The sequence below is a fragment of the Cystoisospora suis genome (assembly GCF_002600585.1).
Source record: "Cystoisospora suis strain Wien I chromosome Unknown contig_1260, whole genome shotgun sequence".
Taxonomy (NCBI): Eukaryota; Apicomplexa; class Conoidasida; order Eucoccidiorida; family Sarcocystidae; genus Cystoisospora; species Cystoisospora suis.
Genome location: NW_027154060.1, coordinates 1 through 54,505, shown reverse-complemented (window position 1 = coordinate 54,505; position 54,505 = coordinate 1). Strand labels below are relative to the sequence as shown.

Here is a 54,505-nt window from a genome sequence, read left to right as displayed (position 1 = left end):
AATCCACTGATTGGATCATTGGTATAAGAGTAGAAAGGAGTTAATGCTACCTAATCCTTCATTGAGAGGAAGAAACATTCAGGACGCCACAAAGGATGAGTCGATATGAAAATGGGGGATACCCGAGAGAAAGAGACGTGGCAATTTTAAGAGAGTATCTCTGGGAAAGCAGATGTCTCAGAACAACTACCCCACGGAGTGGCATAGCTTCCGCGGTGTGTAGACACATAAAGAAGGAAATATAAACCTATGCATCTCGCTGTCCAGTCATCCGCCCTTCCCAACTTATCTTCGTCTATCGGATCAAAAACAAGCATCTGCCGCCGCACACCTACACACCTCACAGAGTCTGTTTGAGATCTTGTGTCGTCTAACCGCAGAATGAAAAGCAAAGAACACTCTATCTGAAAGAAACTGTTGACTGTGAACGAGCGAAGAAGACCCAATGAGATGAAAAGAAACCAGGAGGAAGATGTCGAAAAGGAAAAGCAGTAGCTGGGGTGTTTCTCTCTTAAAAAACTGAGGTGACACATAGAAATCCACTTCCTACCAAGCTTCATTCGAGTGTTTTGAATGTGCATGCGACGATGCTCCGCGTGAAGGGAAAGCGCCCGACTTGTCTGAAGTTTCCTGTAAGCATCCTGCTTAGCCGTCTGGACTCTTCTTAGTCTCTGAGAGGACAAAGAAAACGAAAGGGAATCTNNTGCCTGGCCGGCTACGAGGGAGGATATACAAAGAAAACGAAAGGGAATCTTCCATAGTCCTCCATGGTACGAAGACATCTTGAACTCTTACGAGAACGAAAATAAGCAACTCTCATTCAAACATATGGACACCCGAGTTGAATGGATCACGACCACAAACTTTACTCGAAAAACAGAAGACATAGGAGAAACACGAGAAGGCGGTGGAAAGGTGTACATACAACTTGGAACAGAAACAGCTACATGTCAATCAGATCTACACATACATATATATAGATGTATAGATATACACCGATACATAGATGTAAGCAAACATGCAGAGAGAGATATGTACGTTCAGATACACACGAAGAGATGTATGTAAAACACAATATAAACAGATACAGAAGACAGATATGAACGGGCGCATGACATTCGCAGGTACTCTTCGTAACAAGGAGAATCCGTGTCGCGACTGTCCTTCTTCAGTCTTTACAAAAGAAGGAAGATGATGGAGAACTGTCTTTCGTAGAGGGACAGAAAGAAGAGAACGACCGAACCCCATCCACTGCCCATCTTCTTCTCACTACCATGGTCAAGAGAGACACATGTAAGTGACCTTGTCTCCTACCTCCTCCTTTCTTTCTAACATGTCCTGGGCGCTTTCATATGAACTCCCTCCTCGCACTGGAGGCCTTTTGTTAGCACCGCAGTCGTCTCTGCCTCCTCTATTCTTACGCACACAATTTCCCATTGCGAAAACGCACGAAAGAAAAGAATGGAGAGACGAGCCCCTCAAGAACCAGAAAAGACTGATCGGTCGATGAAATAGCTCGTTTTTGACAGAACAGCTGCGGGAGACCGCTGAGAGGGAAGGACAAAGTAACCAGATACCTGCTTTGTTGACGCCGGGAAAGAATGGCAAAGAAAAGGGCTCTAAATAAGATGCTTGGTGCCGGGAAACTGGACGAGAGTTCCTCTCTGATCAAGATAGCCAAAAGGAATGATGCGAATTTACGTCAAGGAAACGAGCCAACGCAAGAAGGCAGAAAAAGTCCTCCTTCAAGTCCTTTACTATGGACAGAACCTTTGCATCAAGTAAACTGCTATACTATTGTGGTGCAAAAGATGAGAGAAAGAAAACAATCGACTGCACGACAGTGGAGAGAAAGAAAAGAAACAGGCCTCAGGCAGCCGGTCGGTTGAGAGAGAAAGGAAGGTGAGGAAGAAGGGTCATGGAACGGGACGGCGCCCGGGCACCGAGAAGCGAGTGAGGACATGAACATATCAAGATAAAAAAGATATTCAAAAGGAGACGAGAGAGAATTTCAATGTCACCGCGGACGGATGTGGTGGCCGGATACTCAATTCTGCTGGCACTACAGTATGGACCACCGGCAACTCTTCCTTCCGGTCATCACGATAAGAAGCCAAAGAACACCTGCAAGATTTCTTAACAGCGGCAGAACGCCGCGGAGAAAACCAATCAGCAAAGCTGCACAGCACGAAGGGACCAGAAAGGTTAAAGGAGAATAGGTGAGAAAAGACGTCGGCAACCCAACCCTCAAACGGAAGATGAGGAAAGGAATCGACGGAGACGAGGGCGCGCAACCTCTCGACGCATGCAGAACCACCGGGAGACGCCGCCGGGCGCCTACCGCTGTGCCCTCCCCAGTTCTTGCTTCGTCGGTGGCTAGTAGCGAAGTGGTGATTTCGTGGGGGGGTTCGGCCCACCCTCCGTGTTCCTGCGCTTCGCTGAACGTCGATCCTCGTCGTCAGTTTTTCTATTGCCGGCCTGCGGCACCATCTCCTTCCTAGACTTAGAATTGTATCCGACTTGTTCGTATTTCACGTGAGAGCACGGCAAGGGATGCCATGAACGTCTGCTCTCTCAGGCTTCGCCCCTGTCCAAAATCTCTCCTGCAACCCGTATCACCATACTCGGTGGTGATGGACACGGGGATATCTCGGAGCCAGTGGGCGGCTTCAACCGTAGTGAAATGCGGTAGCGTATCCCATTCCCTGTCTCATTACAGAAGGGTCGTGTTTCCGGACACTTTGTAAGGAGACTTTCTTTTCTAGGAGCCAACAGCACCTTGTTTTGCTGTTTTGAGCGTTGTCCCTACTATTGTAGGGAGCCAAGTGATCCCCTTGATTGGTGCTGCAGCGCGCATATGCATGCTCAATACCCTGATCTAGCCTCCTTCCGGAGGGATGAGATGACAACTTGTTTTGAGGCGTCTTCTAAACTACAGCGGGTGTTGTTTTTTCCGTGCGGAAAAGATCCTGGTTTGGCTACGTCGGCTACACAGATTGGTGGAGGGTTTTTCGTAGTCTCAGAACCGCCTGCGGGCTACAGGAGTTGGTTCTGAGCAGAGTTGACACTCCATGGCGCCCCCTGCTTACTTCACTGCAGACCAAGACCCAATGCGGTGCACCTGAAAGCCGAGCATGCGAGGTTTATGGCTTGTGTATGCTTACACCTACTTCGATGATTCTGAGCATCTCCCTCCACCTGTTCCCCACGCATGCGGAGAGTGTTTCCCGGGGGTGACCCGAGAAGGCTCTTTCACCTTCAGCCTCTCCTCAGCTCCCGTCTCTTTCACAGCGTCTCGGAGAAGGTGAGAGCTGGATAACTTTTTCCATGGTCGCCAACTCTTGCACGACTGATCTTTATAGCAGTCTTAGCTAAGCACGGAATGTCATGCTGCTGCTGTGTTCACAACATCGTGCAAATGGACGGCAATAAGGAAACAAGTGACGCAAGTGTACAGTCACCACATGTCCATGAGGAACGACTCCCCCTTTGTTACCCGGGCGCATTTTGCGAAGTTTCCCGACCTGCGCTGTATCTATCATGTGTCGGGGATGAAAGAGGCAGAAACAGCTGAGGACACTCAAACTACCGCCACTACTGTAACAGTGTCTACCCAGGCTTCCGGCATCGCTCCCCCTCCTCGCAGTACCGGCTATCACCTGGTTTTCGTAAAGGGTAAGGGGGCAGAGTGGTGATGGGGGAGCAATCACTTGTCCTCTGCAGGGGTACTACGCACCCACAGCCGTCTCCCCCCTATCCCCCGCTCCGCCATTGACTGAAACCCGTTGCCGCTGACGACGAGAGTCCTACAACGCCAATTTCCTGTCTGACGTCATTCACAAGATGGTGCGGCCACCTTGTTCGTCCTACTATCCAAGGAAAACACCGTTTGCCTGCATGTGGGTTCCAATGGGAGCCGAGTTGTTTGCTCTAGTCCGACACCCTAAGGTGCTGAAAAGAACCAAAAGCGTAGACGATGGTTGACGACAGGGGCCTTCGTCTAGTAAGGTTCTCTTTCCAAAGTATTGGTGAAGTTCGGTTTAATCACCACGGACTGCCGACTTTTTGCCGCCGACATGGCTCGGCTCATCCGAAGCTTCTCCATCGCCTCCCGCTCTGCAGTTTGGATCTTCTGCAGTCTCTGCGTACGGAACACAAACGTTCGCCTCACGCAAGCTAATGCCCCCACAGAACCCTGACATGTCCCAGTCTTTTCAGCTCCTAGCATCACTTCGAGACTACATACTGACCAAGCAAAGCCAGCAGGCCCCTCCACTACCATCGCTGCTTCTGCTTCAAGAAATCGTACGCATCACCCGACAGCTACGAGGAAGGATTTCTAAACTTTGGCCCGCGGTTCAGTATTCCAAGATGAGCGTTTTCCAAAAAGCCTCTAAGGAGCCCGCACCACGAAAAGCTGCAGGTGAAGCAGTAGTTGCAGTAAGGCGGACTACTGATGCCGGGGAAGCTCGATAGCAACAGTGTAGGACAGGGGCCGAGACGGACAGGTCGTTGTCCAAATCCCTCTCATGCCCCGTACACTTACTGCATCTCCTTTCAAAGATGATAGAATCAATACTTTCACGAGATGAAGAACAAACAGGTGAGTCTTCCCTGGCTAGAGAAATCCGTGTTCAGTCTCATTTCGGTTGACGAGAAGCTAGGGCGCGTAGTGTGTAGAGATGACTGAATCTGGTCAAACGCGGAGGGGCTCAGTAGCCGCGACACGAGACGGATGGCGGCACATCCCACCACACTGTGTGCCGCCACGTCGAAAAAAAAAAAAAAAGCAAATGGCTGAGGCAAGTATGTTACGTACCTCTTGTTTCCGTCTCTCCATTTCGACTGAGTCGTCGTCGGAGTCACGGTGGAATCGGCTTGCAGGCCGCGAGAGTGATGCAGCAGGGGCGGGGGGACTCACGGTGTCACTTCTTTCATCTTTCTGATTCGCACTTTTCCCTAGGCAATTCCCCATTCGGACACACTTTCACAGGACAATAGTAGAAACTTAAAGGATTCAAGGCTGTGATAGACGCGACCGGTGCCGGGAATGTAGACGCAACTTGGTACGAGGAACCGGAGACTCACCCCTTCTACAGTCGGCACACGGAAAACATTGTCCACGCGCGTTTTGACTCTAGTCGAATTTACGGGTAACTGTCGAGTGTGAGTTTCAACAGAAGTCCGACACTTGAAGCATCGCTTCGCCTTGACAAGGCTTTCTCTTGTTAAGGCAATGCGAACTTCATGTGTTTAAAGCATCGGAAGCTTTCCTGAGTGGGCGTTCGCAGAAGCAAAGAGCGGGAGCCCACAGATACCGAGAATACGCCGACGCTAGTAGGAACAAAAAGCTGAACTTTAGACTCGTGGACATCACGGGTGGGAGAACGAGACTGAAAAAAAAAAAGAAAAAACGCTTGGAACGTGTCTTTACCGTTCCAGCCCCGGACCTGTGAGAAAACAGGGGCGCGGGTTCCACGAGGCCACTCCAGCAAACACTGTACGCTTTAGTGTCGTAGCCCTGACAGGTAGCCGAACTGAAAAATAGACAGAGAAAATGGGATTACGTTAGCCAAAGAGAGAGGAGACACAAATAGTTCTACGAACGCCGCAGTCCCCCCACGTGGCAAAGCATGCGAGAAGCCAGTCGGCCGTGTGGAGTTGTCGACCGATCGGCGAGCTCTTCCTCTGCTTCAGCCTGGACGAGGCGGGGCTTGCCCAGGCTCCAGCTGGACGAATTGTGATGCCGAGAAAGCGAAGTCCGGTGGAAGCTTAGACAAGGACAAGAAATAAAAATGCCACAATGGCTAGTACGAGTGACAACGCTAGTAGTACGGCGAGAGGTGCGTCCGACGCATTGGCTGCCCCACCCCAGTTGGGGACTCCATGTTTTTTGCCGTCAGGAAGAAGCCTCCACGCCCTTCCAGTGCGCGTCGAACAGGTTGTCCCATGCAATGGTTACACGATTGAGACTGAAGCATAACAGCGTTCAAAAAAAGTGTCCTCTCAGCTGGCTCTTGTGGCATGTACGCCTGTGGTTTCTCCCTTGATCCAATACCGCGCGGTCGCCACGTTGTCTGAGTGCCTCTAAGGCTAGTCCTTTTTACAAGATTTGAGAAGTACCGCGCAGTAATAGGCTCACTAGCGAAGAACCACGTCAACTCAGGCTGTCCGGTGAGAATCGTGGTGGGCGGAGCGGGACTCTACTGAGCTATCACGGCCCGTAGTAGCGGCAGCGCAAGAAACCAGGTGAGTCCTAAGAAAAATGTCTGTGGCCCGTCACGTGCCTTCTCCTGCAAGCTCCACGATTTTCCGCGCAGCACGTCCGACAGACCTTGCTCGGCTCCTGCTGTTTCTTCTGTCTCTCCACCGTCCAGTCTACTTGGATTCAGCATCCGGCAGCCCGCCAGCTCGGCGGTACGCGTGACAGTGGAGTCCCCATAAAAAAAGACGAGGATACGTAGCTGCAGCTGCTGCCGATTCTTCAGTCCTAGCTCAAGAATGCAGTGCCTCTGCGGAACTTGTCGGCGTAACGCTGACTGACGTGCTGGATGGTCCACAATTTCGGAGGTGCTCTACGACTAGGCTAAAAGCTGTACAAGCTGACGTGAGACGTAAGGGTGTGTGAGCTACGACTGGAAGTCGGTGCTACACCGGCGGGGACAGCGGTCGGATGTGCGGTGAGCACAACTCGTGAAGGCTCTTACACACAAGCTGTCCACAGCTACGTGACAGCCACCCCCTAAACTCTTGATCAAAAGCTGTAGCTGTCTACGTGACAGCCACGTACTCTCGGCTTGAAAGTAATGAGCTGAAAATCGCTGCCCCGGTATAACTCAACTGCAGTGCCCCGCGAGACCGCGTATTGTACATATTGCCTCTACGATTTATTCGTCCTGGTATTCTTCAAAAGCAAACTAACCAAGCGCGCTATTTATACCTTCTTTTTGCAAAACAACACTCGGCGCAGAAAGGAAAATCTGTCGCTTCGGTGTTATGCTGTCAACCTATCAATTTCGGTAGCGTCGCAGAGGTGTGGGCGTGCTTTTCCTTAACTATATTTGCCGAACGCACCCAGGGGCCAAGAAAAAACGACCAGACGCGATTCCCACCCTAGACCAATCTCGGCTCTTTGCACCTCGGAGTGAAAGCGTCCAGAACGGGGTGTCACGAGGTGACGATACCAGAAGGCAACCTGTCCTCATACGTGGAAGTGGTCAGGACGGACAGGCAGATCTGGAGGTTCTCCGAAAAGAGTAGATGCTCACGGGAACTGACGAATTTGTTTCGGGCAGAGAGAGGATTTGTCCGGGCAGGCCACAACACATGGACGGATAAGACCTTTCGTGGGGGGGGCCGCCTTTGACTATTGTGAGGACTTGGGACAGTGTCGCGTCTAGCTCGGAAGCATGTAACCTCGAAGGGAACAAGATCACTCGGAAACTCAGAGGCTCTCAGGCTGTCACTCAGCAGTCGCCAACGCCGAGGGCATTGCTTGTCCCCGACACACTAAATCAGAACCAACTCCCGTGTTTCATCCAGTCGCCGCCCTGTTGGGCTCCGACGTCGTACGCTTTACTCCGTCCTTTTTGGCGGCTTCCCGTACTCCCCATCTTACACTTGGCTTGCAGACAAGTGGCTAAACAGCGCACTCGCGGGCGCGATCCTCGTGCACACGGCCAGTCCCGAATCCTTCTTGCGATAGCGACAAGACAGGTACGGTCTATCCAAATTGCTTGGTGGGGCCTTCCTTCATGGGTGCTGTTTCGAGAGAGCCAGAGGACAGTCCTGGGGTCGCGCTCGACGGCAGTCTCTGGGGACTGACCATCAGCATCAGCCACAGAGAAAGGATCCCAACTTTACTGCTGCCAGTAAAAAGACGTTCCTGGCTGGGTTCGCTGAACCGCCAGGAGCTGTGATTTTCCCGGGGCAGCCTCACATGAGCAACTAATTAACCGCGGCCCCGCTTTCTCACTCAGCTCTCGGTGCCTCGTTTGTCCGTGGTGCGGCGGTAGTGCGGCGCCGGCGTGAAGTCCATCGCCCCAAGCGTCCGCTTTCTACCATAGTAGACAGTGCCCACTGTTTTCTACAACAGAACTCGAACTCGGAGTGGCCGAGATGTAGGAAGTCAACTGGAAATTTAGAATAAGTAAATATGTCCGTTTTTCCATCAGTCACGAGCGTATGAGGAGAAAAAGGCACTTTAGCCGGAGTGTCGATACCATCGAGAAAACGCGATATACAAGCAAGGAGACTGTCGCTAATACATGCCGGAGGACAACACAGAATGGAAGTGAGAGTCTGCGCTCTTGGCGTTCTCAGCGAGACATCCTCGCTAGAATAGCTGGGTATGTCCGCCGCAGAACCTCGCTCGGTGACTTCACTGGTATTCATGAAAAGGAGACGAACGTATGCTCTCTACAAGGGAGTACGACAGGAAAAGTAGAAAGGGATTACTGTCAATGAGGCCATGCTCTTACTTCCACACTGACCATTGCTCGATCCTATCGGGCGCATCGCTCGGGTGGCCAGCCCAGCAGGAGACAGGAGAAGGTTCTTGGAGGAAGCCCCCATACAGTTTTGCAACTCCCGCGAGTGCTCCTTTACTCAAACTCGACTCTCTCGGGTTGCGGTAGCTCGTCGGACGCCGGTTTGTCCGTCGATTTCTTCTTCTCCACGTTTGACTGAGAAGAGCAAATAGCGTAGGTTCTCTCTTTTGTCTACCCCTACGCAGTTCATGAGTTTCTGGAATTGCCTGCCTTCACCGGAAGAGTGGTACGAGAGGTTGAATTGGTTCCTCCTCAAACGGTTTGTCTCCTGAACACCGTTTAATTCGTTTTTCTCAAGTTTCTGCCTTTCTTTTTTCCGTGTCTTTTCCCAGACTTTCCTAAGTCTTTTCACTTTAGGTGTGCATGGCCTCCCGCCAAGGCACTTCTTTGTTCTCAAGCCAATCGACAGATGACGGGTACAGCACCCAGTGACTTCTTATCATCCGCGTCGGGAGACACGGCGCGTTGTTTTGCTTGTCTCATTAGAGTTCTTCTCACTCTTGTCGTTACACTTCTCTCAGTCCGAATCTTAGCAGACCTCGCAACACACACGTTTCTCCTGTTTCTTACCTCGTCGTTTTCTTTCATCTGTCAATGTGACTGGAGACGTAGAAAGTAGCCGCCGTGTGAGGGCATCGAAGACCCCTCCGCAGTAACTTTCTTTCTCCACATGAGCGATTTTTCGCTTTCCTCGGCAAAAAGAAAGGTGAAAGGTATTCGCCTCTTCCTAGCAAACGGTTTGTCAATCGTTTCCACCGTCCTTAGCCCTCAAACTCTTGTCGTCCTTCTTACCAGTGACTGCAGCTCTACACCTGGAGACACGGGTGCCAGACAGGAACTTTCACATTTTCCAAACTTTCTTTGTCATCTCCGTACTAGAAAAGTAAAAAACATCTCTGTCTCTCTCTATCCGTCAGCAGTATCTGAGGGTGAAGACTCACTTCAGCAGCATATCAGTACCCGTCTACCACCCGCGGGTGTGTATACCCATGACTGACTGTGTATTAGCTAGAGAGACGGAGGACAAGAGAGAGAGAGACAGAGGGCTGTTCACGCTCACGCTTGTGCTGACCGGGAGGTTTTCGTCCTTGCGAATGACCTACCGTGTTAGGCTGTTACGGTCGGGGGAGACACTCTCTGTCTAGTTTTTGAATACTTCCTCCAGGTGTGATTTTCTCTTTCACAATAGGAGCGATGTCTGGCCCCAGTAAACCATTTCTGCTCTTGCAATACGTGCCCTTCCATGAATGTTTTTCATCATGACTGTATTGGCGCACATCTCTACCTTCTTTTCGCTTGTGTCTCCTCTTGCTTCGCTTGCTTTTCGCGGTACTCGATCCAAACCTCTCTTTTTCCCGGGATCTTTCCTACTTCTGCCCTTCCTCCTGTCTCTGTTCTTCGTTCGCCACATAGTGTATGTACACCTCAAGCCTCCTCTTCTTCCTGTGGCGGCACAAGAATGGTCTCGAGGAGCCTCGCCATCAGCTCAAGTCTCTTCATCATTAGTCTATCATTCAACTGTACATACAGCCGGTGTTGTGAACTTCGACAGTATGTCGGAGCAAAACACGGGGGGCAACATTGCTCAACAAAGACGACGTGCTGTCGTAGAAAGTGACAGCAGCCAAGAGGGAGAAGAAGAACCCGGGGAGAGGAGGAGAACAAGGGAGATTGAGCGCAGTCAGGCAGGTTTAGATCTGACTAGTTCTTCCTACATTGAAGGAAACGAGCTTCTCTCCGCAGTGAGTGAGACGAAAGAGGAGAGTAATACCCACATGGTGTCTGATCAGGAGAGTAAAGACGCCTGGAAAGATGAGGGCAGTGCGTCTCTTGATAGGGGAGAGAGAGGATTTCAGGATCAAGAAAAAGAGAAGAGAGCGATGCATTACGAGAGGATGGGACGGGTTAGGATGATGGTGAAGACGATGGTAGCAAGTGGAAGCAAAGGACGACAGGAAGAGGAAGAGAAGACGAAGAAGGCTGGAAAGTATCGTACTCCCTTGAGAGGTGGGAAACGTCTAGGGCGACTGCGTGCAAAAACAAAGGAGTATCAAGAGGAGGCAGACGAGAAGAACAAGGAAGAGCTCGAGGGGGAGGAGAAGAGGACGAAGGAAGAAGAAAAGAGGGCGGAAGAGAGGACCTTTTCACACCCTCTCTCCGGATTCTATGAGACGAAGGTCAGTGCCAGTTCAGTAGGGGGGGGAGAGAGCCAACTGAGAAATCCCCAAGAGAAGGATCACAAAGTTGGAGAACTGCAACACGAAGATAAGACTGACTTAGGACTTCAGAGACGTTTTGTATCGGAGTGGAGACAGGAAGAGAACAACGAGAGTTCTTCAACGGACAACGACAGGAAAATCGTCGTTTGTTCTAGCCCTCTTTCAGATCGTTCTTCTCCGTCACCGTGCTGTAGAGAAGAGAAGCGCGACTTTACGAGCAGGCGGTCTTCTCACAATTCTTTGTCTCCCTTTCCACGTGCTGTCGAGATACCCGTCCGTACTTACTCTCTCAGTTATAGAACGTTCCTTACAGGAAGGGTCTATGTCAGGCTTCCTGTCTCGGCGCTCCTGAAGAATTCCTGGGAGGATTCTACGTGGAAAGGTAGAGAAGAAGACGATAAAGAGGAAATACAGGGGAAAAAGCAAGAACGAAGAAGGGTAGGGTTGGATAGAGATGGGAGTGTTGGCGAAGAAATGAAGAAGCGGCAGGGGGTGAGGGAGGAGGATGGAAGTGATGATGCTGGTATCTTTAGGGAAAGAAGAAAGAGACGTACAAACGCAGAATCGAGAGAGAAAGAAGAAGAAGCAGATGGAGCTACTGCTGATGCAGCCGGGCGTGAAGGTGGAGGACTCTTGCGGGTGGGTAGTAACTCTGCGGGAGAAGACGATGCTGTTAAGAAGAAGAAGCAAAGCAAGACAGATAAGAAGAAAAAGAAAGAAGAGGATGAAGAAGAAGCATCGTCTGAGTATGTTAGCTTGAAGGTTGAGGTGAAGGAGTTCACATTACCCCGGGAAGGAGTCTTTCTTTTTAGATGGAATAAGCCACGTAAGTCTCTCTGGTGTATGTACAGTACGTGTGAACTCTAGATTCATAAGGATCAATCAACAATACTTCAAAGCGCTTGCAATCGTTAGAGAACTCGAGAGGAGAGAAGAAAAGAAAGTCATCTTCTGGGCAGGCGTTGGGAACCCTTACCCAACTCCAGGCCTTGCACGTACCTGGCTCCCTCTCTCTGACGATTCTACAGGTCACACCAGTTGAGAAAACGAAGTGCCTGCGATGTGGTTTTCATCTTCTATTGTATATATATATATATACATACAGAAGGTAGGTTCATATATCCATATTCACTAAACGCAGGAATATGACTCTTTAGTCGTGTATGTGATCTCTGTGTATGTTTGTGTGGACAAGGTGGGTGTATACACAAAGTTGACTCTATTTTGATTAATATTCTCTCTCTCTAGAGAGAGAGAATATTAATCTTTGCGTGTTGGAATGAGGCTTCTAGTCAGGAACAAAGTCTTTTCACTCTCTTGTGTTGATCGAGCATCCTGTCATTCTATGTGTGTGTATGTGGTATACGGAGTCTGTATGTTTGATTCTGCATAGACCTCCTTTTTACTTCTCTTCCATACCCGCAGAGTTTTAGATTCGGAATGGAGCTACTTGTTCTTCTCAGTGAATTCGCTGTCCTTTCTACGCTGGTGCTTTCTGTTTCTTGTCAACGTCCTTCCTTTCTAAGACGAGAATGATTTACCGTGCTATCATGAATGAGTACCGGGACACGGAAGGTAGATGCGGTATAGTCCATTGTATATACACTAGGAGAGAAGGAGTTTCATTCTGTCTGTAAAGAGGGCACTGAGGGTCATCTTTTCGAATATGTGGTGTTGGAAAAGCTTCGTTTAGTGGCATGCCGTAGCGTCTCACATCCAGGCTTCGCTTCTTTTATGAAGAGTATCTTTTTTGAGATTTTCTTTGAATGGGTGCTTCAGCTACGTTTGTCAATTACAACCTAAGACTAGACGTTTCATCTCCAGGGACCTATTTTCTTCCTCTCTCCAAATCGTTAAGTGACCACAACGGCTCACAACAGTTCGTCGACTGTACGTACACTTCATCAGTAAGATTGTCGCCGATGACTCCAGCCCATGGTGAACTCACGGATGTCTTCAGAACGGATGACGGAACTTCTTCTTCTCCTCCCGCGGTGTCATGTCGATGTTCCGTCTCGTATCAAGATCCAACTGGGACATTAGCTGTCCCGTCTCTGTCTCCTTCGTCATCTTCCTCTTCTTCCATCATGTCTACATTTCTTGCATCTGAACGCTTGTACTATGTCATGCTTGCATCGACAATCGATGAGATGGCTGTATACAAACAGAAAGTCTCAACGGGAAGTGGTGAGGCTTCGATGAATGTTGCTATGTCCCTCTTTTTTCATGGAGATAAGTATCTCAGGATTCATCCTCTCCTCACACAAGATGAAATTGTCGAGCTTGACTCTACTGTTGATCCTGGTCATAATCGAAATGTTCACTTCTTTCGTATTCCGTCTAAATCTCAACTATCTAGCATGCCCGTTCGGATAAACACTCTCTCTGGAGCTCTCTATGATGATGATAATGTCGATGCTCCTACTGATACTACTGGTGATCACGGATACTCTCATTCTATCGGCGAATCTGCCCTTCCTTCGTCTACTCGTCTTACAGAGTTTGACGCACAAGCAAATAAAACACTCACCGCTACAACGACGACGACAACTCTCATGACGTCTCTCCTGTCTAGCTTTCCTTCATCTTCATCGATCGGAGAAGGAAGAGAACAAGAAGGAAGAGAAGGTTCAAACGAGAAACAGAAGAATACCCCGAAGACATACACAGAGAAGAGAAAGAAGAAAGAGGAGACAAGCAGAAATAATCTTGGTTCGTTGAATGAAACGCCAGGTCGGAGAGGAGAAGGAGGAATAGAACGAGGTAGTGAGTTGACACAGACTCCCAGCAGCAATTGTCACAGTAGAGAGAATGAGATGTGTGAGGGTAATAAGAAGAGAGAGAAGAAGGATAAGAAGAAGGGGAAGATTCACCGTGAGGTGAGAGAAAGAAAAGACAAAATTGATGCGCTTTTCTCTCAGTTCTTCTTCACTGTTCCTGATATCGATGTCGTTGATTACATCAAATCGCCCTCCCTTTCTCAACAGGGGACATGTTCCTCATCGACTCCCTCAGACAGACAGCTATCGTCACATCGCTCTTCTTTGTCTTCTTTCCTTTCTTCTTCTTCCTTTACTCCATCTTCTTTCTCTTCTTCGGTTTCTTCCTTCTTTGCGAGCCGACATAGAAACACCCCGACAGGGAGACTAGGACTCCGCGCCTCCCCTTCCTTTCTTTTTGAATGGCATCAGGTTGTGTCCCTTCAAACCGAAGAGAATACCTCAGGTTCTCTCCTCTCTTTTCCTTTCGCTGTCTTCTCTCCTTCTGCCTCGCCCTTGTGTCGTAACAGCAGTCGTCGCCGCCGTGTACCTAGAGTTTTCTCTACTTTCTTCAGACGCATGCAGAGAGATCTCCTTTGCTTATCTCGTTTGAATCTTTCGGAGAAAGAAAGGAAAATCAACGACAGGAGATATCCTGGCGCTGACACATCTGACATCTCCGCCAAAACAAGCAGAGATAAGGATGGTCCATCCCCTCACTCATCCTCTTCGTCTTCATACCCTCCGGAACGATCGTTCTCATCATCATCATCTATAGAACGCGGTGATGCAAGCCTTCTCTCCCTGCCGCCGTCTATCGGTCCCATTGCGTGCGTACGTATACAATATGGAAGACCAGGTAACACTTCCTTCTCGGATTCATCGTCTGCCTCCTCTACTTCCTCCAACTTGTTCTCTCCCTCTGCATCATCTTTATCGTCTTCTATATTATCTTCGCCTCCAAGAAACAAGTCAGAACGTCTATATGGCAGTCGGGGAAGGCGAAAAAGATTCTTCCAAGTGCCACCCAAGAATAGAACTTCCTTTTTGTCAGATCCTGCTACGGAGATTACGACGAACTCTCTCATCGATAACTGTGCTTTTCTCCCAAAGAACGTCACGCAGGCACTTCCTGAGGATATCATCATGACGGCTCATCCGGACAAGAAGACTATGAGCAACATCGAGCAGCTTACACATACAACCCCTAACGATGACGGAAAGACGAAGAAGAAGAGGAAGTCTCTGTCCTCGTTAACCCCGGTGAATGAAGTGTTGTCCCGTTATTTTGATGTGAAGCCTCTAAGACGTCCTCCATCAGATCACCTCTCAAAGATCAAGACAAAAGAGAATGGAGAGGAAGAAGAAAACGAAGGCGGCTTGAAATCTAGTCGTCAAGAGATCTCCAGAGAGGACACAAAGGTTGAAGATTCGATCGAGTGGTCTGTATCAGTTCCTGTAGATCAAATGCCTCTTTCTATGCGGCATGCAGTCTCTTCTATTACACTCACGTGGAGAATTGTCCCTCTTCTCTTAATGGAACCTCAACAGCTACCGCAGGATGTTCAACGAAAGACTGACATTTCCGAAGAAGAGAGGGAGAAAAGATCCAAAGAGAATCGTGCCGAGAAAGAAGAAACATTTCGTAAGATGGATACAAGCATAGTGAAGGGACAAAGAGAGAAAGAGAGAATTGATCATCCTCAGCTCGAGAAAACAAGTATGTGGAAGATGGAGGTTGCAAGAGAAATGAAGGAGAATATGCTTGGTAGCGCAGAGAACACGAACAAGACGAAGAAGAAGAAACTTTGGCTCCTATCTCAGGGTGTTGAGTTTGATCGTCCAACAGCTCCTGGTCCATGGCTGTTTTCTTTCTATATGAAGCAGGATTACAACGAGACAGTTCTCCTGCCTCCGGCGGCTTTGAGCGGGGAACTTCCAGAAGGATCCCGAGAAATCCAAAATGAACAGGACAAGAGCATATTAGATGATTCGCCTCTCTCTTCTCTCTCTTCCGTAGCAAGAAGGAAGAAAAGGAATGAAAGACACACGGAAAACGAACTACGGGCGTCTTTATCATCCTCTCTTTCTTCTTCTTCATCCTCTTCCTCTTCGTTCTTCTCAGACTACTTCTTCAGTGTTAATGAAGTAGAACAGTCAGACAGCAGTCCTCTGCATGTCGTGTTGGACGAGTCTAAATCTTTAAAAGAATCGAGTGATCTCTTCTCCCTTGTACCTTTTTACATACGACGGCGTTCATGCAAATCAACTCTCTTGCAGGAGGAGCAGCAGCGTCAGCAGCAAGTTCACTCTGGCCATCCTCCTCGCTCAGCTCTTCAAAAATCTCCCTTCTCTCCCTCGGAGACTGTCTCTTCTTCTTCTGTTGAGAAAGAAGAAAGACATCTTCTAGAACAACTCGCAAATCGCAGCTTGGTCTTTCATTCTCGAGACACTCTTCATCCTGGCGGGAGTTCAACTGCTTATGCAGATGTGAAGACGTGTGATAAGAGTTTTTCTTCATTTCTCTACAGAGTGATTTTCTTTTTCTCCTCTCTCATTTCTTCATTCTTTCGTCCTTATAGCTCATCAGCTTTGGTTTCAGACTCTCTTTCGTACGTACAACAAGAGAGAGAGAAAGGAACTCCTGAGGGAGAGAGAGAAGACTCTCACCGTTCGACACACCATACAAAGAATGCCAGAGATGATGCAGAGAGAAAGTTCCTCTTCCCGAAGCCTATCACAACCACCTGTCGATCGTCTTCTCGTCTCTCATGTACATCTCAGGACAAGCTAGCGACTGGCCCTATGTCTCCTTCTTCCTCGGATGTCTACTTTTGTTCAATACCGATCCTTCCCTTCATATCTCCGTCTCTTCCATTTTTACGCCCTTCTCTTCTTAAAGAACTTTCATTCTATCTTACTACAGATGCAAATGTTTCTTTTTCTTCTTCCTCCTCTTCTCCGTCGTCTTCTGCCTTTTTCTTCCCGGAGATTCTGACGGAACTCGTTTTGTCTCCCGAAGACGTCTCAGGAGGAGTCAGTTTAGCCGCTCAGATCGACGCAAGTGAGATATGGGAGATGCCAGGCATGCAATGCCAAGATGAAGATTGGGACTTCAGGATGGAAGAAGATGGAAGTGTTTATAATGAAGAACAACGAGAAGAAAAAGAAGAAGATGGAGGCTCGGAGGGTAGGAAAGAGTCGTCGTCAGTTCATTATGAAAGTGTCACTTCCTCCGTAAAGAGAACGAATGAAGCGACAGGTGAAGAACAGGAAGGAAGAAAAGAAGAAGAAGAAGGAATTGCTTTTGTTGAAGGAGGAGGTCGTATACGTGAACTTAGTGCTTCCTCAGCCGTCAGGAATGACGAGAATGATGAAGATGATAGAACCACCTTCCCTTTCACCTCAAAAAACCGAGAGAGCGAACACAGTCCTTTCTCGTCGTCGTCTTCTGCTCCAAGTCCTAGTCTTTTCTCTTCCTCATCTATTCGTATCAGTAGGAGTGGAGAGGAAGAGGAAGAAGAAAGCCGTTCATCACTCGACTTAGATAAGAACGAAAGCTTCCGGCCCCAGGTCATATTCTCATCTCGATCTCCAAGAGACTACGAGGAAGAATCACCCGTACTACAGAATGAAGAAAGGTCTTCTTTGTTCCCTGGTTATGCGACAGCTACCACGGAGACGAAGAATACTTTCATGAAGGAAGAGAATAACAAGCGGAAGAAAAAGAGGGGGGAGGAGGAAAAAGAGAATCAAAGGAAGGGGAGGAGATCGGTAGACATTAGCTCGACCGGCATTCCTATATCTTATTTCACAGTCGATATGACGATAAGACAAAATGCTGTGCCTTTTCATCGTTCTCGAAGAGATGGACTTTCGTCTTTCTCCTTGTCGTCTTCTTCCATTTCATCTCCTCTCTTCTTTCATCACTCGTGGAAACTCCCCTTTGTCTGTCAGCGGCTTCAACGTACGAAAACTAGTGAGGAAGGAGACAAGAGAAGTCCTGAGCGGCGGCTCTCCAGCCAACCCAGAGACAGGGGGACGAAACAAGAAGAAGGAAGTGAACAAAGAGAGGACGGCGGAGGGAAAGAAGAGAAAGAGGAAGAAGGTGATGTACGTGCGTCGTTTTCTAGCTCTTCAGGAAAAGGCGGTCGAGTTGAACGTAGCGAGGACCGATCCTTTGTCTACGTTGCGTCGACATCTCCCACGTGGAATCTCTACGCGGGTAGATATCTAGCTAGCTGGAGACTAGTAGAGCATCGCCGAGTGATTCTCTCGAGGGCTAGCCTGTCAAATTTCAAGGCGACACAGAAATTCCAAGGAGTTCTTGAGGACGAGAAGAAGAAAAAGAAGGCGGAGGAGAAGGGCAGTCAAAAGACGGGAAGGCGTGGAGGTGCCTTCGATAACAGAAAGGAAAAAGACCGCTTTCTCTCTTCTGTGCTGAAAGCCTTGCAGGATTCAGAATCAAGTACCTCTCGCTCTTCGTATCGGGATGTAGAAACGGAAAACGCGATGGCGAAGGAAAGAGACACTATTGTTTCCGATGAGAAGATAGACGATAAAGAAGTCCGTACTGTTTTTCGAAGCATCCCTACGAGAAAGGGTGAAGACGACGAAGAAGGCGAACTGAATAACATCAAGAAGAAGGATGAGACTGAGAATGATAATACACTACCTTTCAGAGTGTATATCGATGCTCGTCTACAAGCCGATGAAGGCTGTGAACAAGTAGGTGGATAGGCGTTGACTTCATTCCGAGGCTGAGGGATGATGCTGAGGAGAGTAGTTAGGTAGGAACTCCCGTATCCGCTGCAGGGAGAGCGGCTTCAGTGAGGGTCGGACTGAGATTTCCATGTATTCGACATCCATAGGTGGAGAGACCTGTTGACCGAGTAAGATAAAGAAGAGAAAGAAGACCAACAACAACAGGAAGAGAGACTAGTAGAATAGCTCCAGTGCTTATTCACGTACAGCCGAGACCTCCTTTCTCTTTACATGACTACTTATGCACATGCATGTAGTGTCAGCATGTATGTGCATGCATCTCTTCTTTTTCTGCAAGTTTGATCACTGTGCAGGCTGAGGTATATGTCTCTCTCGATTGTCTTAATGTTTGAGTCTGCACGTGCCCCTCTCTTTCCTCTCTTGCCAGTCTGCTACAGGCAGGGGTTTGCGGACTTCCCTTGCTCTCAAACTCTCGAAGTCAACTGCCTCTCATGTTGCTCTTCAAAGCATGTGTCCTCGTGTCCCTACGTTGTGTCTCTCCCTGTGTCTCTAGTATGTCTATCTATCTATCTATCTTGCGACAGTTTCTCACCCGAAAGATGCATCACGTGTCGTCATCTCTCTCTTCCTTTCTCTTCCGCGGCTCACACGTTCTCTCAGAGCTTTCTCCCCTCTCTTCTATTTTCTTTCTCTCTCGTCATTCGCCTTTTTTTCATATCTGCCTGTGGCTGTTCTTAGTTCTGTCAATTTCTCGTCTTTCGTCGTTGTTTCTGTCGTCCAATCTTCCCTTCTGCCGCTTTGTCTGTCATCATCATTGTTGCTTCTTTCTTTCTTTCCGCTCGTCTTCCATCATCCTCATTCTTCCTTCTTTTCTCTTTTTCACTGTTTTTTGCTTTCTCTCTCAGACATGTCACAAAGGCCATTGTTGGCCGTTGAGTTTTGTCGATGGTTATCGCGTGAATTACTGTCGATGTACCTTAGGGTATGCTGGAGCAGCATGTGAGAAATCGGTTCTACCCATGTGGTATATCGATTTCTTAGTTGGCATCCTTGTTCTCTCGAATCTCGCCTTTCTGTTCGTCTTGAGAAGTTCGCTAAGAGATTTCATAGAAGCGACGGCGCAGGAGCAGCAAGCTCAAGAAAGAAAGCAACTGCTTCTTATGCAGACAAAGAGAAAGGAGAGATACGAGAGTCTAGAAGAAGCGGAGGCACACCTTAGAAGAGAAGAGGCGTATCATCCGCAAGGAGAAGAAAAGGAACAAGACGAGAGTGAAGAGGGAGAACAAGAGAATGGAGAGAATGAAAAAGAAGAGGAAGAAAAAAGCTTGCTGATGCTGGCACATGTTCATGAAGAAATCAAGTTCTTTAGAGATATGAGATGGAGAGCTGTTCTAAGGATAGCTATCTTCGGCATGGCAAGTAAGAAAGAAACAGAAGAAAAAGAAGATGAGGTGATGAATGTCTTCAAACACTCACTGTTTTCTTTTCTTGGGTGGATTCAATCTTGCTTTCCTCAGACTGAAAAAGCCACAATGAAGCTTGTTCCGGGTAGATGACATCTTTATGTCTCCGAGGTAGATATTCCCACATGTGGACGTATACTCCATATATATATGACTATGTATCTCTGTGCGATTCATGAGTATATTACTAATATGTATATATATATATATATGTAGTTAGGGTGAGCAGGCTCGTTCAACGTGTTTCCTACTCGGGGCTCGGTTCTTCTATTATCTCGTTTCTCCTCTAGCAACGCATGGCCTTTCTTGTTTTTTCTCTCTTTTGGATACGCACCCTCAGCTATCAAACAAACTCTCGTCATTATGATGTAACGGTAGATATCCCCATTCTATTCACCATCCCTGCCACTGTACAGTATCTTCCTTCGGGTACTTCCGAGCTTCACGTGTTGAGATACACGAGTCTTCCCGAGATGTTTCTATCTTGTCTTCGACTGTCTATATATGTATGTGTGTATCCGGTGATGTACTAACATTCATATATCTACATAGCTGTTGTACTTATGTATACATATATGTATGTATATCTCTTGTGGGTGAGTACACTTTTGTGCTTCAAGTTCACCCGAGTACTCTTCCTGCTTCCTTCTGAGGGAGTGTGTGTCTTCGGAGGACTTGCTGTAGGTGTCGATTCTCAAAGAGGATAGTCTATTAGCACACGTGAATACATATAATGAGAATGAGATACATCCATCTCAATTTGTACTAGAACATACCACACATTCGGTTACAGTATTGGGTATGTGCACGTAAGTCTATCTTCATTCATGTACATATGGACTTACACGTGTCCAGATTCATATGGATGTGGAGATGTCATTTTACTTAGATATGTGTGTGTATCATCAGCGTGGCTGTGTTCAGCTTTGCTGATGTAGCTCCGTATGTATCTGTACCTACAGCTCATAAAGAAGACACATCAACCGTGCATGTATGTGAAGGGCTTCAGAACACATCTCGGAGGTTATACTCTGAACAACAAATATAGAACCTAAAGGTACTAGGAAGCAAGATAGTCCGTTAATTGACAGGGTTATTTATAGGCTTCTTCCGGGCGGCATAGGCAGTTGCAGTAGTGATAACATGTAAAACCAAATCTTTTCACTGTAGGGGTGTCTGTGCGTTATGAGAAGTGCCAGAGAGAACAAGAAAATCTTCTTCTTATTCCCTCTTTTCTTCTTCTTCATTTTTGTGATGGAGTGTATGTACACACGTAGAGACACTGACAGATACGAAAGCTCTCATCCGCCTCTTCTTGTTTTCTCCTGTCTCTTTCTGTTTCTCTTTTTCTCCTTGGGTGTCCGTTCGTTTTCTTTGCAGTGTGCGCGTCAGCCTTCTATCACTTATGCTTTGACGGTGATCGTTGCTTTCTTCTTCCTCCTGTTATCTGGCAGCGTCTTGATTGTATCTTTTCGTACTTTTCCTTTGCTGTTGTCCTGATTGCTTTGATGAGTTTTAAATCTTTTTTCTTCGAGCTCTGTATTCACATCATCCTTTTCTCTGTCATCTTCTGGGCTATGACACCTACACCTCGAGATGTTGAGACAGTTCTCTACCTCTTTATCTCTCTTACATCTCTTCTTTTATGTTGTTTTTCTATGGGAATACCTCGTCTATGGTCTGTAAGACGGCAAGAGTTTCTTCATCTCTCATCTAGGAGTTTCAAAGCAAGAAGGGTCGTGCTACGAGCTCTTGCTATCTATAGTTTAACAGAAGAAGAAACGGAAAGAGAAAGAAAAAGGGAGAGGAATGTGATGAAGGTCAGAGACCTGTCTGAGGTTACTAGAGGTGAGAATGAAGAGGAGCGAGGGGATGGTGGCCGTGGAGGAGGAAGAGAAGATCTGAAGAGCTTCACGGTATGTTTGCAGTGTCCCAGTCACGATACCTTTGAAGAAAGAAGAAAGAACAAGGAAGAAGGAGCACAGAGTAGCGAGAACACCGAAGAAGGAGAAGGAAGAACGAGAGGAAGAAGAAGAGATACAAGGAAAGTACAAGAGCAACAACATGAAGAAGAAGAAGAAAGAAGTGTATGCTGTGCTCCCTTGACATGTCTCAAAGAGTCTACAGTTGTAGAGGGGGCTAGCTACAATTCTCTGAAGGCGCACGAGGAGAGCAACACACATGTCTCTTCATCATCTTCATCAGTTCCTCTCTCCAGTTCTTCTTCTCCCTCGATCTGTCCGGAAATTCAAGAGTCTTTTTCTTTTTGTCCTTCGTCTTTCAAAGGAACTGTGCATGGATCTGTCTCGAGTTCTTCTGAGAGGCGCATTCCTTTACCATACTCTTTCTCTTCTTCTTATCAAGAAGATAGTCATGAGTCCCTTCCTTTATGTGATGATGCGCTGGTGTCTCCACGTACCTTAGTACACTCTTCCGCTACTTCTAGCTCTTCATCGTTGTTCTCATGTGTCTACTGTCCCTGCCCCACATCGGTTGTGAGGAGAGTTCTATCCTTTCTTCATTTCTTGACAACTCGACTTATTCCGCAGATGAGTCGCAACTTCCGTCGAGTTTTTCACTCTTGTCTTCCTCATTCGTGTCTCCATGATGGTTGTCTACAGTCTCTGTCATTTCGCTTCAACCCTGGCAACAGATGCTTTCATTGCATGCGGAAGTCTACAAGTATGTTGAAGAAAATGGGTACAGAGATAAGAAGATATGTCAGTGATTTCCTCTTGATTTTAGGAGCAAGAATATGTGAATATATAGAGAGACCTATATACCTCTTACTAGGACTTCTATTGGCTTTGATAGGCGTAGCCTCGTATGCAATTTTCGAAACGAATGATAACTATTGTTTCTTACATACGCTTTGGCATTTAACTATAGAAACCTCACCGTTCTTCTGTCTGATGTCTTTGAAACCATCTCCGTGTCTTCAACTGATTAAGGAACTGAAGAATGTCTCCTTCTCACAGACTTCTCTGTTTCCATGCGGGAGAGATGGAGGGTGTCTAAAGAAAGAGAAAGCAGACCATTCTTCTGAGGCTGATAGTCGATTTCGATGGTGTGCAGGAAGGGGGAGGAATAGAGGAGAGGACAGGGAGAAGACCGAAAACGAAGAAGAGGAAAAGAAGACGGTTCCACTCCTATCGGTAGTATCTGATGACCAGAGAGGACAACAAAAAGAAGTGGGAGAGACAAAGGTAGAGAGTGATGAAAGGACAGAGAGAGAGGATGCTTTATGTAATCTGGGCGAAAATGTCATGAAGGAACAGAACAGTGGTGAGGTGGATCCTGGGGAAGTAAGAGAGAGAGATGGAAAGACAGGGAGACAGGAGAGAGAAAGAGTTGAAGGGAGACAGACTAGGGAAGAAGAAGAAGAAAGGGGAGAACGAGAGATAAGCGGAATGACAATGAAGGGATGCGAGGAGAAGGGGGAGCACGAACAGCGCAAGACGTCTGGCGTTCGCCCTCTAGAAGGGAAAGGAGAAGAAGAAAGGCAACAAGACGGGGGAAAGGAGAGGGAAGGTACGAGAGACGACGGTGCTGATAAGAATGATCTCGGCTTTCTTTCAGGTGGAGAAGAAGGGACCGAAAGGGTTTTCAATGAATGGGAATACGTGCTCAGTAATCTTCTTGGCATGCTCAACAACGATGTAGAAGAGTTAAGATTTTTCTGTTCGAAGAACGGAAATAAAGAGACAGGAAAACTTCCTTCTTACGATGTTCTCGGAAGGATGACGAGACACTGTCTTGGAGAGAACAGCAGTGATGGAGTGGGGGAAGAAAAGAAGAGAGAGGTTGAAAGGGTGGATCATTCACAGGAAGAAAAGAAGGAAGTGAGTGGATTTGAACTGAAGAAACGGTCTCTTTTCACTTCTGGTAGAAGGCGTCTTCGTCTTCGTTCTTTTTCTCCTTATAAAATCGCGGGAGAGAGAGATGAGGAGGAGAACAACAGAAACCTCAACGCGACGGAGGCAGAAGAAAAGGCTGAACAGCCATCAGGGAATTCCATCAGTCTTCCTGTCATCGTACCTCCTCCCGCGTCAGATACTTCATATCACCTGGTAGATAGTGTGTGTACGCCGGACGTCCCTACTGAGAAACGTGGCTTTCCTTGGTCAAACCATGTTTCTGCTGAAGATTCTTACGGTGCTTCAGATACAAAGGCGCAATACGTGTCTCCTCTTCTCTCTTCTTCTTCGACGGAGAAGCTCATCTTGAGTGGAGAGACTTACGGGGACCCCCGTCAAAGAGTAGTTGAAGCGTTCGCGACTTCTTCCTGTTCTTCGTCCTCTTCTACATCTTCGAATCTATCTCCCTCTTTGGGGAGTGTTGTTCACTCTGAGAATGATATCTGCCGTCTTCTCTCTCAACTTTTCATCTCTCATTCGAAGTTTCATAGAAGAAGCATTCAACGACGAGGGGTTCCCGACCCTGATGAGAGAAGTTGTCCTTTTAACACGCTTCTTCTGTCTCCTGAGGAAAAGAAGATAGAAAGAAGAAGAGGAAGTAGATGTATTTGGTGCATGTTGAAGGGATGTCTATCTCCAATAGACATTGCTATCTTGCAGCATGAGATACTACGACTGAGGTGTATAAGAAGTCTCAGGAATTTTCGCTGTTTTTCTTAGGCTTCCTCATTTTTTCTCCATGTATAAGCTGGCCGACGGCGTTGTCAGCTGTTTTGTGATCTCTATTCAGGAGATAGATTCACATCTGCATGCTCATTTCATTCCTTACAGTGAAGCTCTCGTTTGGGGATGCTGGACAAATCTCCAAGTGTTGAGGGGATGAAGGCCCCTAAAAAAACGGGAGAAGACGGGAAGACGTAAAAGTGTTCTATTATAGACATCGCATACAGATTCGAGAAATACGAAGATTATAGGTGTACAGAAAGACAGAGAAAATGTATTCGTGAGGACACAGATAGATCTATATTCCACATAGCGCATATGTGTAGATGCAAGTGTGACTGAGAATCTCTGGTTTTGCACGTAGTATTTACTGAGGAATATGACGCGACTTCTCTTTTCCACTGTTTCTCTATCCGGGCCGCTAAGGAAATGTTGTCTTTGTTATCTTTCGACAGTGAGTAGTAATCAGATGGTGTGTATATGTGACGAGAACTTTCGTCTTTCGTACATTCTTTGACTTCTCTGTTTAGTATTCTGTTACACTTGTCGAAGTCAAACGTGATCATATATTGCTGTGTGGGCAGTCGGAGCATGTGCGAAATCTCAACTCACTGCATGCATGCATGCATACACGCAGAGGAAAGAGGCGCTGGCGTATGTTCCCCTGCCTTTTCGTTGGTCTCCTGTGTACTTGGTATCGACACAGAAACCAGTGCAGCGTTCTTTTCAATCTCTTTCTTCTCGCGTTGTCTGTCGGCGGTGTAAGGAGAAACAGTGTTTTTGTGACTTTTCTTGTAGGTCGTGCGTGGTGCATACAGGCGGGGGGTGAGTCCGAACAGACAGCCGCCCACAGTATGATATTTTAATAGACTTCCTTTTCACGCCGACTGTTTTCATGTTTTGTCTTCTTCGTCTCGTTGTGTTCTGCATGTGAGCATGAGAGAGGCGGGAGAGTGCGCACTGAGTAATTGGGTGCACTAGAGTCTGGGTCGTAAGTAGTCTACTCTTTGGCTAGCCAGCTAGCCACCGTAAGCAGGTACTCTCTTCATTATGAAAACACTGTAGATATGTCTCGTTCGAGAGATGCATAGTCCTTCAAGTAGAAAACTGTCCGTTTGAAACTCTCCTTTTCGAGCCAGGACGGAAAGAAAGCAAGAGGAAAAAAGGTACACGAAGACATTTTTCTTAGTTTGTTATTTTCCTAAACTCACCTTGTTCCTGGATCTTGAGAAGTTGTCTCTATGGAGAGAGCCGTATGACTCGGCTGCTTTTGTCTGGTTCTGTATTTGCTTTCTTTCAAAGAGTTCGGACGATGTGTACTGAGTACTCTTTTTCTCTACTGGCTGTTTTTGAAGAGTAGTGGCATTGGTCCTGTCCTCACCTGTTGCTGAGAAGAGATGTTTCGATACTGGCAGAAATGAGTCACGAATCAAAAGATTCGTCTTTTTTCCGCGTGTTACCTCGTTCAACTTGACCAAGGTAGAAGTGGAGCAGAATGGGTAATGATAAAAGTCCTGACAATATGTGCTACACAGATCTCGTCTTAGGAGCAGCTTGTTGCCGCTGAGCGGGGACGAGAGAACGCTCTGTTTAGCTAGAAGAAGACTCATCCGGCACTTTCCTACAAAGGCAAGTGAGCCGCTTTGTCTGCCGGTCGACACACGACCGTCGGACCGTTCACTGTGTCAGCGCCCAGCTCCAATAGCGTTGGAGCAGTGTAAAGTTTTGGCAATAGGGACGGGAGCGCCTTTGCAGGTATACAATCTAGAGGAGTCCCACGGCTGTAGAGGGCTCTACGGTCACCAAAAGTCACTGCTGGAGCCGGGGAGCAGAGAGAGTGTGCGCAGAACTTCAGTCCGTCCACTTCGGACTTCTGGCCACACCGGAGAGACGTCCTGGTGACGGCCGCAGTGTCCCGCCTGCAATGGAAATGAAGGTGAGTTTCAGCTTCAGTGCAGCTGAGATGTCCCCTCCAAAGAGGAAAGTGCTGAGTTGCCCTGCGGAAGTTGCCGCCACACTTTGGTAGAGACCACTTAGTTCAAGGAGTGAGCAAGGTGCTCCAGTCCTCCTGAAAACATGAGTGCCGGCGTCCCGGGGCAACTGTGTTTGTCAGGCGTATGTAGGTTTGGGGAGTTGTAAGGTGCCGTAGCAAATCGTTGGGCTGGTGAACCTCCGGAAGTGTCAGCTGTCGATGTCGTCCTGCTACAGAAGCCAGACGACGTGTCACTGCAGGGGCGCTCTCGGCTCTAATCAGACGTTCCTCTGTCAAGGTGTGTGCGTTTATTGGTGTCTGTGGCTAGTTGTGTCTCTCCCTTTCAATCCCGTGAAGTTGCAACTCCTCCAACTGAGGAGATACATTTGGGACGTACCAGCTGCAATACCCCACGAAAGAACGGAGAGTGGCATACAGGTGAACCTGTGGTACTGACAGATCGCACATCTCCTCCCTCCTACAACCTTGCAGACAGACCTAAGTAGCAGCCACCCTGCCAAGAGAGAAATGGACATCGAAGCGCATTTCGGCTTGTTTTTAACGGGCTAAAAGAAAAGTCTCCCCACGCTGGGGAGTTATTTCCACCTTCGGTACTGTAGGCCCCCTCTCTCCGACCCTCGGCCCCAACCATAGAGTAGTCTTTGAACAGAGGGAAGATTTTTCTTCTTCTTTGCATGCCTTCGTGCCAACAGCACGCAGTCGAAGCAACGGTGAGAAAAGTTTCCAGCCTCCGCAGCGGCGATGTCGATGTACAACAAGAGAGGAAAAAGACACACACGGACGACAGGAGACATTGTCCTACATTGTTCACTGGCCTTGTCTCCTGGATAGAGACCTCTTCCTCCTGTCCCAGTTCTCCTGTAACAAAATGTCTCCACCCCTCCGTTTTTTTCCCCGTCTTCCCCATCGAGTGCATGACTAGCGGCTCACCGTAGCTCTTCTTTATTGCCAGCTAGCTACTAGGGAACTACGTTTTTCAAAAGGGCCGTCAGGCTCATGTTCAAACCTAGAAACCTTAACTAATCTTGTCTTCTGCTCTAAAAGATCGTGAGGGGACCCGGTGTAGGAAATGGATCTCAATCTGATTTTACGTCTTTTCCCGCCCTGGTGTCTGATCACTCGACGACGTCCCTGTCATCTAGCCCTTCCCATTTCTTCGAGTAGTTTTAGTAGCAAGAGACGACGGCATGGAAACTGCATTTCTTCAAAAAGATACTAAAGTTTTTGTCGCTTTTGTAGTTCAATAGGCTTGGTCACGGTGTTAAATGTCACATTAGCCTAGAACGATTTGTATGTGTCCTTCGTCTCCCTCCACTCTCCGGTCGGTTCCGTGGTGCTTTCCAGTGGACTTGTCTTCTCATAATCTCATTGTCAAGAATTTCCCCCGCTCCTGGTCTCTAGTCAGCGAATGGTATGCTCTAAAGCCTTTTCTTTCACGGTGCCGAGACTATTGTAGAGACTCTCCCGTCTCAATTCGTTGTCCCTGGGCAGATCTTTCTGCACCTTTCCTTGTGTTCCTGTCCCAGTATAGAAGAACACTCGACTTCGTAGGCAGCAGCCTCGTCTCTGTGTCGTTACGGATAGACAGTTATGTTCTGAGCTTGCTGTCCTACTTTTCGCTGTCCATCCTTTCCTGTCCAAGAATGAAGCGCATCGATGATATTCATCTCAGTCCCCTGTGTCTTTCAAATCATGCGGAAGCTGTGCATTCCTGCCCTGTAACGACAAAAAAGAGAGATGGCTTCTCTTTTTCTCCCACTGTTTCACGCGATAAGGGTGGTCACGATGACAGCGATCAACAGAATGATTTACAACAGGCCGGTGGGAGGGATGAAGAGGAGGGAACGTGTCGCGAAAGCAGTTCATTTGACTATTCGTGTCTACCTCCTGAGGTTATCGCTCACCTGGCCGCCTTTATAGAAGATGGAACGTCATTGCTTTGTATTGCCTTCACGGTATGTCACAAGCATTCTGAATTCTCATCAAGTACTACGACATCACGGTCGTCCATCGCCTGCCTGCTCGTCTTTCTAGGTAGATGGATAGATAGCTAGATAGATCCACCTACAAGAGATAAACAACCCTTAGCCAAGATCACAGGTTAACAGGGGGGCGCATGCACGTATGTTACTACGGGTGTGCTCTGGACGGCTCGGCTTTGCATACACACATACACAGGTGTGGCGAGAGAGAGACAGACACGGCGAATACTTCGAAAGAGAAAACAACATAGGAGGGTAAGTAAGGCCCTATTCTTTGCCGTTCAACCCTTTTGTCGTAGAACTCTCGGTATCGTCACCTGTCAAGGGTCGTGAGCATTCGGGTAGGACCAGGGAACCGACGAAGCCGTGCTCGCGGAGTCATGTCTTGCATACATTTACACAAGGGGGAAAACATGATTATCTGTATGTGTCCCCGTGATTTATGTAGATGTGTCTGTCTGGGCATGAGAAGCATTTTTGGGTACGCAGGACAGATAGGAGGCTGGCTGGTTCAGCACATTCATATGCGCTGTCGTTGGATGTGCTGTCAATGACATCAGTGTCGGTCATGGATGCTGGCCTTGGAGAAGGTTCTCGTTACAAGTTGGGTGTACAGACAGGAGAGATCTTCTTTTGCAGTCTCGCTCCCAGCTGATGGGTTCTCAGCAAAAGCAATTTCCATCTCAAAGGTTCTTACAGAAGACAGAGAACTTGAACATGAAAGGGAAGATTATCTTTCCTTTCTTTCTCCAAGCATTCTCTCCCCAAGAAGGTTCCGAAACCGAAAGACTGATACCTCTTCTATTACAGGTGTTGCGTTTCATCCCAATGCTGATCCTAAAGAAGAGGCATTCCATTCTTCTTCGTCACGTTCTTCGTGGCCTCCCTCCCTTACCTGTTCGTCTTCTTTCTGCTCGGCTGCGTCAACTGAAGAGTCTAGTTGTCTTGGTCGGGGTTCAGAGAGGGAAGAGGAAGAAACGCAACAGACGGAAACAGAGTGTGGCAAGAGACGGGGCAGAAGAGAGTCGTCAAGACAAATGAAGGAACATCATGAAGTTTATTTCTTACATGAATGTGTTAAGAGATCTCATCTTTTTCTTTACTGCTTCACGCACCTACAGTAGGTGAATGGCTGAAAGACAAAGCGACTTCCTGTTTTTCCTGGCCGCTTCCGGCTTTGTGTTCATAAGGACCAGATGTGTTGTTATGAGCCCACATTTTATGTGATAGTCAGAGGGGTGCTGTGATTGATATCACATGGTTATCAGCAGCTTTCAAGATTCTCTTGAATAGCTTAGTGGGTACGTACCTCCCTCTGTCTAGCTGTTTATTGATATGAGGCAAGAGGGGGAGTCTGCATCGATGGGGGCTGGGTGATAGGAGTACTTTTCACAGAAGCAAGGGGTGGAGGCACATTGTTTGTTCATCCTGATGTACATCTGTGCGTCTGTATATATACGTATGTATGTGTGACAAGATATATATATATATCTATGTATATATGTATAGAGATATGCGTATAGGTTTCTTTTAGGTGGGCTGTTTATGTGGTGTCGGTTTTGCTTCTTGCTGCTCCATACCGATGTCCCCAGATGTTTGGTTTTTGTGTAGACGAGGACTGAATGCCTACTTGTCTGCCGTGGTCTGATTCTTTTCGTGGGTTATTGACACTCCATCTTGTTCACTTTCTGTCTGTCTATGGTTTGTTTCTTTTCAGAGCCCTGCGAGTACACATTCGTGCTGTCACGCCATCGTTTGTCGATTTAGTCTCTTCTTCATGTCCCTACCTAATGGATATTATTCTCCATACAAGGAATCCCCTAACTTCAAACCTTGTCCTTTCTCTTTGTCGCAAGCTTCCTCTTCTCTATATTCTCGAGATATGTACGCCCAAGACTGGGACTCGGAGGAAATGTATTTCCTCAGTCTCTTCATGTTCGTCAGTGACTATGTCTACTTCGTCAATCAGCAACATACCTCCTTCTTCTTTTTCTTCTTTTCAAGATGTCTCTTCTTGTTGTTCTTCTTCATGTAGGTCACCCTGGCCCATCTTCTCTCCTCACTCATCGTCTCTCCAGTCAGTCCCGTTCACACCTTCCTCATCTTCAATCTGTTCATCTCACGTGTTGAAGCCAGCAAGTCCAATAAGGAGAGAAAATGAATTTTTTGTTTCTTCTAAGGCATCGCCGTCATCCACAATATTTTTGAAGAAATCGAATACAGACGGCAAGGATTTTGTGGACGGGAAATGTCGTCTGTCTAAAGATAGTGCAAAAGATCCGGAGAAACCAAAGTCACTGCTTCAACCGATATATGCTGTCACAGGCCGTTCAAGGTCGAGGGTGTGTGATGAAGATGGTGCTGAGAAGGAGCGATGGACAGGACGGAGAGCGCAGATGGTAAGAGCTGAAGAAGGTCTCTCTACAACTTCTTCAAGACCTTCATCTCCCACTCCCAAAGAACAGAGACAAGAGAAAAAGACAACCATCACCGGGAAACTAAGCCAGGCAGCACCGGTAGCAGAAGAAGTCCGAGAAGATAGGAAGGAAGAAAGGAACACGGTCTCCAGATTGGCATGTCCCCGACGGGACAGAGAAAGCGGACGAGATGAGAGAAAGGCGGCGGACTTGTATGGGAGGGGATACTCAGGTGCGTTATCACTAGGTGAAAACGAAACCTTTGTCCTGAGGACACGCGGCGGGGAATATTATGGCTGCCGTTGCTGTAGGAGAACCTTACACCGTATATGGAGAGGAGAGGAGAAGAAAGGAAGAAAGAAGTTGACGGAAGCTGAAGCGGGGAGAGAGAATCGTTCACTGCAGGATAGTCGTTTAGCAGAAAGAAGAACAAGGCAATGCGCACGCGATCACCCTTACGACTCTAGCACAGTCCTTGGCACTCCATTTCACCTAACATCAGAGCATCCGGATGCTTTTGTTTCCCGATCGTCTGATTCTTCTTCTCTTCTTCCCAGAGAGGAGAGACGTCCATGCCAATGTAGCAGGGGACTGTCTGGAGGCGTACCAACGTTCCCATCACTATGTGGGCACACAGAACGGAAAAAGAAACAACTCAGGCGTTCCGATATCCGAAGCTATCTCAGCTTGTGGACAGAGGTCATTGATCTCTCGTCTCTTTCTACTTGGCGACTGAACGCGTAGTGGTGCTTTTCAAGTTTGCCAACGCCAATGAGATAAGTGGTTTTTGCTACCTGTTTTAGGTTTGAGTACATGGCTACGTGTATTCACGGACGTGAATCTACATCGAGCGTAACGAGTGCAAAGCGAGTTAGCGAGACTTTGCTTTCTTGCATACGTCCATGCAGGGAGGGATACGGTCGGGATATAGCAGTCTTCGTAGGAAGGGTCGAGGCCACGCCCTCTGACAACTGCGGAATCACAAAGGGCAGGAGACGTTTGTACGAACAACACACTTTTGTATACTCTTTTACCACTCACGACGTGACACCCGTACTACGCAATGCCCCGAGAACTCAGGCAGGCCACAAAGGACTCGTCGCCTTACTGAGCGTCACGAGGCAGCTTCTGCAGCTGATAGCCATTTACAACTCTCGGGGCTTCATTCTGAAGAAGATCACTCCCGCAAATTTCGTGCTGAAGGGGTCCGGGGAAGTCCTCCTGACAGGCTTTTCGCTACTTTTGGAAGAGGGCAAGATCTATTATGAGACAGAAGCAGGAGAGGTTGTGACCGAGGCTCCCACCAAAACGGCAACGAGTTTCCGCCCCGACGCACATCAGAATGGCTTACAGCTGGCAGGTATCTTGTTTGGTCTGTGGTGTGACGGCCCTCCGGCCGATCTCGAAGCTGCTGCGTACCCACAGCCAGACTTTTCAGCCTGCATTCCCGGAATGCCACCATCAGTCCCCCGCCTCATCGAATCCTTGCTTGGGGCTTCTGGAAACCCAAGGATGACCCCCTTGGAGGCTCTCCAAAGCCACGTGTACGGCCATCTGGTTGGGGAGTTACGCGAAGTGGAACTCACGGAGGGGAGGGCTTCAGACTAGGGTAGAGACTCGGGTTGATGCTCCGAACTGAAGAGCACCTTGGAAGTAGTCGGGCATCGGCGGTAGACGCCCGAATGCAGTATCACTTGTCAGGAGTCCGGGCGAACATGCAGTGGCGTGTGGGCAAGTTTGTCTTTTAGTTCCGCGTGGCTGTCCGATTGACGCGAGTTGACGGTACGGAATAGCCCAGGGCCGCCGCCGAACTGGAAACTCCACCGCTCAGGGAGACGCTTCCGTAGGCGGCTTTGTGCGCTCTCTCCACATCGTGCGAGGAGCAGAAGCCTTTTGTAAATTCTGGGTGAACTAGCGAGTTAGGCGCACCGATTTCTCGTTAGTTGTCATTTCATGAACGAGGCCCATCCGGATTTATTGCGCGTGAGGTTCCTACTGGTTTAAGGTGTTTCATGGGGTCACTGGTGTAGAAGGAGAGACCAAATGCTCTTGGCGTGAATCACTTGCTTGGGCATTATCTGTTTCTGTTCCCCTCTGAAAGAGCTCTCTTGATACCACGTCCCATCTCAAAGCTCGGAGTCGTGCGCTTTCTGTCTTCTTTTTTATCTGAACGTTGTGAGTATCCGGTGCTGACTCGTTCAATTTATCGTTATTAGTTTTTCTCCCGATGCATTCTTTTGAAATACTGCTCGTCGCGAAACCCATGGCAAACTCATGCGAGAGCTCTGGAAGGTCCCCCCACTTCGTTTTTTCCCACAAGTCCGTACAACGGGCTGGCGGCAAAGGTACTGCGGTCATCTCAAGCAACCATCGGAGGTAACTGATTCCGCGTTCATGTCCTCGAGGACGTAGGAGGGTAATTCTCGAGGAGGACAACTTTGGGGGCTATACCGGGCTGGAGCAGGCATGCAGAGAGGTGTTCGGAGAATCCAGATAACGGAGCATCTATTCTATTGGTGACTTTTCAGACCGAGACTTCCCTTTGGAAATATCGCTCCACACGGCGTCTTTGTGTGAGCCGGCGTAGTCTCGAGGACGCATCCACAGGGAAGGGCAAATACTAAAACTGTGGTAAGAATGAGTACCAGTCCACCGTGTGCCGCGGTTGTCGTCCTGAGGAACAGAGTCGGGTAAGACGCGGAGCTTCAGGTATCCCCAGGACACCCTTTTGTACTATTCGAGGACGGCGAGATCATCCTGCCTAGACATACGTGTTTACGGTGACTTTGAAGCGGATTACCCTCGAAGCAGAAAAAGACATACGCAAGAAAACCTGTCTCTCCACATCTGTTTCTTCTTTGAGAATGTTCTTCTCGGTGCGCGTTTCACCGGGGACGCAGGTCTTCCGGCTGGCACCTCACATAGTACGTCGCTTGTCAAGAAAAAGTCGAATACCCTTGCCATTCTGTTGAGCCTCATCATCCGTTATTGACCGTCGAACAGTAGCCCCGCCCCGACACTCGGTCCTTAGCTAGAACTCAGTACCACACTTGGGGCATCACTACTCAACGCCACCCCCTCGATCTGTTCGCACCCCTGTAGCCAGGTCAGCAGACCGGCGCCGGGTAACATCAAGAAAGGTGCCGGTGAGACTTCGTACCCTATGACATGTAGTGTGGCACAGCGAATCTCATACCTACCTCAATCGCAATTGACTTGACAGAATGGTCTCCCCTTGTCTGATCAGGTACAAGGAATGCGTAGGGGTGTCGTCTCCTGCGCAGGTCGCCAGTCCGGCCTGGCTTCTTGGTGTAGCGGCCAGGAACATCTCAGGCCCGTGCAGTCAGCGCAGCTGTAGCGGGGTGTGGTGGGCTCTGGGAAGGCGAGTGGCAAGACAAAAATCCGTGCCGCAAGAGCAAAATGCCCACCCCCTGTTCGAAGGCGTAGACACTTCAGTATCGGGCTACACAGACAACCGCATGAACCGGGACAATCTCTGGAAACAGCTATTGTAGAGGTGCCAGTAGGGCTTGTGAAGCAATGGCTGATCTCGCGATGAGCACTAGGGCAGCTGGAAACTAGCAGCTGTCTACCTGGTCCGTAATCCTAAGCCTCATGGAAATCGCCCCGGCCGATGACAGCCTCAGTGAAAGGCGAGGGAAGCACCAGTGTGTCTAGCTAAAACCGACTAATAATGCAACCGCGTGTCCGCGCCTTTCACTCTCCAAGAAAGGCAGTGGGGCAGACTCAGAATCTACACACGAGCGTTGTGCTCGTGGCCTTTGCCCGCGCTCCCGGGTCGCCTGACCCTGCGCACGGGGTGGCGAGCCAACAGGAGTCGCTAGCCCCGGTAGAAACAACGGAGGAGAGAGCTGCTCAGTTGGTTCTTTGCATTCAGCGCAAAGCCGCGATTGCGTCCACTGCATGGGGCCACTGGGAGCTTGGGAACGAAAAGGCCTCCTTCGAACCGTTCGGGGTAGAATAGTAAAAAGTCCTTTCGGAGTAGGGTGCACCACGACGGAGCGACGGCCCACTGCGTTCGCATTCGCCATTGTGCGGCGGCCTGTGCTTCCTTGTTCTGAGCACTCTCCTAGGTGCGACTCCGGCGAAGAGGTCTTTAGATACGTCGCGCAAACTGCCGTGGAAATACGGGGCAGCTTCTTTCGCTGAAAGGGATCCTCTCATCCCCGAGGTCACTGCCGGAGAAGCAGACACGGCGTCTGTTGGCACCCAGCGAACGGGGCAGCCGCAACGGCGTTTCCTGTCACTGTTTGGCCGGCTGTCTCTCCGAGGTCGAAAAGAAAGAGTCGAGGCATCCGGATCCTCTCGGCTCTCTGGGCAGTCCCGCTTTTTGTGGCAGCGTCGGCGTAGGGAGTCTGTGGATCTAAGACGTTTTGCCAAGTCCTTCCGCATGACCGTGAGGAGGATGTTTCTTCCCTATATCTTATCTAATCCCAGGGACTCCCCAAAAATTGTCTTCCCTCACTTCGACAGGCACGAGAAACTTGTAGGCACCTGAATGCAGTATCATTTGTCAGGAGTCCGGACGAGCATGCAGTGGCGTGTGGGCAAGTTTGTCTTTTAGTTCTGTTTGGCTGTCCGGATGGTGCAAGTCAACCGGTTTTGAGGAGACCAGTTTCGCCGCCGGACTGGAAATCTCCGTCGCGTGGCGAGACGCCCGTGTAGTTGTCCCTGCTCGCCATGTACAGCTCAAGCGAGAAGGAGAAACATTTTCCAGTTCCTGTCCCGACTGGCGGGATTGCAGCTCCCGGATTGCACACTAGGTGTTCCTTCATGATAGAGGATCCCATCGAATTTCACTGGATGTTAGCTGCCTGTTGGTTGACGGTGTTTCATGGTGCCGTGGACGACAGGGACTATTCTCACGGAAGGGGTGATGAAGATCTTCTTTACAGTGTTTCTGTTGGCCCGGCCATAATGCCGTAAAGGAGGAGGCAATGCGCTGGACACCTGAGCGAGAGCTTTCCCCTTACATAAGCAGAACCTTAAGAACTCGAGACGCCTTACAAGAATAGAGAAGGATGCAGCAACACGCAGCTGTCTGGATCTTAAAACAGGGTGTATTCCCTGTTTGTATGCACATGCGTATATCTGGGTATTGGTGAATCAGTAATTACTCGTGTATATGCTGTATCGTGAGCTGCGTAACCGTGTCCGTCTCCGTCCCGCCCTTCGACAGGTAAATGCGTAAGGGCTCGTAACTCCTGCAGACCCGTACCGATATGAGTACATTGATACTATAATATATTTAGCCGGTCGTGGCAGACTGGCAGCGACAGACGGCAAGACGTTTTGACGTTTAAAGGAAGTTCCTTCCGTGGATGATTCAAATGTTACAGAAAGGTTCAGTGATCCTCTCTGGCAGATGATTTAGACACGGAGGCAACACACCGCCTCGCGGTCCTTATCTGGTGCCGAAGTGGACTCAAAGAGGAAGCCTTACACGACGAGCACAGAGGTAGTCAACTGTCGGGCATGGTGCAAACACGGGACACTTTGCTCGAAACAACGTATTACTCGAAGCGTTAGTCTTCTTTAGCACCTCATTCGAAAGTCATAGCAGTGCTGTCCGGTCCGTCTACTTCCGGCACTAGTCTCGTCTCTTTCCTCGCTTATGTGGTTCGATGTACTCGCGGTCTTGGAAGATGTCAACTTGAGAGGGTCCTAAATCGCGAAAGGGGTCGTCCTCGTCTTCCTCGGGAGGGGGGGAGGCCTTCCTCACCTTGTGCGGGACAACGGGAAGACTGGAAGTGTTCTGGTGGGAAGGTGTGGCATGGCAATAACGTGAGATACTGCGGAGACTGAAACTGTCTTGCCGAGAGTTCCACACGTAGGGGTAGCGGTAGTCCGCGTCTTTTGCAAGAGGGAAGCCCTCCTCCATCACGACGTCCAGGTACCAGTCGGTGACATCTTCCATCTCGACGTCGACCTCGGGGTACCAATCCATCTCCATGGCAGGTGTGGAGTAAGAAACGTTCTTACCTGAGCTTGTCAGAACTCCGAGTGCGCTCCGTAGCGAAGCGCAAAAATGTCGAAGGGAAAGTTGAGCTAAAATGCAGGGGGCGTCTGTCTATCAGGCTTGTCACAACTCAGACTCGGGGTCGGCTGTGAAAGTTCTAGAAAAAACGAATCTGGAAGGCACAAGGGAACCTGGACGCACGAGAAAGTCGTCTATCGTGGCTTGTCACAGCTACGAGCACGCACGGTTGGTAGTGGAAGTGTCGGCCGAGCAGACAGTTGGAAGGCCCGGAAGTCGGTGAATGCGAAAGCGCGCCTCTCGCCGCGTGCCACACCTTGAAGGAAGTCGGTAGTGAACATGCCGCGAAACGCAATCTGTAAGGCAGGGACGAAGCCGAAGGTCTCCGACTACCACATTCTTTATACTCAAGTCGCTCTCGCGTCCTTCTTGCGGTGCAGTGTTGAGGGGAAGACCAAATGCTCTCGAAGTCAGTCATTTCGTGTAATCCCCATCATCAACTTCTGTTTGTATCTGAATGCCATAGAACGCGGCGTCCGGTGTCCGAGCTCGGAGTTGTCCACACTTATCCTTCTAAACTTCCTAAGGACCCGATACTAATTCGTTTGTTCTTGGGCATACATACATACACATATACTCCCGCTATTTCTCCCGATATACTGGGCGTAGCGGCGTGCTCGGTTGTTGGGCCTTTACACTCACTGGAAGTGTCTCAAGGTCCCGCTTCGTCGTCTGCTCGCAGAAGTTCGTAGCACGGCTGGTGTTATGGGTACAGCGGTGATCTCAAGCACTGATCTCAGGAGGACACGATAAGAGATCTGAGTCTGTCTGTTTTGCCCTCTGAAAGACGTGGATACGTCCTTCTTTAGGGTGACAGGTCTTAACTCATGTCGTGGTGGGGGTGAAGCAAGCATGATGACGGGCTGGTTGACAGAAGCATGCGAAGGGACGCCCGGCAGGGGGCTTCTCGAGTGAGGGGTGCCCGGAGTTTTGCAGGTGTTGTGTCCTCATTCAAGGGCCCGGCCACTCTTTCTGAAGAACCGGTGTCCGTGCCGCGCCACGGCGGAAAAGGCCACCTGTCTTTCGAGCCAACAATCACACGACATAAAAGAATGCGTTCTGTTTTGCTATGGGTACCGGCTGGGGGAAGATGCCAGCGAAATCTCCCTCTTGTTACGCCTGATTTATGTCACACAGTGTTTGTGAGTACGGCGTATGTCCGCCCCATTTGCCAGGAGCATACCAAACCAGTACGGGTGGCCTCCCTTTCGCACTGATGGAAGTCTATCGGACTGTGTCTGCTGCGAAGAAGCGCGGGGTAACAAGGGTCTGAGACCAGCAGCGGTAGCGTAAAAACGCGCTAGCCACTATACGAACCCCTCCTCCAGTTGTTAACTCCAGAGATGCGGGTTGATAATTGCTTGGCTCATTAAAATTCTCGGCACACGCCGCCACTAGTTCATAGTTACCCTCGTGTATGTGTGGTATATTCCACTCAGTTTCGTCTTCCTCACAATCATGTTTTGCCCTCATAAGGACAGCTACCGTCACTTCATCAGTATAAGCCCTTCTAACTTGAACGTGATCATCCGCACGGACCTCCTTTTCCTTTTTTCCACCCACTGTAGGCACAGTTAGCGGTAGTGTGTTAGGCTCAGCCCTCCCGCGGTTGCAATGCTTTTGGAGGCACCACCTCCAACAAGGGCGAGCTCTCGGTGATTTACAAGACTCCTCAACAGCGTTCGTGACAGAAAATGGTTTCTTGTGCAATACTCGTAGGAGCCGACTGAACGAGTCTGCGAGAGCAAGCACTTCCCCTTCGAACTATGTGGCCACCCAGTGACCCAGTGAAGTACGCTACCTACGTACCTGTTTACCTGCCTCTTCAGAGAAGGGGAGAAACAGTGTCAAGAGCCCCCGACAAAATCACAAGCAAAGAAAGGAACATTACTCAACTGAAAAGGCCTTCACTCTGGGTTGGAATGGATATTGCTAGGTACTGAGAGTTTAAACAAATGCGCAGACAGCAAAGAAAGGACGTCAGGATAAAACTGAAAACGGTGGCGGACAGATGAGACAGGCGAGTACAATTGTTGTGCTCTAGCAGTTCCGTGAACCGGTTCATCGGATGTCTCTCTTTGAGAGTTCTCTTTCAACTAGAACGCCTATACTAGAGGGGGGCAGAACGAGATGGTATGCGTAGTGCATATGAAGACAGCGTATAGAAGAAGAGAAATATTGAATACCTCCTATGCCTCTTTGCCGAAAGACTGCCAAGAAACGACATAGTCGACAACTGCATGGAGGCTCCGGTGGCCCGTGGTGCTCTTCTTCAATCCCCTGACTCGTCGGCGTTGCCCCTTTCTCTTCTTTAGCTGTTTGATTCTCTGCTCGGTCTTCTGGGGGGATGGCTTTGGTGCCCTCACCGCTACTAGCTTTCTCCCTAGAGGATTTTTCTTTTCTACAAGAGGGAGAAGAGACTGAATAGTAATGACGGAGGACTTCCTTGGGCAGAAGAAGCCATCTTAAAGCGATATATCGGAGGTTATCGTATATAAGATTTGTCTGGAGAGTCCTATCTTCTCTCAGTCTCTTCTCAATCTTTTTCATGAAACCTTGGACTTCAAGTGTAGATATTTCTTTTCGGTACAACTCGTCGCACAACCAAAATATTGTAGGGAACGGTGTCAATACAGCGGAGGACTCGGGGAGACCTTCTTCCTCCCCGCCCTCTTCCTCTGTTTCTCTTTCCCGCTTCGGCCCTCGCTCCTGATGAACGCTAGACTTCGAGTCAGCGCGAAAAGACTTACCGGATTCGGGGTCATCTGCTCCCCTAGCCAGCTGGTTGTTGCCCTGCTTCCTTTCATTTTCCCTGTCCTTTCTTTGTCCTTCACCAGTTGGACATTCTTTCTGTATAACTGCCTGAGGAAAAGACGATGAAGGTGCGTCAGACGCAAGAGAAGTACTGCCCTCCGTTTTAGCAGCGTCAGCGCAGTTACTTGCTGCGGAAGGAGGGTTATGTCCTTTTCTCCGTTTTCTCTTCCTGTTCTCTCTCTTCGTTACTGTGGAGTTTGATTCATCCACCAAGACTAAAGGCCTCACTACTAACACCTGAGGATCTCCTCCTTCCCATGTGCAAGATGAAGAAGGGGAGCTGAGCAAAGGAGAAGACAATGAAGGAGACGAAGAGCTTGGAGGGGAGGAAGAGCTGGAAGACATGCGCGAGAGGCTTTCACGAAATCGACCAACGCCAATAAGACCAGAAGGAGGTCGTTCAAGAAGTTTGGTGATACGGCCGAGAAGAGAAGAAGGAAGAGGGGGAAAAAGAACGGCCTTTCCTTTTCTATTCTTAGTTAAGGTTTCTCCGCCTGTTGTTTCTACGACAATATCTCCACGATTGTTGCTCAACGCCGGCAAGTTGTTCTCATGAGCAAAACAGTCAGACGATCCTTTCGAGGGCAACGCAGCCCCTGTCTTATCCTCCCCTGTCTCTCTAGGATCTAGAAACGAAGAAGGTGAAGCAGGTGGTGGAATATGTAAAGAGTCCTCAAAGAATGGACGTAGCTTCCTGAAAACATCTCCGCAGCAAAAAAAGTTATCATCCGAAGGAGATGCACACGTTGAGAAGGAATTGTTAAGAATCGACCTCGAGGTCTGAGAAACGGTAGGAGCTATCTTATTCAGGTCAGTACATACAATGTTTGAAGCTTTTTTCTCTTTCCTGAAATTCTCTTCATTATTCTCTGTATCCTGAGATATCATTTCTCCGTCGCCACTAGCCGGCTGACACCGGTTTTGCTTTTTCTCAACTTCTTGCAGAACGGTAAACAGCAGACAATCTTCTTCTCTAAATTCTCCACCGAGACCTGAAGGAAATCCGGAGGATGGGGTAGGGGCTGTATTTGAAGTACCCAATGGCATACAAGACGAGGCCTCTACAGGAGAGCAAGGATGGCTATCATCGTGCTTCTGCCCCTCTGTAGGGGAACAGCGTCTGCGTTCGTCTCCTACAGCTGAACGAGACGAAGAAGAACACGAAGAAGAGGACAGGTCAAGAAGTTTCATACACGTACGATCGAGGTGAGAGAGAAACACCTTCAGTAGGTCATCTTGTAACTTCTCAGCAGAGGGTTTGATTGATGAAGAGACCGAAGAGAGTGCAGATGAGCAAGCAGAAGTAGCTTTGCTGGCGGTAGGTTGAGAAGACATCATGATGCAGGGGCACGGAGAAGGATTGGAGTTGAATACGGAGCTGGGAGACCAAGAAAAAGAGCGCGCTAGGTCTCGGAGTGGTAAGTCGAAGAAGGCCTCCAACCTATTTTCCCTCGGAACAGAGTGGAGTGTATATATGTCTCGGGGTAAACCTTCGGTGGGGGTTCTTCTCGTCGTGGAAAGTATGTCGTACCCCCACCACTTCCTCAGTTCTCTCGCCCTCCTGATATTGTGCCGAGAAAGAAATGATTCACCAAACGAGAGATGACAAGGAAAACGCGGACGAGCACGGAGAGGAAGAAGAAAGGATGACTGGCCAGAATTCCAGAAAGATACGACTGGTAAGGAATAAGAACAGAGAAACCAGAACATACAAAGACAACTTCCGAACGAAGAATGTGACGTATTTCTTTCCTTTGGCAGAGATGACCCCATTTATTTCCCAAGGGAAACCAGACTCCCCGTTTTACAAAGGCTGAGAAGAGCCACGGCAAATCAGGCGGGTTCCACTGCGTCTTCTCAGTCGAACCATCACGGGAGTGACAACCGAGAGGTGGTGAGGGTTTTATGCCGGCAGCGCGCTGAAAGAAAGCGGGGGGAAAACTCAGACGTAAGGGGAGGGTGAGGAGGGGCAACTCTCAGGGAAGTAGAAGAAGAAGAGGCAGAAGCAACAGGATAGTACAAAACGAGACAGGTCGAAGGAACGGGAGATGGGTGAGAAACAGAAGACAAGACAATCGAAAGCTCGAGTAGGAGAAACCCGTGAACCATGGAGGAGTTCAAAACTTTGAAAGAACATACATGATATGTTTACTGGAATCTAAACGTCTCTTGAAGCAACTGCGACAACAGAGAATATGAACGAAAATTTCCATCGCCGAGCGATCCCGGGGGTCTCTAACTCGATGTCTGGATCTTTTTTCTTTTCTGTAAGGTGTCTTCTCCTTCTCTTCTTTTTCTTCTTCTCGTGAATAGTGTCCTCGTCCTCGTCGCTGCACAAGAAGCTTAGGGTCTCCGATGAAAGATCTTTCCTCCGAGAAGCAATGTACAGACGACGACGAGACAGACAGTTCGGCGGCCGGGCCAGATAAAGACCGATCATGCCTCTCCGTTAGAAATTCTCCACTTTTCTGTCAAGACTTACTCTTTGGTCGGTATGCCCCTCTACGTGCGAAGAAAAGTGAGAGAAGAGTTTACTGAGAAAACTCCAGCATTCCGGATCTAGTAACACAGAGTGATAAGAGGAGATACTCCTGTTCTCCTCCCACAAATGAAGGACGAAAAGGCTGATCCGAAGCGTATGGTGATCACATGTCGGGAGAAGTTGAGTGAAGGACAGACAGGGAGACTTCATATCAAATTTTACACGCACTTTAGGAAATCTGTTGGTATGAGGATCGAAGTTCTTCCGTCAGTGTGAAGTCGGAAGAGGGGTGTCGTGACACGCTGCATCATCGTGAGCAAGTATTCTCGTTTTCTTTTTCGCTCCGTTGTACGAGAGAAGAGCTTTTCTTTTTCAATCAGTCGCAAAGCTCCTTTGTATTATTTACTAGACAGAAGAACCACGCTTTCCTCCCCAACTCTCCCCCTGCGTCGGCACTTCTCCCCCCTCATGAATCGATCGATACTGCGAAGACGGGAGACAAGAGATTGTGACTTCTTAGTGTTGTCGTCGTACCAGTAAGGCAGATGTGACAAGGTCGATATCAATCCTAACACTTTTGTTGGTTCTCATGCGAGTGTGTATTCAAAACTTACATTTTCTGTCTTTCAGAAGGGAGAGGTTCTTTCTTCTCCGACGTTGTCCTTTTCCATCATCTGCCTCTTCTCCCTCTGTTTTACCCAGCTCAGTGGAAGGGTAGAAAAGCAGGCAGGTTGAAATACGCTACCCATTTGTTTTCTTTTTTGACTGCGAGATTGCAACTTTCAAGTCTATTTATCCTGCACTCCTGTTTCAACTGGTTATCATACCTTCAGGCGTTCGAGTCGTTGTTCTTTTTCGCCGTCTGCGGAGCAGCGGAAGTTTCTTGTGAGCCTCGTCACATCAAGCTGGACGAAACTTTCTTTTCTGCTCTCTTTCCAGGAGTCGAGGAGGGAAAAACTTCTACGGTTCTCTTTTTTGTTTTACTCCCTTCCTCATCGGGGGACAGGATCCTTCTCCACCTCATAGTAAAGATTCTCTTTGGGCCTACACTCAGTTTTATCGTCTTCCTACATCTTCTTGGCTGTCTTCAGATGTCAAGAAAACTTTAGCGGGGACGAAGCGATCCATTTGCATCCCCCGGCACTCTTATGAAGCTGAGGAAGCTGAGCTCTGCGAGTTTTCTGAGCATGATGGTGATAACGTCGTGTTCATTGCTTGAACTCTGCTCCAACCATCAATCGCCGTGCAAGGCGTATTGACTAAGGGCTTTCGCTCTCCTTTAGAATTCGCTCTAGGACAGATCGTTTTTCTCTCTTTTTCCACCTCTTCTCCTAGTTTCAAGTGCTATGCCCCCCTTGTGAGAGCTGCTTTTCACCTTCTCTTTGTCAGGTTTGTTTTCGTTTGTAACCTCGTTCTTTGCACTAAGTCGTCTTTGTTTCGACCACAGAATGTCTGTTTTCACCCGTCCCGCTGCTGCCTTATAGATACAGTCCGTTCATTTCTTTTCTGGTTCTTTCACGGAACGAAAACCGCATATACACAAGAAGAGGCAAGCGTAGTCTCACGGCATTTCACAAGGGCGTGACGGGATGGCGTGAAGGCCTTATTTCTACAGATACTTTAGTGACATCTGTTCGTCTTCCTTTCTCTTGAATATCTGTGGTCGGGAAGATGTTTAGTGAAGACCACGATGACGCATATCAATTTCAGTGGGGCGGATATCGTGACCGAGAATCCTCTCCTTCGGCGGAAAGACCTCCTCAGAGATCGGCTGATACTCATAGAGGCGTAGTGAAGCGAATCCAGTCGTATGGAGCCTTTGTCAGAGTGAGCTGCTCCCTCTGATCCATGTATTTTGTGGATGACAGTCTCTTCTGACAGTACGCTCTTTTTGCTTCCTTTCCCATCACAATGGAAGCGTGCCCTCCTATCAGATATATGTTGGGAGAATGTGAACGGGACTTCAATCTTTCCATCGGAGATACTTCGGGATATCGGCTACGTATTCAACATCATTCTATTTCGTGACAGGAAGGCTCACAGGAAGTGCATTTCCCTTGAGTTTGGCACAGGCAATATCTCTACGGATGAAGACTGGCTAACAACGGAGTCCATTGAGATCTGCGTCCGCCGATATCCTTACATGCTTCTTCGCTGTTAGACTTTGCTAAACACGCTAATCATGTCCACATTTGAGAGTACAGTTTTTCTTACAATGAAGACCATAGTAGTGCAGAGAATATGTATCTTTGGCATGCGTTGGAATGTTTCTTTCGCCCAGCGTCCTCTCATCCGTCTTCACCTGAGAATTCTAGTCAACGGGGCTAATGTTCCTCATTGCAAGAAATGTGGCAAGAGGTGTCTTCGTGTATACACCCGGCATGACCACAAGGAGAAGCATCTGAAGAATGCTTCAAGAGTGTCCCCTATTATTCTGTATTGTGTTTCTGGTTGATTCCGCGAGAAAAAGTGTGCGGTACTACCCCAATGTCGACCAGCATGAGAACTTCAATTAGCATACTTTCTGTCTGGTGTACCGTTGAGACCGGAGAACGAAGAAGGTCTACTTTCCGAAGTTAACGTTTGAGATGATGGCCGGTACCCCCATGTCTTCGATGTCTCTTCGCGTGTTTTCGGCCTTTCTTCACTTACTGTCCCATTCTTTGATCTGCTATCAGGGGGGGATTGGACGGAACAACTCGTTCTTTGCTGTCATGGTTTTGTGGGGTGTGTGCGAGAGATAGATGCCTTGAACAAGGAAGGTCTGCTGCATATCTCGAGGATATGCGATCAGCGCGTGGAGCAGGTTGAGGACGTGTTAGCTGTCGGACAGGAGGTTTGGGTAAAGGTAAGAAGAAGTGGAGAGAACGTGATACCGGTCAGGACTCCACTTTTCTCTCGAACGGTGTACCTGAGGTAGCAGAGCTCCAACTAATGTCGCTAGCTAGTGCGCGTGTACGGGAGTGCGTCGTATATCCGCGGTTTTTCAGGTTCTCAGTCAGGATGATGGAAAGCTCCGCCTGTGCATGAAGAGCGTCAATCAGCACGATGGGACAGACAGGGAGTCTCTTCGTGACACGTTCGCGCGCCGGGGGGAGGGCGGAGGCCTCAAGATTCCCGAGCTTGATTCAGTTCATCAGGGAACAGTCCGAAGGATACAAGACTTCGGCGCCTTCATCTCTGTAAGGTAACGGCACAAGAGACTGGACTGACTGTAGCAGAAGGTCTAGTCGAGCTGTGTGGAAAGCTTCTATTTCAGTTCTCAGTCAGCATGGAAAGGAAGGATGTGATTCACCAGATGTCTGAGCGCATTACACCACCTCATAGCGGTGACATTTGTTTTGCTGTTTCGTTGTTTTATACTGCTTTTGACTGCCATGACAGATCGATGGCTTTGACCGGGATGGGTTGCTGCACATTTCGTGTATTTCGTCTCAGAAGCTGGATAAGGTGGATGATGTCTTGACTGTTGGCGACAAAGTCTGGGTCAAGGTAAGAAAAGGTTTCCTCTTTTCAGCGGTATACTGCCATTCAGGTTCCGGGACACGGAAGAGGTGTCTAATAGCCACGAGGTCGGACAGCTGTATGGTAACGGGGTGATGATACAATGCCCAACTTCTGCGTGCTTGCAGGTAACCAAAGTGGAAGATGGCGGAAAGTTCGGGTTAGACATGCGAGGCATCAGCCAGAAGGATGGAACAGACAACGATCCGAACAACCTATCTAGACAGAGAGGGCCGCGACCTAAAGCACCAAACCAGCAGGAGAGGCTGGCGCCTGATGCCGTCTATAACGTTACCTGCCACCGATGTGGAGGGTAAGATCGCGAATCGTTACTTTGTGTCCGCACCCCCCCTGGGGCGGAAACACTGTCCAACTCATACCACTTCCGAACTCGGAGATTATACTCTGAATAACAAACATAAAGGGACTAGAAGTTCCCTGCTGCGTTCACGTAGGTCGTATCACACAAAAAAAGCCAGAGTGACTCGTGTCAATTCGCTTGTCAACAATCTCGTGTCGTGCGTGACTGCAGGAAAGGCCATATGACGCACGAATGCTACAACACCGGAGGTAAGCCTGTTCCCATGTACGTTTCGGTCCCACCTATTCCGATTGGCACCATTGACACTCACACTCACCAGTAGCTGTGATCGCGGCACCAGGTGGCGATTCTCCCTTGAGATCATCTACGAGTATGTTCGGCAGAACATTTGAAGAAAAATCACTCCGGCACGCCGCGTAATCGGAAACTTCTCTGTCGGGGTTCTTTTCTTATTGAACATTGCAGGAAACAAATATGAAATTTTAGAGGACGAGCAACCCGGATGCCTGAAGGAGACAGCTCCAGCTCTGTCAGCGTTTGCTTCGGGGGCGAACGCCATTCAGGTTGATCCGGTCAAAAGAGAGAAGCTCGGGCTAGAGTGGAAGAAGGCGAAAAAGGAAGGGGAGGAACATAAGAAAAAGAAGCGGAAGAAGCACAAGGCTCCAAGCAGCAGTTCGGAGACCTCGACAAGTGATGACAGTGATGACTCTGATAGTTCCTCTGAGCCAAAGAAAAAGAAGTCAAAGAAGAGAAAAAGTAAAGAGAAGAAGTCTAAACATCACAAAAAGAAAGCAAAGCACCACTGACTGCAGGAGGTAGCATGAGTCGGGACAAGGGAATATTCTATATTTTTCATATGCGTTGTAGTTTGTGTGGGTGTAAGTCTTGTGAATCACGTGTACCCGACTACGCCGATTGAAGCACGCTGATTTGCGGCTATGATGTGTCTGACTGAGCAGGAAACAAAGCCCTTTTTCTTTGGCAGCCGCCGAGTTGCGGAAGGCAGTTGCAACTGGTTCTCCGTGGCATGCTCTGTTTCTTCGCGTACACTGTCAGAGGTCGTGGCCTTGACACATTGAGAAAGTCGACGCTGGCGCGGTGACAGGTTGTTAAAGCGCCGGGCGCGAAATTATACTGGTAGGAGGGCCTCTTGAATTGCAGCCTGGTAGACGGGTTGCTGCAATGGTGACCTTCGACCTGCGCCGGAGACATCCAGGCCCCCCGAGCGAGGTCTGATGGCCGCCTTCTCGGTTCTTTGATTTGCACAGAGTCGCTCCGGCTAAATCCTGCCTTAGACGCAGGACCTCCTCTTCCAGGTGCTCGCAACGCTGACGTTAGGGCTAAACCAGGGACACGTGGGCAACCGAAAAACGGGAAAGTGTTACCTTTGCAAGCTGCGTTTTCCGTTGTTCCAGATCTGCAATTTCGTTCTGCAGATCACACTCAGCCTCCGCTCCATTCTGTAACTTGTTCAGTCTACACGCATACACTGGCTGAGAGCGGCCCGCGGCTTACCGTGATTTCTAGCATGAATCTCTCGTGTTCTGCTCTCCGGACTTCCACTTGTCTGCGGTAGCTGCCGCGAAACACCACGAGGCTCGCTTTAGGCTCTTACAATCAGTTGTCAAGCTATCATACTTGTCAGTTTGAGTTTGGATTGCGCACTCCAATGCATCCACAGTAGCAACAAGCTCTGCCTCATTCTTTCTGCCTAGAAGGGTGCCTCATAGAGAAATCTCGCAGATTGCCGCCGGACCTCACCGCAGCATCTCAACTACAGCGTCGGCTTCCTTTATCTGCTTTTCCAGGGAGATTGCAGTTTCGTTCCAATCAAACTTCAGCGTCGGAATGTCAAAATGCAGGAGACCACTCTTGCGGTTCTTAGACCTACACTCAGTTGTTCCGTGGACTCCCGTAACACGTCGATTTTGTCCAGGAGCTCCTCTAACTCCATACTGCGCGTTCGCGTTTCTGAATCCAACATAGATACCGAATCCTTCGGAAGGCACCAGCTTCTTGGTACCGTTTTCAAACTCTTCGGTGAGTTTGCTCCTCTTGGCTCTCAGGTTGTTGACGACTTCCGTTGCTTCCGACCTCCTAATGTGTCGGCGACCTTAAAGCTGGGCGCTGTGAGACTGTGGTTCCCTCCTACCTCTTCTCTAGGAGCAGCGCGGTTCTCTCGTCCGCCGCGTCATCCAGCAAAGCTTCAACGGCACCTGTGACTGAAACCTCCCGTCTATACCTGCTTCCGTTTTGCTTATGATGTTATTACCTTCCTCATCAGTCACACGCGCAAACTCAAGGAAGTCCTGGACGTCTACTGCACTGCGTTTCTGGAGCTCAAGCTTCAGCCGCTCAGTGCAGTTCGCCAGTAGAATGTTCGCCATGTCATCAACAGATTCTCGGGTGAGGTTGGTAGACGGCGGCTCCATCGCGACGAGCGCAATACACACGCGGCGTGCTATCGCCACCGGTTGCTCGCTAGGGCGGAAGCTCAACGTCAGTTCGTTATCCTCCTGCGCCGGCGGTGTACGGACACCTTGGGATTATTCTGACCGCGTGTCAAGTTCACCGGAGTCCGGTAGTCTGAGACACTCCCAGCTCTAGCCACGTGTCCGTAAGTGGGACGCTTTTTGGACAATGTCAGCAGTCCAGTGCTCTTGCGTATGCTTCCTCTAGCAAAACGTAACTACACAGGTCTCGTCGCACGTCATGTAGTGCGATAGAGGTTGTACATCCGATGAAGAAAATTGGAGTCCAAGAGCACACGTTACTCGAGCGGAAACGAAAGCCATAGGTTTGGGACATGCAAGCGGAAAGAGAGGTAGCCAAGCAGGGCTTCCAGAGTTTGAACGAAAGGACAGGTTTACGACTTGAGATGAAAGAACAACTTACAACTCCTCACCCTTGTCATCCTTCTTGGTGAGGGGTTTGGAACCGTGCTTGTTGATGAACTCGGTCAAGCCTTCAACGGTTCGAGAGCCCTCGAACTTCATTGGCGTCTTCTCGCCTGCTTTCACAAAAAAGATTGAGGGGAAACTGGACCAGTTGAACTCCTCCAGGGGGGTCTCGTTAGCAGTACCGTCCATCTTCGCAACAACGAGGTGGTCAACATTCTTGTACTTCTCTGCAAACTCTTTGTAGATAGGCTCGAAGCTCTTGCAGTAGCCGCACCACGGGGCGTAAATCTCCAGCAACACATCCTTGTCCTTCTGAATCACCATCTGCTCGAAGTTCTTTCCAACTACTACTTTGACAGCCTCATCCTGTTTCTCAGGGACGGGCTCGGACTTCAGTGACCGCTCGATCTTTCCGGCTTCTACATCCTCGAAAAAAGCAATAACTTTCTTTCCATCCTTCAGCGAGTTTGTCGCATCCGGCAGAACAAATCTGCCCTTCTTCGACTGGAATACAAGACCAGGGAACTCGGTGATGCCAAGAGCATTCTCTGCATGGCCCTTGAATTGGTCAGTATCGAGCCATACGAAGGAGTGGTTGTCTCGAAGCTTCTTCGCGGCCTCACGAACGGCCTGCTTCGCGCTGTCAAAGTCCTTCTCAGTACCGCACAGCCATACGAGGTCCAGGTCGCGGTCGATGTACTTCCTGAAGTTCTCGGCGTTGATTGGCCCAAGAAGAGGAAAAGACTCAGTTTCCACGAATTTTTTCATCTCATCCTTGGTCTTCCCAGTGAAGTCGACAGTACCCTCTTCGAAGCGAACCGCGTACACCTTGTCAGCTGAGGCATTATACTTCACGTAGAACTTGCCGAGCTGTCGAGACTCATTCGCAATCTCCTCGAACAATTTCGCCATGTCGGTGTCCTTATTCTTGAACTCGCCCACAAAAGCAATCGGAGATTCCTTTGTGATCTTGTCTTCCGGGTTGCCTTCGACTTCCGTGAGTGCAGGGCCTGTCATCTTCTCAATCCACTCGACAATCGCCTCAGCCTGAAAACACACCGACGCACAACTATCCGGCTATACGTGTGCCAACGCCGATACACCCCCACTCCGAGATGCGGAAGCAAAAGCGAGGAACACTTACTGTGCGGCCGCCAGTGTACTTCTCTGGCTTCTGGTTGCGGAACAGGGTGACAGTGGGGTATTCACGGACTCCTTGTTTGTCTGCAATATCAGTTTCCGCGGTGGCATCAACTTTTGCCAACACGACCTTGGAGCCCTTCTCCTTCAGCATCTTTGCGGCGCTCTCGTACTCGGGCGCCATGCGCTTGCAGTGACCACACCTGCGACACGGCAACACCCCGCGCAAAACAATGCTAGAGTAACAGAGAAAGAACTCCGAAGCACCGTCTCCTCCACGGGGTAGGAGACTGGCTTGAATAGCTAAGCAGTCTGCCATTTTTGACCCTTCCCCTCTGTCCCCGTCCCCCCCCCCTTTTTGGAGTACTGTCCAGAGATGTTGCACGCGCCACAGAGATCCGCCTTCATTTATGCCACAGGAAACCTCATACGTATCCTGATCCAAGTATACATGAAGACATTTATCAATCCGCGATGGTCAAAAGAAACGTGCGCTCAGGACCCCTGGTGCGTGAAGGCATCCAGACTGTTGACTCCCCCCACCTGACGGGAAAAAAAACCTTCACCACCAAAGAAAAGACTCCACACTCACCATGGCGCGTAAAACTTGACGAGGACAATTTCGTTGTTCTTGAGTGCGTCATCAAAATTGGACGCTGTCAAGACAGTCACCGCTCCTTCCTCAGCTGCGGCGGAACAGAAGGCAGTGGCCAGAAGGCCGACCGCTACCAGCAGGAGACAGCGCCGAGTATTCATTCTCAGCAGACAGGTAAGACCGGAAAAAGAAAAGAGACGCCCACTAAAAGAAACCAGAAAGCAAAAACGAACACGAAAAAGAAGAGAAAGAAAGAGTCGCAAGAAAAGATTGTTATGATGCTTTGCTTGGGACCTCCGAACGTGTGTGTCAGAGCTCCGGACGAGACCGCCAACAAACTGCAGGCATCATCACTGCAACCGGGTCGGCGTCTGTCGCTATTGCCACCGCGCGAGAACTACCTCCCGCCTGCAGGGAGGGTCGCCGCTCTTCTGCCTGTGTCTGTAGAGCCAGCCGCCCGAGGTGGAACGGCCCTCCTATAGAGCAAGGCAGGGCAGCACGAGCCGCAGCTGCGAGCAGCTCCTGCCGCCTGTCGCGTGGCGACGCCCTTGCTCCGGACGACCCCCGTCTCTAGTGTTGTCTTTACCTTGCTTACGCCCAAGACCGCACTTCTTTTGATGGGGGGATATTCTACCTGTCACCCAAGAAGGCATGCAAGCGTATTAGCCCCGATTTGACTTCTTTCGAGCCCCGGTCACGCCTCGGGGAAGAAGCTCCAAACAGTGGGGTTTTGCCTGACAATAAAGAAAGGTGGGAAATCGACTCTGCGCCTGGTGGCCGCACGTGATCGCCCCGCTTAGTCAATTTCGGGCGAGCTACCTCACCTGATCGCCCTCACGAATTTTTGGGCGAAGAGACGGCGCGTACGTTCTAACCTGTCGCGGGCCGCGCGAGTTTCCCTGCAGCGGCGGACCAAAGCGCGTGTTTCCACGGAGCTGCGGAGTCTCACGACTCCTGGATACGCAGCCATGTACTAGCTGCGTCTCGACTGCAGAACAAGATATTTGACGCTTGGTGCAGCTGCTGCTACAGTGTTAGCTCTCCACGGACAGACGGCTGTTCGGCCTACGGGGCCCACGACGTTTGTTCCTCGCCAGCCGCTATGGCGCAAGCACTCTTCCGTAACACCTCTTAATCGTAACACAGTTTCCTGGCTATTCAAGCGCTCCACCATGGGCACGAACTACAAGGATTCACAATCCCGGAACACACCTGCCTAGAATCCTGACAGATGGCCCATCTCCCGACAACAGTCCCACCTGAAGCCACTTTTCTTCTTCAGGTGCGGCTCATAGGTCGTGATTCAAGTGAGCGGCAGGGAAGCCGCTGCTTGCTGCCGACGCTTCGATGTCAAAGAAACAGACAACGGCTGCTCCGGAGCACCCTCCTCATGAGACGCGGGTCTGTGCGGGTGTGTGTATCTCGGGCTCGACTTTGTTACACCTTTATCCCCTCACCTTAAAAAGGCCGAGAAACCGAGCACACCACACAGGAAGAAGGCAGAAACGATACCATAGTTCGAGTCATCTTGACGGGCCAGCATCGCACTTGAGAATGCGCGGAGCAAAGGATACACGTGGCTACGTAGTGTGGCTGTAACCGTTCTTTTTTTTTGTGATGTGCGAGAGCTGCGCGCCGCTAACACCGCCCACACCCAGGACCGAAGTATTGCTTGCACGTTTTGCTGAAGCGAGGAGAAAGTACCTCTTTCTAATACAAGACCGACACGGTAGCAAACTCGGGGCATGCCGGGCTGACCAGAAGAGCTTCAAGAGTTTGACCTGAAGCTCTTCTTTTTGGCATTACTCTTTCGTATATGAAGGGCCAGTCGAAAGAATTTTGTGCGCTTCTTTCTCATCTTCCTCTGGAGTTTTTTAACATTCTCTGCAGTGTTCGCCATTCAGAGATCGTGAAGGTATACTGCCGTATGGTACTATGGCAGTATACGTCGCGATATTACGGAATGTCGCCTACGGTCCTGCATCGGCATCTCTTAGGAGATATGTGTGCTTCACCGCACCGATTTGGCTACGTCCACTGATGTGGCAGCCGTCTTCTGATCTGTCTTTGCTCCGCCGTCCCTCTACCTTTTTTGTTCCTGCGCCCTCGCGCTGCAGCGGTTCTGCTCAGAAGCAGCCAGGTAAGGATGACGTGCGGGAAGACGGAAGTCAGTTCTTGCCCAGTTATACACAGACGGTACACCTCCCGATGGAGCTCCGCCCAAATCTAGAGCCTCCAATATCTGCGCGGAAGCGCCGCGGAAGGCGAAGAGTCAGAGTACTTTGAAGGCCGGAGAAGCAGCGGCACAAAAAGGAGGAAGAGAAGGTACACCACAAGAATTGGTCCGGGGGACGTTCCTGGGAAGCCGCCTTGTTTTGTTGCAGGAAACGCTGTGGCATCTCGCTGATATAGGGGTGAGACGTTCACTAGGACTGGTACTACTCGCCGGACTGGTGAAAGAGGAGGTCTTTCACATTCTAAAGTCATTCACCACTGACTCAACCTGCTGATACTGCGGAGATAGCACCCCCGAGTGGTGGCGTGGGCCCCCCGTCCTGGTCAGCACAGCCAGCAAGGACTCCCCTTCACGTGACGGTGACTTAATGGTGAATGCCGTTGACATTGACCAAGCAGAAGAAAACTCTCTGTTCTACTTTCTTCCCAACCAAGCGTCTGCTTCGTCTCACCACACACTAGAGGTGTATACGGTGGGCGTTGCAGCCGGCAATACGTTCTGAGAAAGGCGTGTGGAAGCGTGCTGCGGAGTCTCCTTCATTCACGTGGTGTGCTGTTCTGTCTTCAGCAGTTAGGAACACTCATGCTGGATGACCCAACCTCTCAGTCCCCACAAGTTCGAGGCTTTTATTTTCCCTCTTTGCTCACCTACACACATGTCTCTCTACGCATGTGCAGCCGTCCGTATTCTTAGCAGTGTCCAGGTTCCATGGCGTGAAGCTGTTCTGCTCCTCCTCTCTTTTCACCGCATGCGTGGAAAATCACAACAACAGCGAAGGCAGGCAGGTTTTCTTTAGTCTTTCGAGTCCAGCCACGGTCGAACGTCCGATTTTTCTCCCTTTCTCTTGCTTGAAGAAAGGCGGATTGACGTCTTTGGAAACTGGTCTCTAGTGACATGTCAAAATCTTGCTTGAAAAGTCTTATTTTCGTTTGACTTTACTTTCGTCGGGCAAGATACTTGTCATTCTTTTTCTAACCTTTACCAAGAACGCACATCAAGCCTCCTCTCTTACTCCTCGACCACCCCCGTCGTCCCCGTTCCCCGCGCCCGCCTCCTGCTGCTTTCCTCTCAGGTAACTTGTTTTTCTAAAGTTACGGGATTATCAGTGGGAGAGAGGGGGAGGAGAATGGCATTTTTGAAGCCTTCTGTTTTGTTTTGTCCTCTCCTGTGAGCCCGCTTTGTGGCATCTCGGCAAGGAGGGTCAGGGTCCTCCTCGATGTACCTTCTTGATGTCCAGTCACTTTGCTTTTCTTGTCTTTCCTCTTCATGAGATTGAACCTTCTAGAACTACCACCAGGCGCACTTGCCGTTCTTTCTCTTATCTCGTCGGCTGCGGTGTACGTGTGATGTCGTTACCTCCTTTTCTCATGTAAGCATGTAAACTCTTCTTCCCTGTGCTGATCATGTGGCCTGCTTGCTACTAGTGGTATCTGCTTTTCTCTTCGTCATCATCCTTCTTTTCACCTCTTTTCTCTTTTTCTCTCTGGCTTCTTCGATTCGTCTGTTATTATATCTATAGCTGTTGATATCCCCCATAGACCCCAGCATTGGTTGCTGAGGGTCGGAGCTACTCAGGACCGTGAAGACGTTCATTGCGACACAGGATCTCTCGTCAAGTTGTATAGTTTCTTGTCCTAATCTATCGTCTTGACTCTCTATTGTCTCGCGAGACGTCTTCGCTCATTCCTTCCCTGTCTGTCACAAGAC

General features: G+C 49.2%; 6 protein-coding genes across 6 annotated transcripts in view; 3 read left to right on the top strand and 3 right to left on the bottom strand.

Moving 5' to 3' along the window:
* The window catches only part of CSUI_002993 (uncharacterized protein), a 5,475-nt gene extending 2,455 nt beyond the window's left edge, over positions 1 to 3,020 (bottom strand). Inside the window, exons 1-2 of the mRNA XM_068063191.1 lie at positions 1,315 to 3,020; positions 551 to 671 (exon numbers count right to left, since the gene is read on the bottom strand). Coding sequence (XP_067924837.1) covers positions 551 to 671; positions 1,315 to 1,437 — 244 coding nt within the window. The 5' untranslated portion in view covers positions 1,438 to 3,020. The remainder of the gene's footprint in view (positions 1 to 550; positions 672 to 1,314) is intronic.
* A 5,642-nt stretch (positions 3,021 to 8,662) lies between these two features.
* CSUI_002992 (uncharacterized protein) lies at positions 8,663 to 25,849 on the top strand. The gene is made up of 4 exons (XM_068063190.1): positions 8,663 to 11,594; positions 12,548 to 18,255; positions 19,158 to 19,671; positions 21,096 to 25,849. Exons 1-4 carry the CDS (start codon positions 9,797 to 9,799, stop codon positions 24,350 to 24,352), a joined length of 11,277 nt encoding a protein of 3,758 aa, XP_067924836.1. The 5' UTR covers positions 8,663 to 9,796; the 3' UTR covers positions 24,353 to 25,849.
* A 1,331-nt stretch (positions 25,850 to 27,180) lies between these two features.
* On the top strand, positions 27,181 to 32,999 carry CSUI_002991 (uncharacterized protein). Its single transcript, XM_068063189.1, has 2 exons — positions 27,181 to 29,450; positions 30,048 to 32,999. The coding sequence occupies exons 1-2, from the start codon at positions 28,903 to 28,905 to the stop codon at positions 31,489 to 31,491; spliced, it is 1,992 nt and encodes a 663-aa protein (XP_067924835.1). The 5' UTR covers positions 27,181 to 28,902; the 3' UTR covers positions 31,492 to 32,999.
* Positions 33,000 to 38,866: 5,867 nt separating this feature from the next.
* CSUI_002990 (rhoptry protein) lies at positions 38,867 to 41,728 on the bottom strand (the record flags this gene model as incomplete). Its single annotated transcript, XM_068063188.1, has 2 exons — positions 38,867 to 40,997; positions 41,568 to 41,728. 2 exons carry the CDS (start codon positions 41,726 to 41,728, stop codon positions 38,867 to 38,869), a joined length of 2,292 nt encoding a protein of 763 aa, XP_067924834.1.
* Positions 41,729 to 43,772: 2,044 nt separating this feature from the next.
* CSUI_002989 (s1 rna binding domain-containing protein) lies at positions 43,773 to 46,733 on the top strand (the record flags this gene model as incomplete). Its single annotated transcript, XM_068063187.1, has 7 exons — positions 43,773 to 43,928; positions 44,842 to 44,949; positions 45,092 to 45,283; positions 45,486 to 45,593; positions 45,734 to 45,918; positions 46,138 to 46,175; positions 46,393 to 46,733. The coding sequence occupies 7 exons, from the start codon at positions 43,773 to 43,775 to the stop codon at positions 46,731 to 46,733; spliced, it is 1,128 nt and encodes a 375-aa protein (XP_067924833.1).
* Positions 46,734 to 48,785: 2,052 nt separating this feature from the next.
* Positions 48,786 to 50,916, bottom strand: CSUI_002988 (protein disulfide isomerase). The gene is made up of 3 exons (XM_068063186.1): positions 50,560 to 50,916; positions 49,972 to 50,170; positions 48,786 to 49,874 (listed from the first exon to the last, which is right to left on the bottom strand). Exons 1-3 carry the CDS (start codon positions 50,721 to 50,723, stop codon positions 48,819 to 48,821), a joined length of 1,419 nt encoding a protein of 472 aa, XP_067924832.1. The 5' UTR covers positions 50,724 to 50,916; the 3' UTR covers positions 48,786 to 48,818.
* Positions 50,917 to 54,505: the final 3,589 nt, after the last annotated feature.

Bases quoted from the DNA above. Each gene is read 5' to 3' on its own strand.
- CSUI_002992 (XM_068063190.1), top strand. From the start codon at position 9,797: ATGTTTTTCATCATGACTGTATTGGCGCACATCTCTACCTTCTTTTCG. The intron at 18,256-19,157 runs GTAGGTGGATAG...TTTCTCTCTCAG, and splicing joins CCGATGAAGGCTGTGAACAA to ACATGTCACAAAGGCCATTG. The intron at 19,672-21,095 runs GTAAGAAAGAAA...TTTTCTTTGCAG, and splicing joins AGCTATCTTCGGCATGGCAA to TGTGCGCGTCAGCCTTCTAT.
- CSUI_002991 (XM_068063189.1), top strand. From the start codon at position 28,903: ATGCTGGCCTTGGAGAAGGTTCTCGTTACAAGTTGGGTGTACAGACAG. The intron at 29,451-30,047 runs GTAGGTGAATGG...GTTTCTTTTCAG, and splicing joins TACTGCTTCACGCACCTACA to AGCCCTGCGAGTACACATTC.
- CSUI_002988 (XM_068063186.1), bottom strand. From the start codon at position 50,723: ATGAATACTCGGCGCTGTCTCCTGCTGGTAGCGGTCGGCCTTCTGGCC. The intron at 50,171-50,559 runs GTGAGTGTGGAG...GCCGTGTCGCAG, and splicing joins GTCAAGTTTTACGCGCCATG to GTGTGGTCACTGCAAGCGCA. The intron at 49,875-49,971 runs GTAAGTGTTCCT...GTGTGTTTTCAG, and splicing joins AGTACACTGGCGGCCGCACA to GCTGAGGCGATTGTCGAGTG.